General features: G+C 38.9%; 1 protein-coding gene and 2 long non-coding RNA genes across 4 annotated transcripts; 1 reads left to right on the top strand and 2 right to left on the bottom strand.

Annotated features, from left to right (window-relative positions):
* Positions 1-6,720: 6,720 nt before the first annotated feature.
* LOC139984261 (uncharacterized) lies at positions 6,721-12,945 on the bottom strand. The gene is made up of 3 exons (XR_011798993.1): positions 12,595-12,945; positions 8,821-9,024; positions 6,721-7,982 (listed from the first exon to the last, which is right to left on the bottom strand). It is a non-coding gene; the product is annotated as an uncharacterized lncRNA (long non-coding RNA).
* An 11,676-nt stretch (positions 12,946-24,621) lies between these two features.
* Positions 24,622-26,161, top strand: LOC139984260 (uncharacterized). The gene is made up of 2 exons (XR_011798992.1): positions 24,622-25,559; positions 25,600-26,161. It is a non-coding gene; the product is annotated as an uncharacterized lncRNA (long non-coding RNA).
* On the bottom strand, positions 25,188-66,766 carry LOC139984259 (V-type proton ATPase subunit H-like). 2 transcript variants are annotated; one of them, XM_071998092.1, is made up of 11 exons: positions 66,491-66,763; positions 63,330-63,519; positions 61,963-62,076; positions 61,394-61,596; positions 57,308-57,415; positions 42,125-42,209; positions 37,169-37,347; positions 34,207-34,332; positions 29,595-29,696; positions 29,020-29,133; positions 25,188-27,281 (listed from the first exon to the last, which is right to left on the bottom strand). In XM_071998092.1, exons 1-11 carry the CDS (start codon positions 66,640-66,642, stop codon positions 27,239-27,241), a joined length of 1,416 nt encoding a protein of 471 aa, XP_071854193.1. In that variant the 5' UTR covers positions 66,643-66,763; the 3' UTR covers positions 25,188-27,238. The 2 variants fall into 2 exon arrangements, with proteins under 2 accessions (XP_071854193.1, XP_071854194.1); XM_071998093.1 differs by lacking the exon at positions 57,308-57,415 and having other exon boundaries at positions 66,491-66,766.
* Between the last annotated feature and the right edge of the window lie 5,323 nt (positions 66,767-72,089).

The following is a 72,089-nucleotide window of genomic DNA, read 5'->3' as shown; positions in this document are numbered from 1 at the left end:
TCTCTATTTCTTTATTCGAGTTTACTACCCATTCACAGCATCAGAAAATGTACATATAAATGTGAGAGGGCGTTATGAAAATGGTACAAGTACACCTGGCTAACTTCAGTACTACATGAACATACTCTCAATAAAGTACCTCACCCTCTGTACAATAGCCGAGTTCCATACAGTCCTCTGTTTGTCTGGATACTGTTGTTATCACGTGAAGATCAACATCATAAGTCGTGTTTGCAGTTTCTGTGTTTCGAAATCTCACACAAAAATGCTGGAAATCATTGCAACTTCCACCGGAGAGATCTATTTCGTAATGCAGTCTTTCCCATGCCATCCAAGGTGGGTCATTTTTACGTTGGTCATACCCTTTTGAAGAGTCCTTTTCAGAGAATACTGTTTCCTTGATTTGATTTTTCCCGCCATCTATTCTGGAAGTTACCCAAGCCGTTAATTCCCAAAGATTTGTGCCCAGAATAAATCTTGATGTCTTTTTTCGATCGACGGTTATATTTAATCCAAATGTTACATTCAATTTATGCGTTCCAGCAGTGAAATTTTGGTCACTTATGTAGATGATGCTGGTACTCTCTGGGTACAAACCTGGTAAAGTAAGAAAGCAAATGATCGTAAAACATGCGTAATACGCTATCGTTGACAGGTTATAGAAAACCTTTAATATCCACTCACATCAGTAGAATAACTGTTGCCGAGTGGTAAAACTTGATAGGTCTGTGACACGAAGGTTCTGGTATCATATCATATCATTATCATTATTATTATATTTATTGTTGTTTTTATTATTATTGGACTAACTAACTGTGATTTTGGACTACCTAACTGTGATGTTGGGTTAACCACAACCGTATGCTATTGGGTTATACTGGGATATATGTGCTTTAAATATTACATCTTTTTCTTGCAAAGCCCCTTTTTCTGACAGTGTATATTAATATTAAGGATAAATAAATGCCTGCTGGAAGACCAAAAGGAAGCCTCCGGAGCAAAACACTTCATGAGTCGGCTTCTCAACCTAGCCTTCGCTCTAGCCTATCACACTCAAGGAGTGAAGACTATAACTCTGATACAGAGGAAGGTGATTTTGCAAGGGACATAAACTCCGGTATTGTTCGGCTACGCAAGATTCTCCTTAAAGAGATATAGTCCCTTCAAGATGATTTCAACAAGGCAATTGAAGACCTGAAACTGTCAATTACTGAGCTGTAAAGCCCTCGACGAAAAAGAGTGAAAAAGATCACCATGCCGGTCTACTAAACAAATAAGAGCGGTTCTCAATAAGAAAATAACTTACGTATAGTTGGATTGAAAGACGACTGACAGAAAAGGAGGACTATCAAAATTGCAAAAAAGGTTTCCGAAGAAGTTTGGATAACATCCTGTTTCCCATCTCAATTGCTTTGGGTGCTAACGTTAAGCTGTTAAAAAACCCTTCTTTAGTATTAATGATATCTCAGTACCACGTTTATGTAGTCGATATCTATTTTATTTATTTATTTTTTTTTTTGCTCTTTATTCTTTGCTGTATCGATGGCCGACCTTAAAATCTGTTTTAGTAATGTTAGGGGAATAAGACCATCAGTCAATCGTAGGCAGCAATTTAAACATTTTTACCGCCATACTTTTGATATAATCTTAGTTCAAGAAACGCATTTTACTCCAGATGTTGAACAAATCTGGTGAAATGAATAGGGTGGGCCAATTTGATTCTTTCATGGCACGGCTCTTAGCAAAGGGGTTGCTATAATTTGTTAACATAAAACTTCTCTTTACTATACATATAAGGTTCGCTGTGATCAAGATGGTAGATGAATCAGCACTGACATTCCCATCGATACTACAACTTTAACTTTACTCTGCACGTACGGGCCAAACAATGATGATCCTGGTTTTTGCATTAGTATTACACGCAGTTTACACAGCTTTCATTGTCAGGCTATTATATGTGGCGGAGGCTTTAACTTTTATCATAATTACTATTTGTCTAAGGAGCAAAGTAGGGGAGTGATCACTCTCATTGTAAGCCTGACAACGACCCATGGTTTCTAACTGAGAACAAACCAATCTCTTTTACTAAATACCGACTTTAAGATTGGTGCAAAAGTATTAGCTCGCAAATTGAAAGGTATTATTGAGCATCGTGTCGGGGATAATGAAACGGGGTCTATGGTGATTAAAGTTATTGGTGAGAATATTAGGTTTATATTTTTTTTATCTTATAAACCATACACATGACAATATGACTCATAGTCTCTTGTACAGTAATAGTACTGCATGTCACAATGGTAATTCTACCGGTACCTTTTGTATAAAAGGAAGTGTTAGGCAAGGTTACCCTCTGAGCTCGTTTCTGTTCATAATCTGCGCTGATATTCTCTCTAAAGCTAATATTATTAACAATAACATTACTGGTATTAATTATTTATGGTCATGAATTGAACGTTCTACAGTATGCCGACGATAATGGTAGCAAAGACTCGACTCTTGAAATGCTCAACACCCTAAACATTTTCAAGCTATCCTCTGAACTTAAGGTGAAGTTTCCAGAAAACTCAGGTCTTTCCGCTAGGTTCCTTTATTATTACTCCACCCGATTATCTCTCTGACCTTGAACCTGATTTTCAATTATGGCCCTATTAAGTTTCTGGGTATAAGTTTCACTCATAATGGCGACGACGGCTGAACTACCAGCAAAAACAATCTAGACTTAAAAATCAACTTCTGTTGTGGAGTATTAGAGGTATGACTCCTATTAGACGAAACATAATTGTCTTTTTCTATTAGCCAATTGGTGTACTTGTCTATGTTCTTCCAAACCCTCGTAAGGATTGTATTAACAAGGTTCATAGTATTATTTATTTGGCATAATGCTCCTGATAAGGTCAGTAGAGATACTATGATCAGGCGCGTATCCAGGATTATCTAACCCGGGGGGCGCGAATTACTATCTAAGCGGAGCGCCACCATCGGTTGGCGCGGAGCGTACAAGAAAATTTCTGGTTTTGATACCCCCCAGATCACCGGAAATGGCACTTCTCGGGCTTGAAAATGAGCAACCAGATGTACACTTTTGCCAGAGAACCAAGTATTTCCCAAAAGTTTTTTTTTTCCATCCATAACCTTTTTGAAGATTGTCACCAGTCACACATCATGTTCGACCTGATTGCATGTCCTATGGATCATTGCTTTTGTAGGTTATTCTACGTCACGGCCCACAATATCCGAAAGCCCCACTTTTGAAGGTTTTAAGCCCATTACTTGTTGAGAATTTGAAAATTCACTTTTCTCGTGAATAAAATCACTTGAAAACATACCCATAATGTTGCACAAAATGTCATCTATAGACAACCAATATAGAAAAACCTCCTTGAACCCCTAACAGACAGGTCCAAATTGAACCAGTAGAGGAAAGTATGATGAAGAATGTTGGTGAGGAAATTTTGGAAAATTCCGACACAGTTAATTTATTGGTGTAGAAATATTGCAACCTCTTATAATGGCTTTTACAAAACTTGGTTGAAGGAACAGAAAAATAGGAGATATTTCCGATATCAGGTATATCGAAACCGAACACTTCACTCATAGGCGTAGGTCCCGTAGGAGGCGGGGGCTGCAGCCCCCCCCCCCAATTGTTTTCCCATTTTTTTCGGGCACCTACTGAAAGAAAAATAAATAGCAATGAATAGCTTAAAATGATCTCGTTGGTAATTGAAATAAAGTTTTAAGCTTGGCCGACATTACTACTGTAAAAGAGAGTTTTGACATAAATGGATCTGTATGGTTTTTCTCCTGATCTACATAAGACATTTGGTTGTTTACATTAGCATCCGGCGGTATACTGTGCAACTTTGACGGACCGTGCGGTACACGATGCCATTTGATGTAATGACCGATCTTGCCTATATGATATTGGCACCGACATGTTGAATGCGCGCTTTGCGCGCGAAAAATTTGGGCTTTTTTTTTCGGGCAAGTCATTACAGCCCCCAAATCCAATCTGGCTCCTACGCCTTTGACTACACACATTGACAGTTTTTGAGGCTGTTCATCGTGGAACATGCATTTCAATGCTCATTGATATGATGTTATATCTGCTCTTTGCTTTACAAATTCGAACAGGCGTGTAGCGAGTAATTGCCAAGGGAGGGCGAAGCCTGTAGGCAAACTATCTAAGCGAAGCGCCACTATGAGTTGGCGCGAAGCGTACAAGAAAAATTGTGGCCTAAAATGCCTCCCAGATCGCTGGAAATGACACTTCCCAGGCCTTGTAAGTTGCATCTAAGCATTGTCTATTTTGAAATTACTAGCGATGTCATAAAGAAAATTTGCTCGGGGGGGGGCGGTCGCCCCCTTCCCGAAATGCGTTATGTTCCCCGACGACTCGGTCGAGTTCAAGTACATTAGTGAGAGAGGAAAAACGGAAACGTCAAAAATGGAGTTGTCGGGGTAACGGGTAGGGTGAGGCGCACACCCCCTCCGTAATCCTTGATCTGTCACTGGCTACCCTGTGTATATAATAGGGATCTTTCTCTTCCCGAGGTCTTGGCTATCTTCTACTCCCTCCTTTTCTCCTTTTTCTCTCTTTTTTCTTTTTCTTTTCCCTTCCTTCCTCTCCTCCTTTTCTTTTTTCCCCTCCTTTTCCCTTTTTTCTTCTCTTTTTTTTCTCTCCTCTTTTCCTTACCCGGGGGGCGCGCGCCCCCAACGCCCCCCCTGGATACGCACCTGATGATCAACCCTATTGTGCAAGGTGGGTTCAAAAGTATGCGTGTGGATTGCTTTGTCAATACCTTAAAAGCTTCTTGGGTTAGACGTTTACTTGACAAGTATGGTACGGGTTACTGGAATACTTTTTCGATGCTTCTCTTTCCCCTTTTCGGAAGGAACTTTTGTTTAATTGTAACTTTAACGTAAACGATATTGTTAAAATGATAAAACATTTTCATTGGACAGGTCTGCATTGCATGGTCTATAAGGCTACTTGTGTTACTCCGTCCAAAAATTTCGAGAATCAGGTTATCTGTAATAACCATTTCATAATTCAACAATCTATTTTCATAAGATCCGTCAAGTCGGGATTATGTACATCAAGGAGCTTTTCAGAAGTGATGGTTCTCCAATTTCTTATACTCAGTTTTGGGATAAATTTTATCTGAAAAGGCTCCCCTTTAAACGGTATTTAAATCGGTATTCTTTATGCAATTTTTCCTGCTTGGAAATGTTCATTTCAGGCTTCGGTAGCCAGCGCTCCAGAAGATCATCTCATAAATGTTATTTCTAATACTCCAAGTCTTTCAAAGGCGGTTTACTGTCTCTTAATCTGGCCCATTTCTCTTCTCCACGTGCGTGTGATAAGCGGAACTTGCTCTTTAATCTCAATTGTGATAACTAGTACATCATATTTAAAATCCCTTTTAGTACTCTCTACGAGACCAAAGGTCAGTATTTTCAATTGGAGGTATTTTCTCTACCGTCTTCTTGCTATCAATAGGCTTCTTTATTTAATGACAAAAAAATAATAGCCCTGCATGCACTTTCTGTAAAATGGATACAGAAACCATAAAGCACCTATTTTGAGACGGCCATGTAACCTCCTGTCTTCTATTAGATACCGTTCAACTAGTTTTTGGTTACAATTTAATGTTAGATCACCCAAAATGAACTGTACATTCTCCATTGTAAATATTATTTATATAAGTGTTGAAGTTGAATGAGATTATGCCAAAATGTAACTAGTTTTTATACAAAATGAAATTCATTTTGAAATTAGAAAATTACATTAATTCTAAGCCCGAAACTTTAAAAAGTAATACAAGTAAGATTATTGTACTAAAGAATTGTTTTGCTCATCTCCTAAGACTGTTCGAAACTTGATCTTTTATTGTTAAATGTTTCGTTGTGTTTACTGCAGGGTTGTTCTATGTTCTAGTCATAGAAGATTGAATTGGTTCTGTTTGAAGTATAGTACGATTTGTAACATTGGTCATTATCATTAATTAATTCGGAAAGAATTTTATTGTTACGAAAAATAAGCTCTTATGGACAAGGCTCTACTCACGATAAGAGAATAAACAGGACAACGCTCTTCTGTAATGTCTTTTCCTTCTTCACATTCGGCACCGCATGTTTCAGTCTCGCATGTCACTATTTTATTGCGACAGGTGCATGTTGTGCAGTTATCAAGCTCCAATCTTTCGTTGTCCCGAACAGTGTGTTGCTGATAGTTACACTCAGTGTAATCTTGATTTCATATGGAATAATGATACATCTTTTACAAGTCAACGAATATCTGAACAAGTAAAATTTAAAAGTAATTAAGGAAATAAGGTGACGTTAAAAATGTTAAAAATATTTTGATAAATTCTTTAGCAATTTTTTTCGCCAAAATGACTAATTGTTCACAGACATGTTAACAATTTGCCACAAATTGAAATTTAACAATCTGTAGAAAAATGATAATTGATTACTTTAAATCTCGTAAATTCAACGATATGCAACAAAAGATTAACTACGCTCACATCGGGGATATAATCGTTAGAACATATTGCAGCAAAACAATAATTTGATCATTTAATAAATTTCGGAAAATAAAATTTTGCAACAAACCAATTAATTTTGCTCGCTTCGGAATGTCATCATTTCAACATTTTGCAGCAAATGATGAATTTGCAGCAAAGTCACAAGAGAGATCTTAATATTTTGACGGCATCTGAACGTTTCCAAAATATGATTAATTACGCCCATATCGGATTATCACCCATTCAAGAATTTGCAGCAAAATGATGTATTGTAGCAGAATTACATAAAAAGATCCTAATATTTCGCGGCACTTTAACGTATCCATAATATTGCAACAAATATTTTAATTGATGAATGAAAATTCATCTATTGACCAATTTAAAAACAAAAAATGTCGAATTGCAAAATTGTATTTAGCTATAGTTAAAGTACATTTCGCAGAAAATTGTTGAGATGCGAAACCATTGGCATGAAGTGAGTAATTCTGTATTTAGTTGTTAAAAACGTCAAATTGTCTAATGTTGACAAGTAGTAATTCGACAACTTTCTGCATTATGTTGAAATAAAAGTGAGTTATTCAACAATTTGGAATAAAGTACTCATATAGTTGTGTGAACATTTCAACATTTTGATGCCACCTCAACAAATCCCATTCTCATCACTTGATTAGCTGTTTTGAACAATCCTGGCATCCCGTGAGTCGGTACTACTTGGCTTGTTATGAAACGGTCCTTAACGAATGGTATTGAGACTTGCCATCCTTGAAACGAATTTGTTACCATCGTGCTATGCTTCGTGTTGCTGCACTAAAGCATTTAATGAATAACGCAACTTCTAGAGAGAATCGGAATGCGGCATATTCTTTTTTTCTAATATCCTTTACGCTTCTTTTTTAATACTAAAATCTTGAACGCAGTACACCAAAAAAGTATCACGATTACCCACCCTTATTGGCATCGTATACGCAAGCAAGGAATGTGACCCAGTTATATTTAAAATGTGGATACTCACTTTTGCACGTTCCAAGACGTACACAATCAATCAGTCTTTCTTTTTGCGATTGAAAGGTGAAAGAAAGGTTATAAAGCGGCATTGTTTGGGATTGTTGTCCAAATTCAACGCAAAAGTATTTGTAGTCATCACACGTGGCGTTTTTAAATTGCAATGTTCCCCCAATTTGGTCCAGTACATTGGTGGATAGTTTGGCTTAGAGTATTCCATTACTGCATTCCTATCATTAAAGATGTTGTCTTGAAACGCAAATGTCGGTCCTGAACCATTTTCGTTTCGACTGAACCAACTGCTTAGTTTCCAAAGTTTCTGACCCCTGACAACTGTTGAACTTTGCTTTCTGTTTACTGTAATGTCCAGGCCAAACCGGAAACGTTTTGTGTCACTCACCGTGAATGAGAAGTTGTTGAAGCCAGTAATAGTTGCTTCAGATACGACAATTCCTAAAGAAACATGATATATATATATATGTATATATATATATATATATATATATATATATATATATATATATATATATATATATATATTATACCAATTTAAGTTAGGTATACGATACATTCAGCAACAAAATAGTAGTTAGATACGGTGTTGTAAGTACAAATTATCTTTTCCCTCGGTGCCAATGATCGAACAACAGTGATATTGACAAAGCGACTCCTAAGTATAATGGAATACAATGGATTAACGTATTGAGACTTCAATTTCGTATGAGGTCATTGCTGTTGTCCATGTCAAAGCAATTGTGTGTTCAAGTAGTTCATGTGTACGGTTACATGAACATACGAATTCAATATGCTATGGCATAGTTCCCAAACCTATCTTTCTTTAAGAAACGATATTGTAAATCGTATTGATATTTACGTATCTTTTACAGTGTAAGCCACACGTTTCCTACTATTACTTTGAATTGAACATTATCCGGCACTTGTGACAATAGTGTTTTTTCTTTAGTTTGATCAACGTCCAGAGATCGCAAAATGAATTGCAGGTGCAGATGTCTGTCTTTACCTTAACTTTACATAACATGGTAACGTTTCCTTCTCTCTTCTTATTGTTGAGTTGTCTGTATATTAGTTATCGAGGAAATTGGAAAAGCGTGCCGCATTGCGTAAAGTTGTGAACATGAAGACCACCCTCGCACATTTTAATCATGACGAGAGCCATATATGGGAGCCCATGACAGGAGCCCATGATTCTGACATGTTAGTGAATTTTCCAATTGCCCGTCCACATCTTACATAGAGGGTTATACGATGTATATTGTACACATGTACTTACTGTATGGACATTGTGGACAGCATTCTTCAGGGATGATTACCACATCAGTTGGTCCACACCCAGCCGTAGAAGGACAGCTTTCAATAGTACATGCTGTTGTTCCATTGAAACATCTACAGTACGTGCACGGATCTAGACGTTCCACTTGGTTATGCAAAAGTAACTGTCCCCGGAAATCGCAAGGATTTCCGTCCGTTATGTCGACTGAGATATAAATTTCGGACACTTATACACGTCATTACAATTGGAGACAATTTTTGATATCCCTTATTAATGTGATACACGTTTAAAACTGCTTTCTAGTGACACTCCCTAAATCCATCGCTTGTACACAGCTTGGAGAGAGTGATGTATCGGTATTTCAATGCTTACTAAACAACTGCACAACATGTGCATTCAAAACTAGGAAGATTTTAAGTATAAAAAGAGTTTATCTACTGTAAGAGATTGCAAACGGTGAGTGAAAGAGAGTGAGGGGTGGGAGGAAACACGAGGCTGCTCTTCTCATTATAAATGATACGTTCCCATCCAATTGTTCCACCTAGATATGAACTCAATGCTTTAATTGCTACAAACAGGAGATTTAATTCATGGAATTTCATAATCTGAACAAACTGCATTCATTACAAACAAATGAAAAAACAAAAATGACATCACATACAAACGACAAAACGAAAAAGATGTAAGCATAAAAAATGACACATATTTGGTATTATTATTGTCATTATTCTTGCGCTCCTTATCTCAATCTGTTTGATATGACAACTAGCTCTCTTGCGGAAAGGACATTATCTAACATCTTATCTCTCTTTTACTTACCTGTACAACATCACCATCATTCGAAACCAGAGATATAAGAAGACATATTCGATGATATATACAGATCTTTTTAAGTAAGAAACATGGATTGACCAACATTACCAATTATTTCATGAAGTTGAAGAGTAATATATTACAGGGGTTTCTCTGGGATTTCTCGTGTGAGAGCCTGCATGTGGAGGGGCAGGGGAAGAAATCGCCACCATAAATTTTCAGGGACGGCAAAAGATTACAGGGCAATCTGCTTCATAAAGGTCTTCGTCATAAGCCATGTAACAAGTGATGGGAACTTTATCATTGACTTTAAACACATGTTATAAGCTACTCGTATGCTACTTAATGTATAACTAATAAATAGTCATTGCTTATCACAAATAGGTAGGCAGTTATGAAAGTATTTGCTATGTGATAATGAGAAGGCATGAATACTGAGTAATCAGCGTATTAATTTACATGCAATTGACATGAGGACAACCTTTAATATTTTGTATTGAATTTAGCCTCGAATGGTAGTGCACCGCATCACTACTTTTTTCCTAGTACTCGGGGCTTGCTGGAATCATTCCACTCATACTTCTTTGCTTTGTAAATTCTGGTTAAGAAAACGTTATTGAATGGGCTAAGGGAGTTGCCCAGAAAGTTTCTGTGATGTCAAAATGGAATCCGCATGTTAGCCGCTGAGAGTTAGTGAATTTGGCTCCATATTTCAGCCACCGAAATATTTGCCTTGGGATTCACGGGGTTGGCTCCATATACCGGCCACAGTTTTATAGCCCATAGAACGCTGGGAAGATTTGGCGCCGATTTTAGCCGCAAAAACTACTGCTTTTTGACCAGGGACAGAACTTTTGTAATCGTAGCTCAGTCTTAGCCGTGAAATATGTGCATTCTTCAAGAGGTGATATAAGAAGATATATTTCTTGTGAATTTACCTGGAACAAGCCGTTCATATTGTTTACCAGTGAGTATTCGTGGATAATTATGTATGTGTAATATTTGTAAGACCAGGGATTAAATAAGGATATGCAAATTTAATATGTAAGTTAAGAACGATTCTGTCAAGATATTTCAAATATTAATATCCATTGAATAATTATGGTTAATATTCCCGATTTTATAATGTCGAGACAGTCGTTTCATTGTTGAAAACATTGTCAAATTGTTAAATGAAGTTGTTCTTGTGTGAATGCCGATAATTCGAACTGCACATTTTGCATAAATTGCCAAAAAGGAGCAAATTGAAGTCAACTATATCGTTTAAGTCAAATGATTTTGAAGATCAGTGGTTTATACATAAGTTGTAGTGAATTTATTTAGAGTTACCGTTCTGTAAAGAAATGAAATCGAGCTATTTCGCATTGAATATTCGAAATCAGCAACAAAGGTATTGATGTGCAGGGGTTGATTAAATGGTCAGACAGATCGACTTAAAAGGAGCACTGTCGTGGATATCGAAACGTTTTGGTATGATGACTTTTAGGCATATTTGGTATATGCATTTGGACTGTATCTTATATATGGTTTTGTTAATCCAATGTTTAGGGCCATATTTTGGTTATCCGTAGCTGGTCATCCGTAATTGGGTCATCCGTGACCGGTATTACTTAGCGTATGAAGTGAACCGTCCCTTTACCCCAGCTGAACAGACGGTTAACATGGATAGAACATTTCACGCCATTTTCTAACAGCTGATCTGTCTGTGACCTCTTTTGGGAATCTGTGAGCATTGACCTACCACATGCATGTCTGACAATTCCTGAGTGATAGTTTGTTCTCTGTCCGATTTAAGTAACCTGTAAGGCAATAGGTCGATAAAAACCTCCTACAGTTTTGCAGTAGTTTTGTTGTGTTTGTCACACTGGAACCCTGACAGATCATTTTGTGACCATTCTGATACATGATTGTTCATGTTTCTAATTATCGCTTCACAGTATGAATTTATTATAATTGCGATACCGTAGTTAATATTCCTAACGCTAGGCTCAACATTGACAGCATACGCCATAGCACTTAGTAAACGGCATAAGAAGGGCTGCACACACTTCCAAAGTCTAAGAATCAACATACGTTTCCAACATGCCTTGATAAATCCTTGAGTGTCCTTTTGGAAACTTGAAACGGCACCTTACGTGAATATTAGCAATAAAGGAAAGCCCAGACGGAACGCCCTGCACCAAAACTATCGCTTACTTTCCAACTTCGGTATATGTATCGTGTGAAATACTATAGTCGACGTGAAACAAGCTCCAGTTGGAGTAGCTAGGGAAGAATAGAGCACGTGGCCTGATATGTTTGCGTTTGTTATGTTTTGACCTCTACGTATAAACAAAACGGGCCGTATGAACTACGATTCATATCATACGTATAATGAAATTGAATGTTTTCGTTTATGCTTCACTGTGTTCCAGCTCTTTTCATTTGACTATATAGATGATCGTCTGTGTGAATTGTGTAGTAAGTACATAGGTCTTTACTTCCCTAAAGTATAGCAGCTTATTGTTGAAAGGTAAATCTACAGCACGACAAGCTTTAAAAAGAAGTTTTCTGATGACAAACAATGTGAAACTCACATAGAAGAGCAAAATATTCCACGTACACTACTAAAGTTGAGAATCACATCCCAATATCTTGCCCAAACCCTAAGAATGGTCGATTCAGTGCGACCTGTTTCGATTGGCTAAACATTCAACTACGCCCTGCATGAAGTTGGATTAAAGTAGGAGGTCTGTGGTGCCATCTGGACAAATGGCGTTTATCAAAAGCTATCACATGAATACTTTATAATCTAAAGCGCATCTAAATCATATTTTAAATAAAAAACATACACATAATTGAGGTACAAAGTTGAACACAAACTGAGGCTAATGGAGTGTCGTTTTTTCGTATTTTAAGTATAGTATATCGTCCCGTTTTATGTAAAACACACGAAGCAGTGAAATACTATGTAACTTTTACCTGAGCTGGCGGAGAAAGTGTTACTCCCATATCTAATTCCATCCGAGGGTTCAGCATCACTAATAGCTAACAAGCCGGCACAATTTAGAACAAGAAGTAAGCCACTAAGACATCTCTTTCGTCCCTCCATATTCCCTTATATCGGTACTTCTTCAGCTATTTTACACGGAGAGAAATGTGCATACTGGGAACGACTACAAACGGGATCTCTGCTCTACCTATTTGAACAAAGTATATGGGAGCTTCAACGGGCCTCCTTATCCGCTCACAATTTCTTTCAAAGTCTACAATCGAGAACTACCGGAACTATTTCACTCTTTTTAAAACTTATGATTGAGTAATACTAGCTATGCTTTGGCAGATTTGACGATCAAACTCAAAAGCTGATTTTACTTGAATAACGCATCGCATACTTCTGCCATCTTCCTCTGTATGAATTGTATTGAATGTTTTTTTTTGCTTTTTATAATTTCATTTAGCATCCAATGTCCGATGTAAATGTTTTAAAGTTAAATGGATCTAATCGGAAATAATTTACCCAGTGTGTTGTGCTATGATAACCCGTGGGGCTTGGAGTTCAAATTTCGACGTAATACCAGTCATACAACTAATAGTTTAATGGCCAGCTTAGAGCATGTATAATATTTGTTACTGGCGTTCAGTTGATAAGCCATAACCACATCTTCTTTCGAATTATCTAATTGTGTAAATTCTTGGCATCCGTACAAAGAAAAAACTTAACCACATTTGATTACAGGCTTTATTTGTCTCTCCAATTACTGTTAAAACCAGAACAAGGAAGTTTACACAGGTCAACCACAAGTTGAGTATTTTGTTCACTAACTTCAGAATGAATGCATAGCAATGATGTATTATTCATCATAATCACCTTCGTGGAGCTTATTGTCTGAGTAGAGAGCGGTTGAAAGAGTGGGCGGAGGGGGGGGGGCTGGGGATAATGATGGGACATGGCATCAGGTACAGATGTGTCCACCCAGTTTGATAATCATTATTGTGCGTTGTATTTGTACATGGTGATGTGACAAAAAGCAAAATATGTGAAAATGGAGGATGCAAAATGGAACAAATTAAAGTTGAAGAATTTAAAACAGTTGTAGATGTTGTACCGCTTTTACCTTTTATAGGTCAATGTAGTCCTACTTTACTTTTTGTAGCTATTGTAATAATCTGTCTATACCAGTGGGGAAGGTGTGGGGGACTTAGGTACCCGTTATTTTCCCTCACAGAAATTGTTGTTTCTGCATGGAGGGTTAAATGCAAAATAGTGTTATCATTCCCATCATTTTAATACATTTTTGTAGTACAACTTTCATATAGAATGAGATTTTTCTCAACTGTTTGGGATTTTTCATTAAACACAAGCTTAACATATATCATAATAATGGCAAATGGGTTTGCTCCTTTTTAATTTGTGTAGTGTAACTTACCATTATTGAACCACAAAGTGAAATGCACTTAATAAGGAAGTAACCATTTCAACATCGCAAGAGGTCATAGAACAAAAAAAAATTATAATTTCAGGATGGAGTAGAAAGTTTTAAATATAGTATTCTATATGGAAAATTCCTTTTGACGTTCATTAATGATACCCGCATTTTAAATCTAAATGGAATCCCCTTACACGTTAAAGCTACGTGTTGCTACAATATGTCCAAAGCATGTATAACATAAAACGTAATTGGTTATCATCAGTCCAGCGATTTGGGCTTCCAAGAGAGTTATCAACAGTTGAGTTCAGAACAAAAGATTTTGTGTCGCCCTACACTTTATATATATATTTTTATATATTTCATTTTTTATTTGCAAATACAACCTAATTATCTCTTTCTGTGATGTCCATAACTACATGTATTTTCCAGATGGTATCTTCTGTTAGTTAACGGTAGATTTTAGTACCGCTTAGTTTTGTGAAGGATTCATTGCAGGCAATACCTTTAACATCTCCCTTCCAACTTTCCAAGACATTATCATCAGACTTCAGCAGCGACATTTATAAGAGTATCATTTATCCTAAGACTTCTGCAATTGAAGATACATAACACATTTATGCTGGTATCCAACGTAGCCTGATGTTGAAGATATTGCGGTTTCGAAATAATGAAACGTTCTGTCCTATAAGTTCTTGCTTAAATGTTGGTATGAAGAGAAATTACGCGAATACAAGGAGAGGGAGGAGAAGGGGAAATTCTAATTATGTTTCACGATTAAGACATAAAAAGCTGTAGTTAGATCTATCCAACAGGAGAACCAACTCAGCACGAATCTTTCACCTAACTTTGTATATAGTCTAAGCGATCGCCGAATCAAGGTGACCTATTTTTGATATGTGACCATTACTTTCTGACCAATGAAACCCTCACTCACACACATACATACACATACACACAAACACACACACGCCAACCTGACTACATAGGTTCCTTTTGCTAAAGCAAGGAACCAAAAATGAATAACTTGAATAACTGAATACCCCTGGACCCTCCTTTATCTCCAAATTTTCCAGAATTTGGTAATACTGTGCTAACAAAATGATATATCTTCCGAAGTTTCGCCCCTGTGACACCCCCCCCCCCCCCCCCAATGGGCTTTGAAATACATTCCAGTGAAATTGAATTTCTCTCAAAGATATATTTCTGTGTTTAATATGTTGATCAAATTGTATTACGGAATCGCCAAGCTGCTTGCATGTTCTACAGTATATTGTACCGTACGGACCTATTGGCGCTCCGCTATGTAAAAGATGCTTCCATTTGAGTGGAAATTTTGCTAATAAAAGAACCAATTTAACTAAATTTTCTTCTTAAAATTGTCTTAAAAGTATTTGTTTACCTTCATGTGTTCTTGTTTTAAGCTAACAGCTTTTCGAACAATCGAAATTGGAAGTCAAATACAGTACAATTGTTCGCTATCTGTGTATAAACAGTGCCTATATTAGCGTTTGATTTTCGCGGTATACAAACAATGACGTCACACGGTGACCAGAGGCTCCTTTGGGTCAATCTCTGTTTTCAGACATTCCAGAGGTTCATGTCACGTGACTTCCAAAAATGTCCATTTTGGTGGTCTTTTTTGATGTGTTATAGTATGTTTTCGAAGATTATTTTTTACACATGTTGATTATGGGTATGTTAACTCCCAAATGAATGGAAAATCCCCCAAAAATTTTGTCTCCATAGTTGGTCTTTACAACTGAAATTTGTAGGGAATCCTATGCATCACTTTCATAGTTAAAAACTTTAGTTCTGGGCCACATAGCGTTCCGTATACATATAACCATGGTGAGAAAATATCAAACTTATATATTTTTTTGATGTAATTAGATTTAAAGTATCAGGAACTTCTGAAGGGTAAACACACCAATACCCCAGGTGTGGGACAGCACTACCGGATCCTTTGAAGCCACTTTACTGGGTAACATTTTGTAACTTTGGGAAAGATGACCGACTTAGAAGGAAAAATAGTAAAATATGGTTTAGCAGATAAACACGGAGGGAACAGGCTGTATAATTACGCAGATGTTGGCCAGGTTTTGTTTCCGATCTGAACCTATATGCTGTTTGTCGTGTAAATCATGTTGTTTTTATTTAGTTTGCATGGTACATCAACAATATCACATTCTTCATTGACAATAAAAATATAAATTATTGTTAACAGGTTTTGAGAACTGTCAGCTATTGATAGTTTGATTGGAGAGAGCCAGCCTGTAATATTTTGATCAAATGAGACATTGACATTGAAAAACTAAATAGGCAAAACAATTTGGTGTGAACATCTCTGACTTGCAGTTCATTTTTCTCCAATGTTTAAGTTTAGAAAGGCAGTCATGTGGCACCTGCTTATAATCCACCTGATTTGCTTAATAAGTATGGGCTTTTCTCTTACTTCTAATATTTAGTAAACAAAACATAACCTAATAAGATTGTTTTGGGGTTATAAGCCATGCTGTTTGTAACAGCATTCTCATCAATCTTCAAGGGCGGCGGAAGCACTTTTAATCTGGGGGGGGGGGGGCACCAACGTCGAAGGGCACTTTGCAGAAATTCGATTGGACTGATGCAGCCTGATATTTAGTACCCTTTATAACTCTTATTGTATTATCTTATTTGCGTATACACATCACTCCATCAACGCCACCCCCCCCCCCCCCTTAAGGAAACAATGCATACCAGCACTGCAGTATCTAATGTGAAACTTGGGAAACAAGGAAAAAGACAAAATGAGGTGAAATCATTATAAAGTCCAAGGCCCTGCACACGCGATCGATACATGCATGAAAGCAAATGAAATATGTCAAAATAGTGAAAGAAAAGTAATTTTCTATGTGTTTTTCAATGGTTAAACTGATATTATTATGATCATTATTATTGTAACGACTTTCCCAATAAGTATATCCAATTTGGAAGGGTTATAACACGGCAAATGATTGTATGTTATTGGCATGCGATGTAATAACCAACGCATGCCTATATGACAATAACATGTCGAACGCGCGCGCAAAAAAAATTGGTAATATTTTTCGGGCAAGTCGTTACAGCCCCCCCCCCCCCCAAATCAAATTTGGCTCCTACGCCTGTGGTAGTAAACATTTAAAACTTCCCGCAATATTTCATTCGACGTGGGGTTTCGCTTTGTAAACTCTTTTTTTATTTCGAAATGTTTATGTAGAAAAAGGGCACATTTCCGCCGCCCTTGTCAATCTTATGTGATGTAAAAACCTATTTAATAATAGGACTAAGGTCTATATCACTATTGTCAGCAGAGTAGCAGTAGAATCACTATGGGAATGTCAAATTATATACTAATGAATGAATATAGAATATTACTTAAGGACAATATAGTACACACACACAGAGGCAATTCAATGGAAAGTAAAGAATTCAATTGGGATTCAGTACTGGAAGATTTTTTTATAATCATGAATAGTACAGTGTGTACATGGGCAATAATTACTATTTAATATTCAGTGTGTAAAAGTAGCAGGATCTTCTTCAGAGGCTAAATGACAAGTAACAGTAACAGAAGGGACAAAAACACACACAGAATACAGACAGGTAAATGAGCATGGTGAACACAATGAGATACATGAAAGGGGATTAGTAGACAAGGGATGGAGAGAAGAAAGCAACAGGGGAAGAGGAGAGGTAGGATTTAAACAGTGGAGGGACAAAGAGAGGATTAAGGCACAGGGTAGTGAATAAACTGGAGAGGGACAAAGACAGAGAGGTGTCGAGAAAAAAGGAGGGGAAGAGAGCTGTGAGAAGATGAGTGAAGACGGGAGAGGGGAATGGGGAGAAGGAGTGGGGGACATAAGAAAAGTTAGTCATGTCCTTCCTGAATATTCAGCCCATGAGGTTGAATGGTGCGAAGGCGTTGCATCCACAGCCTCTCTCTACTGATTCGTACTAGGTCAGGACGGCTACCTAAGGATGCAATCCCCTGTAGGGACATGTCGTTAATGGTATGGTTGGGAAGGTTACAATGTTCTCCAACTGGGGTCTCAGTCTTCATGGTTTTGACTGTGGATCTGTAACCATAGAATCGCTTCTTGAGGGTGGTTTTGGTTTCGCCAACATACTGGATGCCGCAAACTCTACAAGAGATCAGATAAATGACAACGGTGGTAGTGCAAGTGATGTGACCCGTAGTCTTGTGTGTGAGTTGCATGCTGTGGCTGGTGATGGAATTGGATTCAACAATGTGGTGGCTGCAGTCGATGCATCTCAAAGTACGATCACATTTGAAAGTACTATGCTGAATGGGTGTAGGATTAAAAGTTAGAGGTGGAACAGCAGCACACACAAGAAGGTCTCGTAGGTTGCGTGGTCGTCTGTAGGCGATGATGGGTTTTTCAGAGACGGCTCGTTGGAGTCTATCTGAAGTGAGGGGAATGTTTTGGTTGTTAGAGGTGATTTTCTGAAGAGGAGGAAGATTTGGGTGGAAAGTAACAACCAGGGGCAGCTAAATGGCTTCACGCACCCTTCTAACACTATGGCTCCTGGCAGTAAAGTGTTTTTTCCAAAGCATCTGTATGGCGAATGAAAGAGGAATTGTTAGAGCAAATGCGACGAAGACGAAGTGCTTGACCAGGCAATTCCAGACTTGCAGTGGCGGGGATGGCAGCTTGAAGAACGGAGATACTGGTGTGTGTCTGTGGGCTTGGTGTATAAGTATGTAGAGAGAGAACCGTGTTCCTTGCAAACAGTCACATCGAGAAAGTTAACCTGTTGGCGAGAGTAATCAGAGGTGAATTTGATGGTGCTGTGGAAAGAATTGATGTGATTGATGAAGGTGAGCAGGCTATCCTCATCACTGGTCCAGACGAAGAAGATGTCATCAATGTAGCGCCACCAGATTAGGGGACGGTAGGGAGCTGTACGGAGCATGCGTTCTTCAAGGTCTAGACATAAACAGGCATGCGTAGGAAGGATCCATCCTAGTTCCCATGGCAGTCCCGTGTCTTTGAAGGTAATGCTTGTCCATGAACGAGAACTTGTTTTTGGTGAGAATCTGTTGCATGAGAACTTTGATGTCAGAGATGGGTGTACAAGGGTGGACCTTCTTAGACAGGGTTGCGCATGTGACTGCGATACCTTCAGCATGAGGGATGTTAGTGTAAAGAGAGGTGACGTTGAAATTACCGATGGTAATGATGGTTGTACTGGAGATTTGGTTTTTGATATCTTCAAGTTTCCTGAGGAAATCTGGAGTGTCATCAGGGGCGTATCCAGGACTTTCCAACCCGGGGGGGCGCGCATTACTATCTAAGCGGAGCGCCACCATCGGTTGGCGCGCAGCGTACAAGAAAATTTCTGGTTTGGATACCCCACAGATCACCGGAAATGACACTTCTCGGGCTTGAAAATGACCAACCAGATGTACACTTTTGCCTGAGAACCAAGTATTTCCCAATAGTTTTTTCCCATCCATAACCTTTTTGAAGATTGTCACCAGTCACACATTATGTTCGACCTCATCGCATCTCCTGTGGATGATTGCTTTTTGTAGGTGATTCTACGTCGCGGCCCACAATACCCGACAGCCCACTTTTGAAAGTTTTAAGCCCATTTTTTGTTGAGAATTTCAAAATTCACATTTCTCGTGATTAAACTCACTTCGAAACATACCCATAATGTTGCCAAAAATTTCATCTATGGACAACCAATATAGAAAAACCTCCTTGCACCCCTAACAGACTGGTGAAAATTGCACGAATAGAGGGAAGTAAGATGAAGAATGTTGGTGAGGAAATTTTCGAAAATTCAGACAGAATTAATTTATTGGTGTAGAAATATTGAAACCTCCTATAACGGCTATTATAAAACTTCGTTGAAGGAAATGAAAAAAATAGCAGATATTTCCGAAACCGAACACTACACACATAGGTCAATGAGGCGGGGAGGGGGGGGGTGGCCTAACGAAATATTTCTTTCTGAAAATTCGGGCAATATGCTGAGAACTTTTTTGGCACATTGCAATGATGTAGCTAAAGGAAATGAATAGTTTAAAAATTATCTCATTGGTAATTAAAATAAAGTTCTAAGCTTCTGGCCGACTAATTCGCCATTACTAATTTAAAAGAGAGTTTGACATAATTGGACCTCCATGCTTTTTCTCCATCTACATAGGACAATTCGTTGTTGATATGAGCATCCCGCGGTATTCTGCGCAACTTTCAGTGACCGTACGGTACATGATGGCATGCGATGTACTAACCGATGCTTGCTTATATGATATTGACACTAACATGTTGAACGCGCGCGGAGCGCGCGAAAATGTTGGTTATATTTTTCGGGCAAGTCGGTACAGCTCCCCAAATCAAATTGGGCTCCTTCGCCTTTGACTATACACATAGACAGTTTTGAGGCTGTTCATCCTGGAACTCCATTTCCATGCTCACTGATATGATGTGATATCTGCTGTTTTGCTTCACAAATTCAAACAGGTGCGTAGCGAATAATTTGCCAAGGGAGGGGCGAATCCTGTAGGCAAACTATCCAAGCTCCGCGCCACCATGAGTTGGCGCGAAGCGTACAAGAAAATTTTGGCCGAAAATGCCTCCCAGATCGCTGAAAATGACACTTCCCATGCCTTGTAAGTTTCATCTAAGCATTTTCTATTTCGAATTTACTAGCGATATCATAAAAAAGTATGCTCGGGGGGGGGGGGGCGGCGGTCTCCCCATTCCCGTAATGCGTCATGTTCCCCGACGACTCGGTCGAGTTCGAGACCAGCTACAGTTGGTTTCATAGCACAATTGTTTAAGGCGTGCATACACACACACGCGTTATGATAGGCCATATATAGTATATATATAGATACATTAGTGAGAGAGGAAAAATGGAAACGTCAAAAAATGGAGTTGTCGGTGTAAGGGGTAGGGTGAGGCGCACGCCCTTCCGAAATCCTCGATCCGTCACTGGCTACCCGGCCATATGTATATTATAATAGGGTTCAGCGCTGTAATGATGTCACTGTTCCTCTTTCTCTTCCCGGTGTCTTGGCGTTTATCTTCTACTCCCTCCTTTTCTCCTTTTTCTCTCCTTTTTTTTTCTTTTCCCTTCCTTCCTCTCCTCCTCCTCTTTTTCCCCCTCTTTTTTCTTTTTTCATTTTTTCTTCTCTTTTTTTTTTCTCCTCTTTTTCTTACCCGGGGGGCGCGCGCCCCCAACACCCCCCTGGATACGCGCCTGGTCATGGATATAAGAATTAATCTGAGGAACAAAAGGTTGATGAAGTGGTCCACTAACAAGGATATCTTCTCAGTGGGGGAACCATTGCCTGAGATGATAGGCCTGCCAGTCTGTGAGAGAAAGGAAAGAGACAGCCTTCTTAGAGATCTGGTTCCGCTGGTACATATCAGTGATGGTCTGTTTTATCGTCTGTTTCATTCGTCATCGGTGCAGCATGACTGTAATTCAAGCTTCAGCCTCAGGATATCATCGTTGAGGCTATCTAAGGACGTTTGGCAGTGTTTGTTGATGATGTTGATGAGACGGGTGGGGGTGCTGTGTAAGACTTGGTTCCTCTCTCTCTGGAGTCCTGGAGGGAGTGTTCCTAGTGCTGGTTGGTGTGTAACCTGTAGACCTGAGGGAATAATGCGGGAGAGAGAGAGTAGAACCTGTAGTTGGAAAGATGGAAAGAATAGCGCTGGGATTTCTGCATCAATTTTTTGAGCTTCTGAAACAAAAGGAAAAGGTGGGACATGGTGAAAGCAGCGGGATTAGTAAATGAAAACCAGAATGCAAAATGCATTGAGGTTTCGATGACTTCAATGCACTAGACTTCTGCTTGTTAGTATAACCAGAACTAGCTGTTACAATAACACTATGGCATGCTTACACAGGTCAGTCTGTACGTGGTTATACACACCTCCATCAAAAACAGTAGGGTTCTTGTACTCAATTTTATGAATCCGCACACCAAGTATTACAAACCAAACCAAATCTCTAATAACTTCGCACATTAAGGTTGCAGAGGAGTCTACTTATGGACAATTTAGATTGGAATATGCCCACAAAGAATCAACTTGAAAGAAGCTAATACAGGTCACTGGAGGTCAACCTGAGGTCAAAGGTCACCCAAATGCAGGTCTACTATTGTATTACAATAGCTTAACTCCCAACCTTAATGGACATTTGGTTCTCAAGTTATTGCAAAAATACTAGTTTTTGACCCCTGATTGACCTTTGTTGACATTGGATCACATGACTGTTATGTTTTGAAACAATCCCTTACCCCATTCATAACTAGTCCCAAAATATCAACCTTGTCACACCCTGTCAATGGTAGTTTCACAAATTATTGAGAAAAACTAGACCAACATTACAGCCAACTCCATGGAGTGAAAGCAAATCTCAAGTTCACAGGTGCTTGACCTAGTTTCTCCTTGGCAGCTGGCCAAGAAATGTTTTGAAATTCGTGGTACCTGTGCAACTTACATCCAACCAGAACTACCAATGATCTACAAATATTTTCTAGAGAAGGCATGCTTCGCCATTCAAGTGCACTATTCCATCGAAATCATATCAACTCTTTAGCAAAATATCCATACGGATGAGTCACAAGTGTTGAAGTAGCTCTAGCACTTTTATATATCTATTGTCTGCAAGCAAGCCTTGGAAGACACTGTACATGTATGTAGATATGTACATAGCAATTCAGGACTTCTAGCGACACACTTAAGTCAATGGGGATATTGTCGCGAGTTCAGATTCAAATCTACGGATGCCCGTACGATCATTTTCAATTGTCAGTAGGCTCTCCTTTTCTTATGAGGCGAATCGCCCATGTCATATACTTATAGGCTGGACGATGGGAGATACCGTATATTAGGAAAAGGTTTTAACAAGTTGACCCCTGGTGACCCTAAATGACCTTCGATATCCACCAAAAACGATAGGCTTTTTGTACTTAATGTGGTCAACCTATATACCAGAAATGAAATCAATCCAAGCTTTGCTTCTTGAGATATCATGTTTACAAGCTTTTCACTATTTGACCCCTGATACCCCAAGTGACCTTTGACCTACACCAAAAACAATAGGCTTCTTGTACTCAATAAGATACTCCTATGTACCAAATATGACAACTGTCCAAGCTTCCCTTCTTGAGATATCGTGTTTACAAGCTGGGCGTCACAAACGCACACACACACACACACCCATACACACACGCATGATTGCAAAGGTTACGATTATCATCGAAACCAAAAATGAATAAAACACTGAAACACAAGAATACAATACAGGTAGAAATACAGAAGTAGGTAAGGAGGATCACCGAAGAGATACAGTAACAGAGCAGCTGAAAATCAAAATTAAATAAAACTGTTAGCAAATCGCTTATCCACTAGATAGCCTGTGTAATAGAATGTGTAAAAGTAAGTTGGCCTGACGTTTCGATCCTAGCAGGATCTTCTTCGGTGGCTAATGACAAGTAACAGTAACAGAAGGGACAAAAACACGCACAGAATACAGACAGTCTGGAGAGACATTGGAGAGATATATCTCCAAAGCTTCGCGCAAGTTCTGAAGGTGTTCAAACTCTTTTCGGAATATTTTGTCAATTGTTCAGTATTATTTGCTCGAGAATGTCAAACACATTCATCAATTGATCGAACTAAGGTGAAAACAACAACAAAGCCCTTCTATAGCATCAGGTGACATGATCACGAGACACAAACTGCCTTACCCATTGGCTTAAAATGTCAATATTGTTACGGCTTGTTTTCTCGAAAAGTAACTCATTTCACTCTGGACAATAAGTTGAAATGACAAAAAGAGTAAAATATTAACGCATTCTGAGTGTCAAACCTTAGTGACTCTAAGGGTGCAACGAAAGTGTAAGATTTTAGGGGTCAGTCCACTGACTAAAGAGATGCAGGAAGCAGCCCACCTCATCCACAACCACTCTTCCATCCCACATAACACTCCCACACACGACTCCCCACACAATACTCCCCACACACCGCTCCCCACACACCACTCCCAACTGCAGCACTCCCCACACGCCACTCCCCCACACACCACTAAAGCACTCCCCACACGCCACTCCCCGACTGCAGCCCTCCCCACTGCAGCCCTCCCCACGCACCACTAGAGCACTCCCACACACCACTGCAGCACTACCATCACACCACTCCCCACTGCAGCACTCCCCACACGCCACTCCCCCACTGCAGCCCTCCCCACTGCAGCCCTCCCACACACCACTCCCCATTAGGGCACTCCCCACACACCACTGCAGCACTCCCCACACCCACACTGCAGCCCTCCCCACTGCAGCCCTCCCCACACACCACTCCCCACACACCACTAGAGCACTCCCACACACCACTGCAGCACGCCCCACACCCCCACTGCAGCCCTCCCCACACACCACTCCCCACACACCACTAGAGCACTCCCCACACACCACTACCATCACACCACTCCCCACATGCCACTCCCCCACTGCAGCCCTCCCCACTGCAGCCCTCCCCACACACCACTCCCCACTGCAGGGCTCCCCACACCACTGCAGCACTACCCTCACACCACTCCCCACACACCACTTGCCACTGCAGCACTCCGACATAACACTGTAGTACTCCCCAAACATCACTCGCCACTGCTGCACTCCCACAAATCACTGCAGCACTCCCCACACACCACTGTAGTACTACCCTAACACCACTCCCCACACACCACTCCCCACTGTAGTACCACCACTGCAGCACTCCCCACATGCCACTCCTCACACGCCACTGCAGTACTCCCCACACACCACTTGCCACTCCCCACACACCACTGCAGTACTCCCCACACACCACTCCTAACATACCACTGCTGCACTCCCAAACACCACTGCAGCACACAACACTCCTTACGTACCACTGCAGCACTCCCCTCACATAACCGCCCACTCAAACAGACACAATTACATCCCACTCATACAAAACTCATAGTAACCACAGCAGCTGCTTCTGCAGATTTTCTGCTTCGCTGTACCAATTAAAAAGACAACATAAACAGTTTGGTACATGATCTATTAGATTTATGTAATGTTCTCCAATGATGATAATTAATGTTGATGACTTTCAGTTTTAGAGCATTTATTTTACACATTCAAACAGGTAATGTTAGGCGCTACTCTATCTTCCATAAAATTACATATTTGTTATTATTGCACAGTACAAAATAAATCCCATGACAAGCACTTGACTGACACATATTCTACATTACTCCCCATACCAATATAAGTTTACCAGTTAAACCTGCAGTAAACATAAGTTTGCTATTGGTAATGAATTGATGTAACATGGCAGTTGCCCCTTCAATCAGTAATGCTACAACCAACCATTCCCTACCAGTAAATATAACTGTGAGGGTTTGTAATATCACCTGCCTACCTTGTCACCACCCAATCCTGAATCAAGGCACCAACCAACCAGTGTTGTAACAAGTTATGTTGTCTACCTGGCCACCACACAGTGTTGTAACAAGTTAGGTTATGTCTACCTGGCCACCACTCAGTGTTGTAACAAGTTATGCTATGTCTACCTGGCCACCACTCAGTGTTGTAACAAACCCCACTATGTCTACCTGGCCACCAACCAGTGTTGTAAAAAACCCCGCTATGTCTACCTTGTCACCAACCAGTGTTGTAACAAGTTATGCTATGTCTACCTGACCACCACTCATTGTTGTAACAAGTTATGCTATGTCTACCTGGCCACCACTCAGTGTTGTAACAAGTTAGGTTATGTCTACCTGGCCACCACACAGTGTTGTAACAAGTTATGCTATGTCTACCTGGCCACCACTCAGTGTTGTAACAAACCCCACTATGTCTACCTGGCCACCAACCAGTGTTGTAACAAACCCCGCTATGTCTACCTCGTCACCAACCAGCGTTGTAACAAGTTGTGCTGTCTACCTGGCCACCACTCATTGTTGTAACAAGTTATGCTATGTCTACCTGGCCACCACTCATTGTTGTAACAAGTTATGCTATGTCTACCTGGCCACCACTCAGTGTTGTAACAAGTTATGTTATGTCTACCTGGCCACCACTCAGTGTTGTAACAAGTTATGTTATGTCTTCCTGGCCACCACTCAGTGTTGTAAGAAGTTATTTTATGTGTACCTGGCCACCACTCAGTGTTGTAACAAGTTATGCTGTCTAACTGGCCACAATGTTATTACTGACTCTCTTCTGTACTTATGTAAATCTACACTACATAATATTTTATAGTACATTGATATACCTACAGTTGTGGTAGGGATGAGTCTGACACTAACCAAGTCTATTCACCAACACACAGGATGAACAAAATCCATTGCAAGTTACTGATGGCATCAATTTCTACCAGAAAACGCAGAGAGGCAAGACCCATTTAAATTTGCTCTAGGAGCTGGTTTGTTTGTTTGAGCTTGAATTGTCTGTATTGAGACAAGAAGCTGATAACCATCCAGCTGCTTCATGACACTCCTATAAACATTTATAAACAGTAACCTTAGCTCAACTCATTGTGTTAAGAGTCATCAGCAACTGTAGCAGTTGAAGGAAATCACTGAATATATCAGGTTAAAACATAAGATCACATAGGTCTGGCATTCAGTTTATAATGCAATCCCAAAATATCATGTATATATTGTATAATATCACTATGTTGAACTAGTTGTCTTGCATGCAAATGAAGGTAGATACCTTAAAAATGTTAGTTGTGGAATGTAATATAAGGAGTAATAAACATGCAATATGTACACTAACACATTATATATCATTCAATATTATAATACTCTACTGTATTAGCCTGATATGATTTCAAAACAAATTATTTATCTTTCACAATAATCATGAAATAAGAACATCCTGAGGCCAAGCATAGTAAGATTATTTTCACTCTTCCACAAATCCTGTATTACATTTATACATGTGCAAGTTCATTAGCTTTCAGTACTGTAGGTCCACCCATCATGTATATGATATGTTGATAATGACACGACCTTAGTCACCAAAACCAACTTTGCCAAATTATTACCCCCTGTAACAAGATATTATTAAACACGACGAGAGAAATACAGTAAATTGAACCAAATCACAATGGATGACACACATATATTCTTATATAATACTCATAAAGCTAGCCCTCTTTCTGCACTGGAAGCTGCTTCCCGAGGTACTCCCTGCAAACAAATCAGAAGAGAATATTAAGTTGACTTTAACAGCTCATGAAACTAAATTTTAAAAGCACAACCAAATCATCAGAACATTTTCTTTCATTTTCTTCTCATTTGTTTCTTTCTCAAGAAACATTATCTTTCAATTTATAGGTTTGGAAGCAAGCCATTGAACTCATAAAACATGTTGCTTGTTATCATTGTTCCCATAGGGAAGATGAGATATTGTAGTTCCTTTGATAGTTGGGCCATATACAGTTATATCAGTTGCCATGGTAATGGTTGATTTCTGAAGTAGCTACTCTCAAGGGGGGGGGGGAACCCATTGTGGGGTACCGTAGGGTGATCAGAACTCCATGACTAAGGTAGGGGTAAAAATGTGTATGTGTGTGTGAGTCCAATTTTGTGTCAAAAGGCAATGAATTGTGTAGTAGGAGATTGCAAAAAAACTTCTGAAAACCCAAAATTAGTTTCTTTTAGTTTCCCAGTCATCACACCAACATAAACGTCACAGACTTTGGATTAATTTTGTAAGTAGCACCCCAAAGACTTTCACACTCCTGGGGTTTCCCACTGTCTGCAGGTGAATATAAGTTCAGCTCATGTACTTCACATAAACACGTATTTTTGGCAGTATTGTCTAGGCAGAGGCCCTCTAAAGGTAAAGTGGCCCTAATTTTGCTATATGCCTAAACTCATTAGCCACAATGGCCCCCTCATTCTAATGAGCATACTCAATTGTTTATCTTCAAGCAGTGATTTACCCCATAGGTGCAGGAAAAAAGATCATATTACACTGTACACTAAACAATAGGCCCTGTGTGACTTAGTTCTATTTAGCAGAACCAACCACACAACACTATGCCCTGTTCTAACATAGTGATGCACACTAATATGTACGGACGATATGTATTGTAGGCATGTATATTTTGCACTGAGATGGTAAATGCTTTCACATTTGTAATTTTTGGAATATGGAATCTATCAGGCCCTTTTTTTTACTGTGGTGTTACCTTCACTTGTGTATCTGCTTATGTGGAGTTTCTGAAAGCCTTACTTTATGGCAGCGAGACGGAGACATACACAAAGCTTTATATTTGGTGGATTCAATTATTACCGCATCCACTAACTGGAAACTAACTGCAAACACGATTAATTGCAACAACAACAAATGAAGAAATACCTGAGATGTTGACACATTTTGCAAGGAAGGCATTTCAATTGCGGCGAGACCTCGATATCGTACGGCACAGTATGTATACTGACATATAATAGTAGTCAATCTTATGAAATATGATCAGACATTTAGGTAGTTTTTTTTATCTGTAATTTACTTTTAATGGAAGAATTGCTACCCTCATGAGTGTGAACAGTTCTTACAACAATTTCTTTCTCTTGTAGCTGCATGTTTATTGGAAGAGTGAAGTTAATTAATAGTTCACTTTCTTACGGGAAGTACGTGAAAAGTCCATTGTTATTGTTTTACGTTTGCGGTACACTCCGGAGAATGATGTAACAGGAGCTTTTATGTTTCATCTTTCTGGTCAGTGAGAATCTGCTAACTTTGGCATCAAATTTCTCTAAATTACTGTCTCTTTCAACTAACAGAAACCACAGTATTGTTTGTGTACTAAAATACATAAGTATGAGCCCCTCCCCCCCCCCCCCAAAAAAAAACACTTTTTGCCTCCAGCTATGCATTTTAAGGAAAATGACTTCCTGCCCAAATAGGTTGTATACTTACCAATTATGAACCATGAGCTTCTGCACTGCTAGCAGTGCTTCATATCTGACATTAGGATCTTCATGGCCCATGTACTGCATCACGAGTTGCTTCCCTCCAAGCTGTTCAACAACACTACAAAAATCAACACAACACAAAATATTACTTATTATTAATAGATTTGATTCGATTCAATAATTACTGAATTTAACTTTGAGTAATACTTGATAGGTTTATTAAATTGTTATCAAACAGCAAAAAGCTGCAACTCTGGCAGAATAACCAGGTCTGAGGAATACAAATATTGTAAGCTGGTGGAATCATACAGTACTCACTAATTAAAGCTCATTTAGGGGAATACTGATAGAACTGACAGATACAAGAAACTGCATCTAAGATGTACTGCTATATTGACATAACCTCACTGTATGCAGTTTATTTAGCTTTATTGTTTGTTCTTTTCTCATCTTGCAACTTTTTGCCAAATTGTTGTATCTTAAACTTCTGTTCATTTTGGATTTCTTTGTTGTTGTTGTTGAATTAGTCACAAACTGTAACCAATCATATTTCCCAAGTTTGAAGACAATTGTACGTACTTTTTACCTCTGGGGTAGTGTCTGACATATTCTCCAATATCATGAGCACTAACACAGAGCACCAACGGGTCTTGAGATGATTCCAGTAGGCGGATAAGGATTCTGTACGAAAAATAGCATTAAATAACATCACAACTACCAAGTAGTGTTCAAACAATTATGCATAACAGAAAATACCGATTATTTTTTTCATAATCGTACCGATTCCGATTATTTGAAAAAGAGAAAATATCCAGTTTATACAAAATCGACAATAAAGTTTGTAATAGAAACAATTATTGTTGTGATTTTCCTGTTTCCTTTTGCTTTCGTTATAATACAAGGCTCTTAGGTATCCCTTTGGTTTTACCAAATCACCTCTGGAGTTTCTTGGAAAGAATATATATATTTTTTTTACAAGTTTCCAAAATTTGACATCCTACTGTAGAGATCATAGTCTAGCTCTCTCTAGTTTCCACCATTCAACCCTTTCACATGTGTTGCATGCCAGTACATTCTAATCATAGTAATTAGTTAGTGATATGTACAGTACTTACCTGTAAACACATACCTTGCATGTAGTAGAGGGTCATTGTTACTTACCTGTAGGTAAATACCTTACAGTCCTGTATGAATGCCTTAGGTATTGTTTTCTTTATAGTTGTTTCTAGGGTGGACCTTCCGGAAGCAGGACACTTCGCCCAACAACCATTTCGCCCAACTGCCATTTCGCCCAACCTTACCATTTCGCCCAACCAGCCTGGTCATTTCGCCCAACCAGCCTGGTCATTTCGCCCAACCAGCCTGGTCATTTTGCCCAACCTTGATTAAATATAAAAACTTCAAAAGGAAACATTCGGGAATTGTTAACGTTACAGGATACAAACCGAATATTAAGGAAATTTGAGAATTGATCAGTGTGTTAGGGGTTAGGTTTGATAGTAAACGTTCGAATATTAAGGAATATTAAGGAAACTTGAAGTCCTTTACTTTGTATAAGTTTAGTAAGGAAACGTTCGGGGATTGTTAACGTTACAGGATACGAACCGAGTACTAAGGCAACTTGAAGTCGTGGTTAAATTGATTACATATGTGATTACATATGTGGTTACATTGATTAAATATAGTAATTCAATATTACGGACGGGTTTTAAATATTTTTTTTTTCAATTTAATAAGGAAACGTTCGGGAATTGTTAGTCAGTAGGATGGATCAGTGTTTTGGGGGTTAGGTTTGATAGGTTTTTATGAAGACCGATTCCCCTGTGTTTATATAATAATATAACTTACATTGTATGCGTAAACGCCTAAAGTAGTGTAATCCTCCCATTATACCCGAAGTAACTGCTCAGACTCTGATCGATATCGAGCGGACCTCACTTTTTTATTAACCTATTACGACGTAGCCTAACCCAAAATAAATCAAATTGAACTAGTGGAATAGAAAAGTAATATTATTCTGACTGAATATTAGATAATTAGTAAAAATAAGGTTGTGCGAAATGACCAACACGGTTGGGCGAAATGACCATTCTGTTGGGCGAAATGACTGATGGTTGGGCAAAATGACCAGGCTGCTTGGGCGAAATGGCAGTTGGGCGAAATGGTTGTTGGGCGAAGTGACTAGAAAGCGACCTTCCTGCATTCAAAGGACTCATATGTTTTGATTGGTTACTATTTTGTATTATCATTTTGATTGGTTGAAACACTGATGACCAGCCTCTGTCAGACTGGTCATCAGGTTCTTGCAAATAGTGTGATAGAAATACAGCAGAGTAGCACAGAACCCCAAATCACCTCGGAAAGATTTTTTTTTTTTTTACAAATTTCCAAAATACGAAAATATGACATCCTACCTAGTCAACACTGTGCTAAGCGAATGGCCTAACCACCTCGTCGTGTATGTCACTTGTTCATGGCTTGAAATGGGCTAAGAATAATTACTCAAAATATCCATCTCAAAAAGCATCTCAGACAAACCTTCCATCTTCAATCTTTATCAAAGTGTAAATGTTAATTACATATTGCCTACATTCCGACATTATTTTGTACTTATTTTCAGTATTATAACGTTTATGAACAAACAGAAATGTTACGAACTTGAAGTTAAACATACCTATTCTTTACCTATTTAACTTTATTAGCGTGCAATACACTACACGCCGCGTAGCTTACAACAGTACAGAAAATTGGTCGCGAGGGTAGCCATTTCCGTATATCTAACATGTAGCTGCCATGAGTCATAGCCAATCTGCTACAAACCAGACTTGGAGGCGGGGCTTAATCATCAAAAACAGGAAACGTGTGCAAAAGTTCCCTACAAACAAGTTTTGAAGCATGTGCGAAAAAGGCCTGCGACAACAGTGTTTCAGCCCGATTTGGACATTAATCAATGAAAAAGTCATAGAATGAGATACAATTCTGGAATAAAAAATAGTAACTTTTGTTGGCCTATATGATTGATATATGCTTGCTCTGGAAATTCCAGAGAAAAAGAACTTTGTATGAAGATGCTGAAGCTTTTTTAAGAGAAGAGAGAGTCCCACTTACTGTTACAATATCTCTATACATGTAATGTATTGAGATAATAAACGATTAGTTAAAAGCCACTTGCAATTATTATTTTTTAGTAATCCCGTCTATAATCCATTAACATCTTGTAAAATTCCTTGTCAGTCTTTCCACATCATAGCCTAACACCACACTAAGTCAATGAGAAATCTAGCTAAGCCTTACCATCTGATTATTCACTGAAATTGTGACATAGTTGTAAGATATCCATGGCATACTTTCATTATTGCTTTTACGTTCCACCACATGGTAGGCTAACACCACACTAAGTCAATGGGGGTAATCTAGCCTAACCATCTATTTATTGGCTGAAATTGTGATATCCATGGATTACTTCCTTTATTGCTGTTATCTTCGCTCACATGGTAGCCTAAAACCACACTTAGTCAATGGGAATCTGCCTAACAATCGGTTTGCCCCCCCCCCCCAAAAAAAAATGCAATAAGAAATTGGTGAGGGATTATTCGCCAATACCATCCCTTGAAAAGCACTTGATTTTGTTCAACATACAACACAATCTGAGTTATAAAAACATTGTTGGCTCTGTTCTGAAGCATTTATGCGTTGTAGCTGACTTTATTGGATTTAAACAATCACTGTTTCTTTTGAAGAGTAAAATTATTTGTTAGTTGTGTTGGGTCCCAGACTAAAATCCTACCTCCAGGATGTAGGATTCTAAGTTCATAACAATGTTGATAGTGGATGTAATGACACAACAAATTCAAGTTTTTAGACTTACTTACATGTTGATCTTAAATGACCTACAACTGCCTCAAAAACAAAAGGGGATTTTAACTTCTACATTAGACCTACATATTTAACATGACTTCATTGTGTTTACAAGGGTATCAGACTTTTCAGCCGCATAAACATGACCTTTGCCCTGACCTATAGGAGAGAATGCAACACTAAGGTTTGTATATGTATTGAGTGTAAAGTTCATCCAGACCTATTCTTAGAGTACAATGTTTCATTCTTGCACATTTAAGCTGCTTTTGCACTCACTGCCAGAAACAGACTAAGTGATTCATTGCCTCAATAGTATATAAAGTGGAAGTGTAAAACACTCTCAGCCACTTCAAAGAGCAAAGTGACATAGTAAAGCCATTCATCAAGGAAAGGTTTGAGTTGATGAGCTTACAAAGGTTTTCAGACTTTGACCTTTGTTGACCTTCAAATTTTACAGCAAACTTCTACTCAATGTGGTGTATCTACATGAAGAATATAGAGTTCACCCACCATATTATTTTGAGTTATCATGTTGTAAAGACAAGGCATCACATACACATGAACACACTCACATATGCCACAAAGATTCCAATGAATTACTTGTGAAAATGTGCTTTGTGAGATTGAAGATATCTTTAAATCTTTTTGTTTGAGGTATATTTGAATAAAATTAAGCAATGGGAGACATGATGTAGTGATTTGTACACATTTCTGGACCAGGTACTAACAACTTGGACTGGGTAGTGTTTTTTCAGTCAGTGCCCTGGGTTCCTATCACTAGTGAATCCACCCCAACAAATGCTTTAATCATGCACATCACATTTTCACAAGTAATTCGTTCAATTCAATTGGGCTGTTAAGTTTGAAAAGGTTGTAGAGTTGCACTCGTGGAAGTTACCAAACTTTCTCATAGATCACTAAAACACATCATTTGGGGGAAACATCGTTAGGTGATTCTAAAAAGTAACATCAAATAGTAAATATAACTATACACGGCTGGTTTACTTTCCTCTTTACTTTCCTACCATGAATACGTGACTGAAGGCCTGCATAGCCTCTATTTGTAGTGAGCACCACTTAGACACACAACAATAAACATCTTTTCACCTGCATGGATCAGTAAATGTCTGTTCAACAATATTCATTTAACCAATGAAATTCTATATGAAGGATCCACCTTAGGACTGGACTGTACCAGCACTCACAACAGTTACACTAACAGGTAACCAGTAGCTTGTAAATTAGCCAAACAAGCACAATCAACACATTTTATATCATGATCCCACTATGAAAGAGCTGCCCATATATATGCACCGTCCCTAAATATACTTACTTGAGTAGTTCGTAATTTTTCTCATTCAGCCTCAGAGCGTTCTCTCTCCAGAATTTCTCACTCTTGTGAACAGGACTCCACTCCAGCCTACCAGACTTCACCTCAGAGGAATATTCATCAAAAGAGCTGTTGGAAAAACAAAGACATCAGCAACAGACAAAGGTTTTATACCCTAGACTATCTGCTGAAGAAGACTGTCAACAATCCTACTTGTTGTTGCACAAGGTTTTCAATAGATGCGTGGGGGATATATGCATATTATTGTGAAATGTGTCAATTGGAGAATGCTAACCAGTAGTTTGGCATGTTACTAAGGCTGTGTTTATTCCATAACAGTATGATCTGAGGTTATCCATGCTGTTCTGTAGTGTTTCTATGTAATCCTGTGCCTTACCTGTGTAATGCTGTTTGTGAATGTTTTCCTGTTCATTTCTTCTAGTACTGATGATTCATACCTGAGACCATGCATACTGTTCAAGCTTTTAACATGACCTAACATCACAGAAAACATGGCTACAAAACCAAGAAAACCAGCCCCCCCCCCCCTCCCCTGTCTCCCATTGGTACCCACTCAAAAAACTGATCTTACAAACCACATGTGTTTGATCTGCTTGTTTTGTTGTGTTAATATATAGCTTTTCTGTAAGTTGTCAGTTTGTGAAAACTGTTAAATCTAGTAGGCTTACCTGAGGTCATGCATGCTGTTGTGAGATGAACTGTGAGCATTGTTTAGTAGTTGTAACTGAGGTCATGCATGCTGTTGTGAGGTGTATTGTGAGTTTGAGAAGTAGCCTCACCTGAGGTCATGCGCATGCTGTTGTGAGGTGTATTGTGAGTTTGTGAAGTAGCCTTACCTGGGGTCATGCATGCTGTTGTGAGGTGTATTGTGAGTTTGTGTAGTAGCCTTACCTGAGGTCATGCATGCTGTTGTGAGGTGTATTGTGAGTTTGTGAAGTAGCCTTACCTGGGGTCATGCATGCTGTTGTGAGGTGTATTGTGAGTTTGTGAAGTAGCCTTACCTGAGGTCATGCATGCTGTTGTGAGGTGTATTGTGAGTTTGTGAAGTAGCCTTACCTGAGGTCATGCATGCTGTTGTGAGGTGTATTGTGAGTTTGTGAAGTAGCCTTACCTGGGGTCATGCATGCTGTTGTGAGGTGTATTGTGAGTTTGTGAAGTAGCCTTACCTGAGGTCATGCATGCTGTTGTGAGGTGTATTGTGAGTTTGTGTAGTAGCCTTACCTGAGGTCATGCATGCTGTTGTGAGGTGTATTGTGAGTTTGTGAAGTAGCCTTACCTGGGGTCATGCATGCTGTTGTGAGGTGTATTGTGAGTTTGTGAAGTAGCCTTACCTGAGGTCATGCATGCTGTTGTGAGGTGTATTGTGAGTTTGTGAGTAGCCTTACCTGGGGTCATGCATGCTGTTGTGAGGTGTATTGTGAGTTTGTGAAGTAGCCTTACCTGAGGTCATGCATGCTGTTGTGAGGTGTATTGTGAGTTTGTGTAGTAGCCTCACCTGAGGTCATGCATGCTGTTGTGAGGTGTATTGTGAGTTTGTGAAGTAGCCTTACCTGAGGTCATGCATGCTGTTGTGAGATGAACTGTGAGCATTGTGTAGTAGCCTTACCTGAGGTCATGCATGCTGTTGTGAGGTGTATTGTGAGATTGTGAAGTAGCCTCACCTGAGGTCATGCATGCTGTTGTGAGGTGTATTGTGAGTTTGTGAAGTAGCCTTACCTGGGGTCATGCATGCTGTTGTGAGGTGTATTGTGAGTTTGTGAAGTAGCCTTACCTGAGGTCATGCATGCTGTTGTGAGGTGTATTGTGAGTTTGTGTAGTAGCCTCACCTGAGGTCATGCATGCTGTTGTGAGGTGTATTGTGAGTTTGTGAAGTAGCCTTACCTGAGGTCATGCATGATGTTGTGAGATGAACTGTGAGCATTGTGTAGTAGCCTTACCTGAGGTCATGCATGCTGTTGTGAGGTGTATTGTGAGTTTGTGAAGTAGCCTCACCTGAGGTCATGCATGCTGTTGTGAGGTGTATTGTGAGTTTGTGAAGTAGCCTTACCTGGGGTCATGCATGCTGTTGTGAGGTGTATTGTGAGTTTGTGAAGTAGCCTTACCTGAGTTCATGCATGCTGTTGTGAGGTGTATTGTGAGTTTGTGAAGTAGCCTTACCTGGGGTCATGCATGCTGTCGTGAGGTGTATTGTGAGTTTGTGAAGTAGCCTTACCTGGGGTCATGCATGCTGTTGTGAGTTTGTGAAGTAGCCTTACCTGGGGTCATGCATGCTGTTGTGAGGTGTATTTTGAGTTTGTGAAGTAGCCTTACCTGGGGTCATGCATGCTGTTGTGAGTTTGTGAAGTAGCCTTACCTGGGGTCATGCATGCTGTTGTGAGGTGTATTTTGAGTTTGTGAAGTAGCCTTACCTGGGGTCATGCATGCTGTTGTGAGGTGTATTTTGAGTTTGTGAAGTAGCCTTACCTGGGGTCATGCATGCTGTTGTGAGGTGTATTGTGAGTTTGTGAAGTAGCCTTACCTGGGGTCATGCATGCTGTTGTGAGGTGTATTGTGAGTTTGTGAAGTAGCCTCACCTGAGGTCATGCATGCTGTTGTGAGGTGTATTGTGAATTTGTGAAGTAGCCTTACCTGGGGTCATGCATGCTGTTGTGAGGTGTATTGTGAGTTTGTGAAGTAGCCTTACCTGGGGTCATGCATGCTGTTGTGAGTTTGTGAAGTAGCCTCACCTGAGGTCATGCATGCTATTGTGAGGTGTATTGTGAGTTTGTGAAGTAGCCTCACCTGAGGTCATGCATGCTGTTGTGAGGTGTATTGTGAGTTTGTGAAGTAGCCTCACCTGAGGTCATGCATGCTGTTGTGAGGTGTATTGTGAGTTTGTGAAGTAGCCTCACCTGAGGTCATGCATGCTGTTGTGAGGTGTATTGAGTTTGTGAAGTAGCCTTACCTGAGGTCATGCATGCTGTTGTGTAGTGTTTCTTGCAGCATTTCTATGTCCTCACTGATGTCTTCATCTTCAATCTTTTGTCCTTCCAGTACCTCAAGGTGTTTCACTACTTTACACTGTATCATAGTCAGGGCATTCTCCTGTGTAACCTCTTTTTCCAATGGTTTCTCAATCAGGTTCTTGATAAAGAAAAGAAAAACAATGCTGTTAAGATCACTCCTGATGTTGTGTTTAGCCAGCAAACCTCACAAACTGCTTAACCAAAGAATGACACAGCTCTCCTCATTGCAGTCAGTGTCCAGATTCAACTTTAGTCAGCCTAGCCCTTTCCATCCTTCATTCCCAATTACATTTCAGAAACCAGATAAACGAACAAAATAAAACGAAACAGTTGATGAAAGTCATAGTAATGTATATTCAAACGTTTTCGAAGATTTCACATCTTCCTCGTCAGGAAATAGATAATAAAATAATCTCTTATGTATAGTGCATGCGAAAGTTGTAGTATTAATGATGACTATGTATGTTCAAAGATATAGGAGGTTCTAAAATAAGTTGAGAATAAATGACGATCCATGTTGAAATAGTTGATTGTTTAAAACGGGTTTAAGTTTCTTGATGTACAGTGCCTCCTTAATTTTAATTAAAGTAGACGAAATTAAAGTAGACGAAGGTAAAGTACACCCTATTATATCTAAAGAAAATTCGATAGTGAGATATTTGAACAGAAATGTGAAGAATTTCCTGCCTGATATTATTTTTAAAAACCTTATCCCTTCTGGCAGTCAACCTGGGAAAATCTATGGGCTGGCTAAGGTTCACAAAGAAAATACGCCACTCAGACCTGTTGTCTCAATGATCAGTACTGCTGAATACAAACTTGCAAAATATCTTGTAAACATCATAAAAGTCAGTATGCCAACAACCTATATGTTGGATTCAACTGCTTCTTTCATAGAACGACTAGATTCTTTTAATTTCAAACCATCCCACAAACTTGTGAGTTATGATGTGGTTTCATTGTTCACTAATATCCCTCTAAATGAAACTATTGATATTGTTTGTGAATATGTCTACAGGCAAGATTCAAGGCCTTCTTATCCTAAAGAGGTTTTCAAAAAGTTACTACAGATTGCAACAGGTGGTTATTTCCTCCATAAAGGGAAATTATACTGTCAAATTGATGGGGTAACAATGGGTAGCCCTCTGGGTCCAGTTCTGGCTAATTTTTTCCTTGCTCATTTAGAAAACAGTTTCATGACTCATAGTACTGATTATGGCCCTATGTTGTACCTCAGGTATGTGGATGACATTTTCTGTGTGTTTAATTCTTTGGATCATGTTCACAGTTTCCTTGGTTTTCTTAACCAATTACATCCAAATTTGAAATTTACCCATGAAATTGGACCGAAACATCTTGCTTTTCTTGACACAGAGGTGTGTTTACCCTCTGAAACTAACTCATCATACAGTTCAATGGTCTATCGTAAGCCAACTAATACAAATGTAATTCTCAATTTCCATGCCATTTGTCCATGGGTTTGGAAGATCGGCTTAATTAATTGTTTCCTTAATAGGGCATTTGTTGTGTGCAGCAATTGGTCCTTATTCCATACAGAGGTCTCCAAATTAAAAGAGATTTTACACCATAATGGTTATCCCAGCAGGATTTTGGAAGAGTGTGTATACAAATTCCTCAATAAGAAACTTAGTTCTGAAGTGGATAATCAGGATAAGGATGATGACAGTAAGTACATGATTACCATTCCATTCATAGGTCACCCTTCACTAAATCTCAAGAGATCCTTAACTAAACATTTTAGAGGCGTTAACAAGAAGTGTATTATAGTTTTCAAAACGTTTAAAGTCAGTAATTACTTTTCCTTGAAAGATAAGACCCCCATGGCCCTTAAAGCCAATGTCATCTATTCATTTGAAGGTTCCTGTGATAAGAACCAAACTTACATCGGTAAGACTAAAAGACATCTGGCTACAAGGGTCAAGGAGCACTTATCTGACAAATCTGCAATCTATGAGCATATCACTCACTGTATAGACTGCCGATCAGCTAACATCACTAACTTTAGTGTCATAGACAGCGGCTATACAGACTTTGAAATTAAAATTAAGGAGGCACTGTACATCAAGAAACTTAAACCCGTTTTAAACAATCAACTATTTCAACATGGATCGTCATTTATTCTCAACTTATTTTAGAACCTCCTATATCTTTGAACATACATAGTCATCATTAATACTACAACTTTCGCATGCACTATACATAAGAGATTATTTTATTATCTATTTCCTGACGAGGAAGATGTGAAATCTTCGAAAACGTTTGAATATACATTACTATGACTTTCATCAACTGTTTCGTTTTATTTTGTTCGTTTATCTGGTTCTACAAATGTAAAACTCTTCCTAAATTTTACATTTCAGAAAATTATCCACTGAAGAATGATATGAAGTGCAACGTGATCGAATCACATATCCAGTTGGCTTTATAGGGATTTAACATAAGAACATTCAACAGTAAGACTGCACACAAGATATTTAAGTGTTGACCATTATTGAAGTCCTTCAATTGATCAGCAAGGTTCTTGCACTAATGCAGACCTACAGAAGATATGCACAGTATTGTGATGAAGTAGCCTTACTGCATGGAATGAAATCAAATGCATTAAAGCACCTTAAGTGTGGGTGATTCTAAAGGATCACAATCAATGTGTTATTCACTCATAAACTACACAACAGAAGTACATAACTGATACATCCCAACCAGTCATTTTGGCAAATCAGCTCAAATAACCACTACCCGAGCATAACAAACCTATTTTAGACTATACCATAAAATTATCTGCTGTGACAGACATTTTGATATGAAATTGAATATATAATACACTTGCACATACAGACATGTTGAAAAGCTTTGTATAAACTTCTTGTAGGCCTGTTATTTTAGGTGCGTATAGGTTAGGATGCCTTGTGTGCTAGATAGAAAACACACTTTCCATTAGTGACAAATGACTGTAAATTATAACGAAATAATTGTTTCAGTGAAGGTTAGAAGAACAATATATAATTTAGACTAATGATTAGTATAACAATTGCACAGGCTATACTTGCGCTGTGGTAACATAACATAATATTGTTCAGTCTTAATGTCATCTAAAATAAGTAGGAAATTAAGGAAAGGACTAAAAGAAAACATGTTATATTTTTATAAATTTATATTCAGTGAAAGACAGGCAAGTTTTTATAAAGATGTATTATAGTTGTACACAGATATGGCATGATGTTAGGTTACAGGTTTAGGGCAGGTCAAAGCTATTGTATCCCTAGAAGCCAAATTTCAAACTTTATTGAAGCACTCTAAATGTGGTGTCATATTAAAGCTGAATTATTGAAGTTTCAGATTTTCATAATTTTTTTTAATTTTTTTGCCTATTGGAATAATTACAACCAGCTAATTTGCATAAATTCAACTTGCAGTGTGACGTACGGGACATTTGGAATCCTATTTCCCTGCCAGCAATATAAACTAATTGAATATAAGTTACGCGGGACATGATAAACCCTTCCTTCCAATAATTTTGACATATTATGTTTGGGGGTTCATCAATTAAATATGCTAATTAGCTAGTGTCCAAATACTGATGTCCCGTACGTCACAATTTTCAGCACTTTTTTTCAAGTTTTGATATGGAGGAACAGTTTTTTTTTGGTGATATTCTATAAAGTTCTAATTAAGAACATTGCTCAACAAAATCCATCCCCAAAAAATTGAAATAATATTCACTGCAAATCTAATTATCAAATTTAAAAATGTGACGTACGGGACAAAATGTGACGTACGGAAACCCTGTATTTATACATAATAAACATGCATGGGCTCCAATGGGGACCTCTACTAGAAACCTTCGCTTACAAGTGCTTACCAATGCTTACAAGTTTATTTTGTTGAAAGCTGGTAGTTGCAACTTATAATCCCTGCATGCCTGAAGAGCACATTATGGCACCAAATTAACTATTAACTGATGACCACCAACAACAAAGGGGGTTGCTCAATAAACTATCGGGAAGTCAACTGAGTGTGTGTGGGGGACACAGAATCATCTACAATCAGGGATGAGACCGAGCCGGGGGAAAAAAACCTGAAATTTATCGATCGCCGTCCTGGGGGAGGGGCTTAAGGGGAGGGGGTATCCCCCTCCCCTTTAGAATTTTTTGTCAGGTAAGGAGGGCTTAGATGCAAAATGGTGGACTCTATCTAAATGGTGGATAGATGGAATCTATCACATCACGTAACTCGCCAAAAAAGTGTGGAATTTCTGCTTGTATAATTTATCCATTAGCTTTTGTGAACCAAAAAAAGGCTTTTTTGCTTGCTTTGTGCTACTTGATTCCACCACTGGTCAAATTCGGTGTTCCTTCCCTTCACAGTCCAGCATGTTCGGCAAAAAAAAAAAAAAAAATTAAATAAAAAAAATTAAATAAAAAAAGTAATAAAAAATAATAAAAAACGCAAATTACGAGAAAAAACGCGAAAATGAAAAAAAAAAAAATCGGAAATCCGCGTTTCCGCGGAAGAGTCTCATGCCTGCTACAATGCTATTCAACATTGACATTGAATGAGGACGACTTCAAGAATGTTGAGTTTGCATTTCAACATTTCGTAGTCCTATTGTGAAGTGTGACTATGATGACTGTGCAACAATGTTCTTGTGTCCTGAACTTAGATAGTAGACATTGAGATTTTTAGTTACAAGTGAAGAGTTCAATGTACACAGATATGGCATAACGTTAGGCTACAGGTTTACTGATATTGTTATCATATTGGTACAATTTACACCGATATTTGGCATGATGTTAGGCTACAGGTTTACTGTTAACCATATTGGTTCAGTGCAACCCTATTAATTAACTATGTCAATAATTACCTATAGCACTTACCCTAAATACAGCCAGTATGATCCTAGAGACCTTTTCTTTCACGCTCTCACTGAGTATGTCTGCAAGGACTGGAATTATATTATATCTGGAACAAACAAAATTCATGGAATTTCACAAATTAATACAACTGTAAATGATAGTGTTTACACGGGTCCAAAAATCGGGAACCGGGTACCCGAGGGCCGTTACCCGTCGGGTATCCGGGTACCCGGAAAAAATTTGTTTACCCTCGTGTATCACGATTTTCAAGAAATTACATATTGGATGCTGTAATAAATGCATTATATTCTCTACTGACAATGTTTTCATGTTCAAATACCTAGGTGTAAGATAAGGTATAAAACCTCCCTCAATAATTTTTATTTGCTTCTGTTTCTTTCATTAACTTGTTAATAAATTAATTATTTAATTATAATTAGCATTACTACTAACATCACACTGCCGCCGCTGCTTATGCTAGCTCGTGCACGTCTATTGGATCAAACCATATAAATATCCAATTTAGCTCTTAAACAGTTTTTAATACTACTACTATCTATTATGCAGGCCCAGGGTTTGCATTAGCCGCGAGATTGCGCGATTCGGGCAATTTGATCGCATTTGGAATAAACGATTAGTAAAAAGCCACTTGCGATTACTATATTTTAGTTATCCCGTCTATAATCCATAAACATCGCGTAAAATTCCAGCCTTTCCTTCTTTGAAATAAACGAATGAATAAATAATAATTTCTTCCACATGGTAGCCTAACACCACACTAAGTCAATGAGAAATCTAGCTAAGCCTAACCATCTGTTTATTTGCTGGAGTTGTGACGCAGTTATAAGATATCCATGGAATACTTTCGTTATTGCTGTTACGTTTGACCACATGGTTGCCTAACACCACACTAAGTCAATGGGGATAGTCTAGCCTAGCCATCTGTTTATTAGCTGGAGTTGTGACGCAGTTATAAGATATCCATGGAATACTTTCGTTATTGCTGTTACGTTCGACCACATGGTAGCCTAACAACACATTAAGTCAATGGGAAATCAGCCTAACCATCGGTTTGCCATTTTTTTTTAAACAATCACACTTTGCGCATGATTCAGGTAATAAATTAGGAACCGGGTAGTATCGCGAATAGCGGGCCCCTTCGTTATTGCCGTTATCTTCGACCACATTGTAGCCTAACACCACACTAAGTCAATGGGAAATCTGCCTAACCGTCGGTTTGCCAATTTTTTTTTAGATCACACTTTGCTTAGGATTCGGGTAATAAATTAGGAACCGGGTAGTATCGAGTCGGGCGGGTACCCGGGTACCCGGATAACCCGTGCAAACACTAGTAAATGACTATGACAAACCATGTCTTTTGTGTTACAATACATGCCATACAATGCCAATACAACACATGCCATACTACAACACTTATTTCGTAAATTTCCATCAGTTTAGCCAGCAAATCACATTGAGAGGTAGTTAACACACCTTTAGAAGTGTACACAGTCTATGGAACAACACATACAGTATGTATGGTAAATATCAACAACTAATCAGCATACACAGTCTATAAAGAACAACACATATGTATGGTAAATTTCAACAACTAATCAGCATACACAGTCTATGGAACAACACATACAGTATGTATGGTAAATATCAACAACTAATCAGCATACACAGTCTATAAAGAACAACACATATGCATGGTAAATATCAACAACTAATCAGCATACACAGTCTATATAGAACAACACATACAGTATGTATGGTAAATATCAACAACTAATCAGCATACACAGTCTATATAGAACAACACATACAGTATGTATGGTAAATATCAACAACTAATCAGCAAACACAGTCTATGGAACAACACATACAGTATGTATGGTAAATATCAACAACTAATCAGCATACACAGTCTATAAAGAACAACACATATGCATGGTAAATATCAACAACTAATCAGCATACACAGTCTATATAGAACAACACATACAGTATGTATGGTAAATATCAACAACTAATCAGCATACACAGTCTATAGAAAACAACACATACAGTATGTATGGTAAATATCAACAACTAATCAGCATACACAGTCTATATAGAACAACACATACAGTATGTATGGTAAATATCAACAACTAATCAGCATACACAGTCTATAGAAAACAACACATACAGTATGTATGGTAAATATCAACAACTAATCAGCATACACAGTCTATGGAACAACACATACAGTATGTTTGGTAAATATAAACTATTCAGCATACACAGTCTATAGAAAACAACACATACAGTATGTATGGTAAATATCAACAACTAATCAGCATACACAGTCTATATAGAACAACACATACAGTATGTATGGTAAATATCAACAACTAATCAGCATACACAGTCTATATAGAACAACACATACAGTATGTATGGTAAATATCAACAACTAATCAGCATACACAGTCTATAGAAAACAACACATACAGTATGTATGGTAAATATCAACAACTAATCAGCATACACAGTCTATATAGAACAACACATACAGTATGTATGGTAAATATCAACAACTAATCAGCATACACAGTCTATAGAAAACAACACATACAGTATGTATGGTAAATATCAACAACTAATCAGCATACACAGTCTATATAGAACAACACATACAGTATGTATGGTAAATATCAACAACTAATCAGCATACACAGTCTATGGAACAACACATACAGTATGTATGGTAAATATCAACAACTAATCAGCATACACAGTCTATAAAGAACAACACATATGTATGGTAAATATCAACAACTAATCAGCATACAGTCTATAAAGAACAACACATACAGTATGTATGGTAAATATCAACAACTAATCAGCATACACAGTCTATGGAACAACACATACAGTATGTATGGTAAATATCAACAACTAATCAGCATACACAGTCTATAAAGAACAACACATACAGTATGTATGGTAAATATCAACAACTAATCAGCATACAGTCTATAAAGAACAACACATACAGTATGTATGGTAAATATCAACAACTAATCAGCATACACAGTCTATGGAACAACACATACAGTATGTTTGGTAAATATAAACTATTCAGCATACAGTCTTTGGAACAACACATACAGTATGTATGGTAAATATCAACAACTAATCAGCAAACACAGTCTATAAAGAACAACACATATGTATGGTAAATATCAACAACTAATCAGCATACACAGTCTATAAAGAACAACACATATGTATGGTAAATATCAACAACTAATCAGCATACACAGCCTATATAGAACAACACATACAGTATGTATGGTAAATATCAACAACTAATCAGCATACACAGTCTATAAAGAACAACACATATGTATGGTAAATATCAACAACTAATCAGCATACAGTCTATAAAGAACAACACATACAGTATGTATGGTAAATATCAACAACTAATCAGCATACACAGTCTATGGAACAACACATACAGTATGTATGGTAAATATCAACAACTAATCAGCATACACAGTCTATAAAGAACAACACATATGTATGGTAAATATCAACAACTAATCAGCATACAGTCTATAAAGAACAACACATACAGTATGTATGGTAAATATCAACAACTAATCAGCATACACAGTCTATGGAACAACACATACAGTATGTTTGGTAAATATAAACTATTCAGCATACAGTCTTTGGAACAACACATATGAATGGTAAATATAAACAACTAATCAGCATACACAGTCTATGGAACAACACATACAGTATGTATGGTAAATATCAACAACCAATCAGCATACACAGTCTATGGAACAACACATACAGTATGTTTGGTAAATATAAACTATTCAGCATACAGTCTTTGGAACAACACATATGAATGGTAAATATAAACAACTAATCAGCATACACAGTCTATAGAACAACACATATGTTTGGTAAATATAAACTATTCAGCATACAGTCTTTGGAACAACACATATGAATGGTAAATATAAACAACTAATCAGCATACACAGTCTATGGAACAACACATACAGTATGTATGGTAAATATCAACAACTAATCAGCATACACAGTCTATGGAACAACACATACAGTATGTTTGGTAAATATAAACTATTCAGCATACAGTCTTTGGAACAACACATATGAATGGTAAATATAAACAACTAATCAGCATACACAGTCTATGGAACAACACATACAGTATGTATGGTAAATATCAACAACTAATCAGCATACACAGTCTATGGAACAACACATACAGTATGTTTGGTAAATATAAACTATTCAGCATACAGTCTTTGGAACAACACATATGAATGGTAAATATAAACAACTAATCAGCATACACAGTCTATGGAACAACACATGTGTATGGTAAATATAAACAACTAATCAGCATACACAGTCTATAGAACAACACATATGTTTGGCACATGGAGTTGGCAGTTGGCTTTCGTGGAGTGCAGACGTGTTTTTCGCTCTCGCTCTCCATCTGATACAGCTACTATCTTACCTTACTGTACTGTGCTATACTTCCCGCCAGGCGGGTGTGCGTTCGTCGTATATAGTTATCGTATATCGTTTTCAGTTTAAACCTGTGTTTAGTTTGTTTTTGTTTTTGTTACTCCTCTGGCCTAGCCACCTTCGGTATCATGGCATCGCGCCGTGATTCGAAAATTGTTAAGTTGACCTTCACCGGTGAACAAGCGGTTCCACCGGTGCAAGTTTTTAGTATTTTAAAGAGTAAGGGTGTTGTTGTGCCTGGAGAGGTTGATGCTTTACAAGCTCTCCAGGGTCGTAATACGTATGATCTACGTTTTACCAGTGACGTGACCCGGCAGAAGGGTGTCACGTTGCTGAGTGGGGTTGAAGGTTTGACAGTTACTCCATACGAACGTTCCGTATGGGTAACTGTCATCCACGTAGGATTAGAGGTGCGTCAAGAACTTGTCGCAACTGTTTTAGGTCGGTTCGGGGCTGTCAAAGCTATTAAAATGTGCTCCTACGCACAGGCCCCTGGGGTGTTCAACGGGCACCGACAGGTTCGGATCGACCTCAAGCAGGACATTCCCTCCTTCCTTTTTATTGCCGGGCATAAAGCTCACGTGCGTTACCCCGGTCAGCCCCGTACCTGCTTCAGGTGTGGGGAGACCGGGCACGAAGCTAAGGGCTGCCCAAATAAAAAGTGTGGGCGCTGCCTTCGTCTTGGGCATGATACCTCTGCTTGCCCAAGCGAAGTCGTGTGCTCACTCTGTGGGAAGGAGGGACATGTCTTTCGCGCTTGTCCCTCCTCTTATGTCTTTATGACAAAGAGTGGGGGTCAAGCAAAGGCGCCAAGTTCTGGCGCACCTACTGCCCCGGAGGAGGCTTCACGCAAGGAGGGGGAAACGGGTGAGGATTCACTCTCCGCACCTCCTTCACCCTCCCCCGTAGTTGCAGACCCCGTGCCCGCACCGAGAAAGTCTCCACCAGCTTCCCCCATCAACCCCGTGCCCGCACCGTCTCCACCACACAGCGAAGCGGACACGGGGTCTCCACCAGCTTCCCCCATCAACCCGTCCAGTTCCGTCCCCAGTCCGCCGCCGGTATCGCCAGATCCGGAGACTCTGTCTGACGACGACTCGGTCGTCCGGTCTCCGGAGGCTATGTCTGACAGCGACTCCGGAGGCTCGGTGATCGTCGAGCCGAAACGTGCCACTGGGACGAGCTGGTACGACGAGATGGGGGAACCCTCACTGAAAAGGTCGGCCTCAAGTGACGACTCTGACGACGATATGTCGTCTAGAGCGCGCTTGAAGCTTACAGAATCGACGTCGGCGTAGTTTTGCCCCATTGCCCTCTCATGGCCCATACATTTTCAGTTGCCACCTTGAACGTCAATGGCATGAGGGATCATCGCAAGCGCAGTCGCATTTTCCAATATTGTATTTCAATGGAAGTCGACTGCGTTTGCCTACAAGAAACACATATTTTGGAAGAAGATGTCCCTCTATGGGCCTATGAGTGGGGTGGTGGGCTGCATGCTTCGTTTGGTTCGTCTTCATCCTGTGGCACTGTCATCCTCCTGTCACCTCGTCAGGCGGGTTGTGCAACTAGGGTGGAGACGGATCACGAGGGCCGATTGGTTTGCATTCTTTTCAAGTATCCACAGGGTAACATCTCCCTTTGCAATGTGTATGCTCCCAATCGGCCTTCTGCTAGACGAGATTTTTTTAACACACTGCCTTCCTTTGTTCCTGGTAGTGCTCCATGTGTCATGGTCGGAGACTTTAACTGTGTCCCAGACTCGGGTCTTGACAGACTCGGGGCTTCTGTGTCTGCTAGTCCCGACGCTGGGATCACAGAATTGGACAGATTCACTTCCGCACACCTTTTAGCCGATGTCTGGAGGCGTATACACCCGTGTAGTACGGTGTATACGTGGGTGAGGCCTAACGGAGAAGATGCCTCCAGGATAGATCGAGTGTATGCGCCCGTAAGTTTTAAATTTTCGGGTTGCGAGACGCTCAGCTGTCCGCTCTCTGACCATGACACTGTGGTAGCACGTTTTGTTTTGCCTTCCATTTTCCCGATCGGGCGGGGCCTATGGAAGCTTAACTGTCGGATTCTTGGCGAGGCAGAGTTCCGCCAAGGTTTCGAGACCAGGTACAAAGGATGGCAAACATTGAAGCCGGCCTTTGCTTCTACATCCCAATGGTGGGATGATGTCAAGTTGCGCATCAAACGCTACGCAATTCAGTATTGCGTGAACCGCGCACGGCGTCGAAGAGAAAAATTCTCGAAGCTGTGCGCGGAGGTGAAGTTTGGCGACCCTTCGGCTGTCATCGCTTTGCAGACTTATCTCGATGAAAAGTACCACGGTGCCCGCGTCAGGGCCCGTGTCGAAGCGGTGGAAGCCGAGGAGCGCCCTTCACTGAGGTTTTACCAGTCCGTTAGCTCATCGGCAGGTGACAGACGCGTCCCGTCTGTGCGCGCTACTGATGGGACCGTGGTTAGTGACCCTCACGGCATTGTCCGCGTATATAAAGAGTATTATTCCAGTTTGTTTACGCGTGGCAATGTCGACTTGTCGGCACAGGCTGATTTATTGAGGGGAATCTCAAAAACCGTTCCCCACGATGTCAATGATATTTTGGGGGGCGGAATAACAACTGTTGAGCTTTGGAAGGCGCTTTCGAAGATGAAGAATGGCAAGTCCCCGGGTTCGGACGGGCTTCCGAGGGAGTTCTACCGAACCTTCTGGGCAATAATAGGACCCGACATCAGAGCCGTCTTCGAGGACGCCTTCCAAAACGGACTGTTAAACCAAAGTCAACGTATGGGCATGGTCATTTTGCTGCCCAAGTCTGGGGACCCCTTGGATCCCCGTAACAAGCGTCCGATCACCTTGTTAAATGTGGACTACAAGTTGCTGGCTAAGGCTTTGTGCAACCGCCTTGCACTGGCTATGCCGCATCTTGTGGGTGATCTCCAGACTTGTGCAGTCAAGGGTCATTGCATCCAGCAGAACTTGTGGTTGATGCGCGACTTGACCGACTTTGTTATTGAGCGTGATCTGCCATGTGCATTGGTGTCTCTGGACCAGCAGAAGGCCTTTGACATGGTGGATCGCGGTTTTTTAATGAATGTATTGGAGACGTCTCAGTTGCACCCGGTTTTTCGTAAATGGATTTCTGTTTTGTATGAAGAAAGTTTCAGTTCTGTTATCGTAAATGGGTTTTGTTCGGAGGTTTTTAACGTAGAGAGGGGGGTGCGCCAGGGGTGCCCTCTGTCTCCATTACTTTATGTTTTGTTTAGCGAGTCCCTCTCTCGTCTTTTGGAAAGGGACTCCAGACTTGTTCCATTCGTTGTGCCAGGGGGTGCCAAAGTGAAATGCGCTCAATATGCAGATGACGTGACATGTGTTGTTTCGAGTCTGGGCTCCTTTCGCGCACTCTCGCAGGATTTATCTATTTTTGAGAGAGCTACCGGGGCGAAGTTGAATCCAGAAAAGACAAAGGGCCTTCGTCTTGGTAGCTGGAGATACAGAGACTTACCATTCGGTGCGTCGTGGTCGGATCAGAATATCAAAATTAATGGTATATGGTTCGGCTACGATGCACCTGGTGATGTCACCTGGAGCGAGAGGGCTGAGGTATTTGAGAGCAGGCTCGAAACCTTTGGCACCCGCTGGCTTTCGATCCTAGGGAAAGTCACCGTAGTTAATCGTTTTGTTTCGCCCATCTTGTGGTACCCGGGCGCGGTGTATCCAATTCCGCGTCGCGTCCTGGTGCGGTTGGAGAGAGCGATATTTTCATTTATTTGGTCGGGTAGTACAGAGCTTGTGAAAAGGGCGGTAATGTACCAAAAACTGGAGAAGGGTGGGTTAGGGGTGGTTCATCTGGGAAGTAAGTTAACTTGTTTGTTATTTAAGCAGTTGTTTGTAGCGGTAACTGACCCAGGGTTGCCTTGTTCATATTTTCTACGTTTTTGGGGCGGTTTGCACCTGCGTCGATGGGTCCCGGCGCTGTTTAGCAACAGAGAACCGCATAGTAGTACTCCAAACAGGGTGGTGCGTGTCATTTGCTCCGCTCTGATTGAGTTGCCCCCTGTTGACCTGTCACAGCCGGCCCTCGTTCACAGTTCGTTGCGGGATAAGGCCTTGAATGCAATTTTTGTACAGGGACGTCATCCTGTCGAAGTATGGCGTTCGGTGCATTCAAGGCTGAATGGTTGCAGGCTCCGTGACCTTGCATGGAGAATTGCACACGGTGCCTTGGTGACCAATCTGAAAAGGTATCACTGGCGATTGGGTGATGGACTGTGCCCGAGGACCGGCTGTGACAGCTTAGAGAGTACTGCCCATGTTTTTTGGCATTGCTCCTTTGTTTTGAACTTGTGGGAGTGGTTTCAGTCCTTGACCGATCGTTTAACGGGAGACCGTTCCTGGTCGGTAGGACAGGGTTTTGTTTTGTATGGATTAGATCCTCCAGTTTGTTCCGTTGCTGTGTTGCAGCGTATTATTTATGTTTGTTCTGTTGTAAAAAAACTTATTTGGAGGAATAGATGTGATGTTGTTTTTAGGGGGAAATTTGCCAGTTGGCAGGCAGTCCTGGAGGCGGTGAAGTGTGACATTCGCCTTCAGGTCGAAGGCGATTTTCGCCGTTTATCTAGGGCTGCCTTTTTTGGACGGTGGTGTGCTGGGGAAGGGTGTTTTGTTTCGCTGCGTGCTGGTCGTCCTTTTGTAGTTTTTTAATATTTCAGGGGGGGGGGGGGTTGGGCGTTTTGTCTCTGCAGGTCGGTGAGCGTATGTATTTTTTTTTTGGCTCGCTTGACCCGAGGTTCGTTTGTAAGAATGGGATGGTTTGGTAGTGCCGTTTGGCCGTGACGTTTTGTATCCCGTATGACGGGTCACGTAAAAAGCACATATGTTTGGTAAATATAAACTATTCAGCATACAGTCTTTGGAACAACACATATGAATGGTAAATATAAACAACTAATCAGCATACACAGTCTATGGAACAACACATGTGTATGGTAAATATAAACAACTAATCAGCATACACAGTCTATAGAACAACACATATGTTTGGTAAATATAAACTATTCAGCATACAGTCTTTGGAACAACACATATGTATGGTAAATAAAAACAACTAATCAGCATACACAGCAGGGGTCGAAATTTACGCTATTCCGCTATCCAGAGAATAGTAACATCATGAACGGAATACCAAGTTGCTTAGGTTCATTTTTCTCAGGTACCTTGCCAAACAACTGTGAGCTCATCCCCTGTCTAAAACCTGTTTGTTAACATTTATTGGCACGTTTCCAAGAAACGTTACATGGAGTAGACTGTTTTGGCTCCATTCTAGAATTAATTAGGTTAGTCAGAAAAGATCGATTAAGTTATGCGAAATATTATTTAAGAAAAGTAGTTAAAATATCCCTGTAACATTTAGGTAAAACACACCTCAAGCCAACTGACTCCTCCACATGAACAAAACAATCTATTCCCCATGATACACGAGGCACAGTCCATGATACTACACAAGCATAGCATAATATCAAGGCCCCTATAGCTATGGCCATCTTTATGAAAGTAACCCTTGTAATCACATGTTTTAGGCCACTTGGAATGATTCACTAAATGCGAAATATTGTTTCCATGTTCATGTAGAAAATGTCAACTTCGCAAAATACAATTATTTGTGTTTTTGTAGTTACATGTGATCCGTAACTGACCAGGTGGTTAGGCTATATGCTATACACTTAACTATGGTAGGATATTATTTTTGCGTATTTTTGGAAATTCTAGAAAATAATTTCCCCCCGCTATACACCAGATGGTCTTACGGTTTCTTTATAAATGGGTGTACTAGAGCCTTGTTTGAGTGACATTAGTTGCATTTAGCACGATATGCCAGATTTGCGTTAATTTTTCGAAAGTGTTTTACTACAGTAGATCTTTCGTAAAATTTGAAAGGTGTACCAACATACCTTTTGTACACAATGCTGTCACCTCGGGCAAGCATAAACAAACACCACCTTTGTGGCCAGGAACAGAAGAAAGTTCCTGCACACAGCACAACACATTTATATAAGGATATCAGGTGATCAGAGCATTAAGGGCCAGGTTAAGCTCCAGGCCCAATTTTATCATTGGACTCCATTTTGCACTCTTCCTTTTTCACTAAAGGAGACATGAATGTGACCATTATTGAAATTATTGAAAAAGGGAACTGTTATGGAAAACTCAGAAACAGCTTATTTCATTAGTAAGAGAGCACAACTTTATTGTTCCTCCAAACACAATTGAGGTCTTGATCAAGTCTAAAATGTCACCATAAAGCCACATAGGCTTCAATCTGTTTGTTCTTCCTCATTTATTACAATGTGACCATGCTACACCAGCCATGAAAAAGATGACACCGAAAAATATTTGCCTTTTATTTCAGATACTGAGAAGCGACTTGACCTGAGAATACATGTACCCTTGATTATGAAGTTATTCACATTCTGTGATTTTTCCTGATTTAAAATACCAACTGAATTGCAACAGATGTACAGTAGCTTTGTAACAATGCAGAATGCAGTAGACTGTAGTACAGTGTGCAGTAGAATGCAGAATGAAGAACGCAGTAGGAAAAATAGATGGCAGTATTTACAATTGATAGAATGAAGCCTATTAGAGGTGCTACAGTACTAATAAATGATCACACAAATCAGTCACTGTTACATTTATTTTGTGTATGGGATGGGTTTTGCAAACCATAAAGCTCTAAGCATGACGTAGTGATGGTATTGGTTACAGTGTCAACCATGTTTACATTCTAAGTAGAAACCAGAATGCAAACATGCATTGGTTTCGATGATGTAACATGAGCAGTTTTCTTCAAGAATCTGACGAGGGTGTACAACATACTTGATATAGCATTTGAGAAGCAGTGTGATGTGACAAACAAATTCACAATGTCCTGATATGACCATTGACCTCAACAATAGGCTTCTTGAACTAAATGTAATACATCAACATACTAAATATGACATATGGGCTTGTTGAAATATTGTGTAAAACATGATTTTTCACAATGTGAAGTCAAACAACCATTGACCACTACCCACAGCCTTAGGCTTCTTGTGATACAATTACATACCAAATATGCGATCTGGCCAAGCTTCTCTTGAGATATGGTTTAGGAAGGTGTGTACACATAGAGAGACAGGTGGGAGTGAGAGTCATAGAGAGACAGGTGGGAGTGAGAGTCATAGAGAGACAGGTGGGAGTGAGAGTCATAGAGAGACAGGTGGGAGTGAGAGTCATAGAGAGACAGGTGGGAGTGAGAGTCATAGAGAGACAGGTGGGAGTGAGAGTCATAGAGAGACAGGTGGGAGTGAGAGTCATAGAGAGACAGGTGGGAGTGAGAGTCATAGAGAGACAGGTGGGAGTGAGAGTCATAGAGAGACAGGTGGGAGTGAGAGTCATAGAGAGACAGGTGGGAGTGAGAGTCATAGAGAGACAGGTGGGAGTGAGAGTCATAGAGAGACAGGTGGGTTAATTGATCAGATATTATTCAAACTAAGAACACAGAAACCAGAAATAAACGTGTTTTCTTTTCTTTATTTCAAATAGTAACCCTTTCCATCTTTCTTTCTTTTTTCCTCCCCCTTCATGTTTGTGCTGTCTGTTTTTTTAGTTTTTTTATCTCTGCTCCAAATTTCCAGCGAGTGACGAAGATTTATTTTTTATCTCTGCTCCAAAATTTCCCGCGAGTGACTATGTTCCCATGTTTCCTCCTTGTTCCTGGCCTGTACAAGGCCCCCAAAAAGAAGCTAGCAGTACAAGTTGATCCATTGAGGTAAATTTATCTGGGCTTGACAGATTTTTTTCTTTTCGGATGGCCAAATTTCCCATTGAGATCATCCAAGCACAAATGGTTTCACAAACTTCGCAAAAGATAAACTTGACAAATAATGCCTAAATTTATCATCCCTAAGTCTGCATGCATGATCCTATGATAATGATGAGAAGAACTGTGTGTAAAAGTATTTCAGCAAAACAGCTAGTAGGAGATGTAATTATTAGTGTTTACACGGGTCCAAAAATCGGGAACCGGGTACCCGAGAGCCGTTACCCGTCGGGTATCCGGGTACCCGGAAAAAAAAATTTTACCCTCGAGTATCACGATTTTCAAGAAATGACAAATTGGATGCTATTATAAATGAATCATATTCTCTACTGACAATGTTTTCATATTCAAAAATGTAAGTGTAATTAGATAAGGTATAAAACCTTCCTCAATAATTTCTATTTGCTATTGTTTAAATTCGTTTAATTTAAACAATAGCAATAATTTCGTTATTGCTGTTATCTTCGACACATGGTAGCCCAGCAAACACACAAACGTTTTTAAAACGTATCAAAACGTTTCGTCTTTTGTTTTGATAACGTTATTTGTGGTGTAATAAATATGTCACGAAAACATTTTCAGGCTATTATTTCAAAACATTTTTTCCTTAAAACATGAATATAACATGAATATAACATTAATATCTCATGAAAACGTTATTCCAACGTTTTTATAACACCACCTTTAACGTTATAAAAACATATCGGGTGGGTACCTTCGTTATTGCTGTTATCTTCGACCACATGGTAGCCTAACAACACACTAAGTCAATGGGAAATCTGCCTAACCGTCGATTTGCCAATTTTTTTTTTTTTTTAAATCACACTAACGTAGGATTCGAGTAATAAATTAGGAACCGGGTAGTATCGCGTCGGGCGGGTACCCGGATAACCGGTGCAAACACTAGTAATTATGCATAGTCACTCAGTTTAGTTGTGCAGCGCTAAATACAGGCATACTGTATTTGCTCCTAATACAGGCAGTATATATTTTTTCAAGTAATTTTGATTTGCTGATTGTCTGTAACCAGTTTTAACATCTCCGTACTTACTTATACACAAAACCTTTTGCAGAAGATTCTACCACTGTTACAACAGCCTACTGTATGGTTTAATGTGTGTAAAATGTTCATCCAATTGAATCGTTAATGTGCACAATTCATATTGTTTGGATATTTTTTCACATGTTTGTCACAATGGTAATTTGCTAGCAGCCGTAATAATTTTCCCAGAACTTGGCTGCAGAGAATGAAATGATCACATTTTTGTTCATTTCCAATTCCCACAGTGTTTTTATGACTTTTTCACTACAAATTATGTCAAACTTGGTCATATTTTCAACTGTTTGGACATTTGTAAACGTTCACAAGTTGCAGTTGCATTGCAATATGATCGGCTGGGGTGACTGAATCTGTGTTGCAAGAATGTCATCATTTTAAGAGATGGCTGGTAGGAATGGATTGAGAAATATTGTAGACTAGGAAGAGAGAACGGAGAGTAAAAGAACGCGGTTGAGATTCGTAATCTACTTGAATCAGTGAAATATTCCTTTAAATGTAAATACCTTGTAAATCATAATCGAAGGACCTGGAATGACAGCTGATTGTTTGCCAGCTTTACACCTAAATAAGGGTCCAATGCAAAGTTTTATAGTCTTCAAGTTTTAAGTCAGAACGCAATTTCAGTGAATTACGAATGCTGCACACATTACCCTGGTATATATTGCACATGCATCTAGTGAACTGTTTCATTCAGTGAACTCCCATTAAGATGATTCCTTGTAAGCAGATCTACAGGTGTAGATGATTACACTACTCTGTGATAAGTACACACAATATTCTGTGTAAGCAGGTCTATGATTACACTACCCTGTGATAAGTACACACAATATTCTGAGTACACAGATCTACAGGTGTAGATGATTACACTACCCTGTGATACAAGTACACACAATATTCTGAGTTTGGTAGATGATTACACTACCCTGTGATACAAGTACACACAATATTCTGAGTACGCAGATCTACAGGTTTAGACGATTACACTACCCTGTGATAAGTACACACAATATTCTGAGTAAGCAGGTCTATGATTACACTACAGGGTACCCTGTGATAAGTTCACACAATATTCTGAGTACACAGATCTACAGGTGTAGATGATTACACTACCCTGTGATACAAGTACACACAATATTCTGAATACGCAGATCTACAGGTTTAGACGATTACACTACCCTGTGATAAGTACACACAATATTCTGAGTAAGCAGGTCTATGATTACACTACAGGGTACCCTGTGATAAGTTCACACAATATTCTGAGTACACAGATCTACAGGTGTAGATGATTACACTACCCTGTGATACAAGTACACACGATATTCTGAGTACGCAGATCTACAGGTTTAGATGATTACACTACCCTGTTATAAGTACACACAATATTCAGAGTATGCAGGTCTACAGGTGTAGATGATTACACTACCCTGTTATAAGTACACACAATATTCTGAGTAAGCAGATCTACAGGTATAGATGATTACACTACCCTGTGATAAGTACACACAATATTCTGAGTAAGCAGATCTACAGGTGTAGATGATTACACTACCCTGTGATACAAGTACACACAATATTCTAAGTAAGCAGATCTACACACAATATTCCCAAATGCCCATTTCGTCACATCATTTATAGTAATGAAAGACAATCTGAATGATTCAAAGCTATTCTGGACATTGAGATTAAATTGTATTTTCATCTTACTTGGTGATTTGAGCACAGAGGACAGGATTGAAGGAGACCATCCACACACAGAAGATGAGTTGGTATTGGATCTGGAAGCTAACCTTCCCTGATAAAACCACCAGTAATCTGAGGCAACAGAATAAAGAAACATGATGAGTATTGGATCTGGAAGCTAACCTTCCCTGATAAAACCACCAGTAATCTGAGGCAACAGAATAAAGAAACATGATGAATGCACATCTCCAATCATATATGCTGTGAAATCATACAAAATAAGCGGACACACACTATTCCTTTTAAAAATGTACTTGAGGAACTTATATGGGTAAGAAACATAGGGTAAAGGTTAGCCATAATCAATTATTGAGTAGTAGGTGTAAATATATACATATTAACTTACCACAATTGTTACTATGATCATCATGTTACTCAGGTTATTAGAAACATACTTCAGGGATTCTAACAAGATAGCTAATTCTGATTCCTTAACACACCATTATTAGAAAACTCAAGTGAGTAAATCTTATTATAGACTGCATTGCACTAACACAGACTTCAGAGCATTGTACTGTAGAGAAGGTGCAATCAGTTGCTTTTATAGGAAGTTTCTTAACAAAACTGAACTTTCTGAAGGTTAATTCTTTGTAGGGAAGCCTGCCATTTATGCAATATTTATTTAAACATCTACCATATGGATATCGTCTTCTTCAAGATTTTGAATTAAATGTATTGAGTCAGGGGTGTCAATCAGGACTCATGTATCTCATAAGGGAGCCGAAACATTGTGCTATCAGATGAGTAGTTATTACTGTATTATTCTCATCTGCTTTACCCCCCCCCCCCCGATTAAAAAAAGATAACTTTTCAACTGGTTTGAAATAAGAATTGCAGATTCCATATATAGCATAAATTAAATGAGGAAGTGCACCAATTCACTGCTGAGGCTTTCAATATGTAAATTATATTGTGCGTTTAATTTGGTTAGCAATTTTAAGTGTTTTTTGAGAAAATAATAAATTTCACATGAGTTTTGAAGCAGATACATGGTACTATGCCTGGGTGCTAAGCTGCTACTCATGTTGATGTTATAAACATCTTACTCATTTAGGCTCAAATTTAACAGTCGTCCAATTGTCCGTGACAGACAAAAAGCAAGTCGGACAACTTAAACCCTGCTTAGGTTGTGAGACGGATGACTAGCTCATTTGATGTACTGTAAGTGTTCAACACTTCAAACAAAACTAGAACAATCCCTATTCTTTAAAATGAAACTCTGCCCCACAAACTGGTAGATAGTAGCTTGTTGGTATCACCTTCCATTCATGTAAGAAATAACGTAGGAAATAAATCATTATGGTACGTTCTGTAATGATGAGGGTAAAAACCTACACTTTAGCTGTATGCACACCACTTCGCATCGCTAACTTGCAGTTATGTGGATACTGTACATATGCACCTATGGCTACATAAAGTATCAAAAACATGCTTTGTATATAGTACTAAAATCCCTGCTGGCCGTGACCATGTTTGTTTCTACCTCATGGCCGCATGCACGTATGACTAGCTTCCTGGAGTACAAAGACATGCAGTACTATACTGTGCATTTAACACATGCTCATTTACATTGCTGCAATGTACGTGCTACTGTATATACCCTAAGCTTACCCTCTGTCTCTGGATATGATCGGAAACAGTGACGGAAATAATCTTTCATTACCAGAGAATTCCCGCAACCCAACATGATTAATCATGAACAGTGTCATACACCACATAAAATACCTAAAACTCTACAATACAGTTCTGTTTGCTAAGACTTTTTGCTAAGATTTTTGCTAAGGTCCCCAGTTTGGCATCTAAAACAAATAGCACAAACCTAACAATTAATTACACCTAAATTCCCCATATGGCTTCCCCTCAGCACATACAGGCTACAACTACCATCAGAAAGCTTTTAAATCTTCAGTTATCTGTGTAAAACAATGAATAAAGCAGAGCTTATTAAGTAACGGAAAGTCCTACTTTTCTAGTGATTCAACCGAATATAATTTTTCTAAGTTACCTTATTTTTTTTTGGAATTCATAATTTCTGAAACATGAGATCTCAAAATAGAGGATGTCTAGATGCCACTTACAAGGGAAGTGCAATTTCTGGCAATCTAGGAGACATTCTTGGCATTTTTTTTTTCTCCCTATACTTTGCGCCGACCCATGGTGGCGCTCCGCTTACATAGTGTCATGATGGTCATTTTTAGGACATGACCCGCCCACTAAAAAATTCTTAAAAAAGACCCTGGTTTATACTGTACACACATCAACAAATCATTATGTAACATTTGGATGATACATGTTTCTCAATGTTCCTCAACTGCCACTCTAGGGTAGTAGTTAGGTAGTATCTTTATGTCATAGGATTTCATCTTCCCCATAAAATGAATGCATAGTGCTGTACTCAATGTGCCCAGTGAATCTAGTACCTAACAGTGCTTTGTAAATGTACTTATGTTACCACATGTGTGCATATTGGAGATATCTGCATAATAAGGGTTTATTCTTGTGAGCAGAGTTTAACCATGATAAAGGCCCTATGTTACACCCGAATGTTAAATACATAATTCATTCTTAATCTAAGTCTAATCACTTGTCATATGTGACATTATAGTTATCTTAGTTTTGTGTTCTGTAGCTTGGCAGACGACCTCAACTTGGCAGACGACCATCAACAATGTGACACATTCTAACCAAGTCAACAATCTTGGTAATTCCTTCCCACATTTTGTATACAAACTATTAAAAATATATATAAGACTGTACACAAATTTGAAAGCGTTGACCAATGTTAAGAAGGTTTGTGGACCATTGTTTCGAACTTATAATATGTTCACGCAACGTCACTTTTGGAGTTATATTGAACTTCTGTTAACCTAAACCTCAACAAGGTTCTTGTACACACTAAGATGAAACTCCTCCAAGCTTTACTTGACAGTAACCAGCCACCTATAAAATTAGGGTTCTTGTTACTCACCTAGCTGGATCTATATACCTACGGTAAGGGATCTGTTTTAATCCAAGTTACACACACACAGAGACCACCAGAGATTTGAAAGCAATAAATAACCTGATTTTTTACTATTTATGAAAACAATTTGAAGGGGAATCTTGTTCTATAATATACATCAAATTTACATGAACATTGTGCCATTTTTCACATCTTCAGTAATATACACAATACTTTTGCTGGATTAAGAATGTAATTCAGGCTGTTTCAAAGGAAATTACATAAGGTATTTACTTATTTTTAACACAAGATGATATTGAAGTGGTGTCCATTTTACTACATGGTATGTTGGCTTGTATAGATGTTTCTATTTTTTAACATTCTGCTTGTTTTCACCGAACTTGTTGGATATACAAAGAACACCTTTACATGAGAATAAACCCACTGTCCACAGATTATTGTTGATAACTTTGGTCAAATTAGATTTATGCAAAATGCAGATTTATTTTGAAAAATATTTCACATTTCAGTTAATTAATATCTGAAACGACCTTTGACATTTTATTCCTTTACAAATTTTTGCCCATTTACCAACCCACCACTACCAGTTTCATCCAGATGACCAGATCACATTAAAACCCTACAAACATTTTAAAGGAGTTCTTGTTTGGACTGGCCAAATGATCTTTGTAATACTTTGTGTAAATTTTCATAAATCCCCTGACATGGCCAACGACTTAGACAATTTTCATCAGGACTGAGCCATTGATATGAGAGTAACAGAATTACAGCAGACAAACACTTTGCTGTGACATTAGCGCCATTGGCTAATCCAAGTGGGCTAAACATACAGTAACAGGACAATAATTCTTATAAGTGCTGTAGCTGTTATAACCATCATAGAAACACATAGTGAGAAAATCTGTTAACTGTGTGAGTCATTCTATAAGGCAGTGCATAATGCATTGCTGCTGTCCACTTTGCCAAGGAAGAACAGTTGTATGCAATAAGTCTACTTGTTAGTACAAGTTTGTGAACTTTAGTAACTAGTTTACTATTTGTAACCGATGGCAGATCACAAAAGAAATTCAGACATAATTTCTACTTACACACTCATACCCTCATTTTCCATAAAGGCCTCTCGATATTCATTTAATCTCAGCAGTTGTTGCAGGCACTCCGCCACTGTCTGTACATACTCATTGCCAGATGTAGTAAACTGTGTTCTCATCCAGCCAAAGTAAAACCTGAGATCACTGGCACCCATCCTCTCCTTCCCATAGCAGGCTAGCTTTGTGACTATTCTACTGGCCTAAACAAAACATACATAAAGATCCATTACGCACAAACTGGGTCAATAGTACTTAAATTGCAATTTGTTATTAATGTTATCAACTGATATAAACTATTTGTTCTTCATTTTGATCAAAGCCTGACTATTGCCTATAAGTAAAGATCATTCCATCCATTTAGAGGGGAAAAAATGCAAAAAATGTATAATATTTTAACCCTAAAAATTGATTTACCAGTTAAAAGCCACAACACCATTAACTTTTACCATCAACCAAAATGTATTGCTGTTTATGTTCATGATATACAGGTCTGTTACAAATAGTAGAAACTTTCAGAAACTGCTAAATAACTCAATCATGTATTATCATGAATAAACAAGACTCACCTGATTAACAGCAAATTTATCTTCTCTGTTCAGAAGATTTAGAAAAGGAACCCAAGGACTTGTCTTGGTTTTTTTACCATGTTCTACAAATATGTTCACTCGCTCTGGTTTTTCCTGCCAAAAATGAATAATAAACAGTCAGAGAATATATTGCATTGATATGATGCTCAATACACAACATAGGCTTGACCCACTGTCAAATTATGGGGGGGCCGGGAACCATATTTTGATGGCGTTCATTCTGGGGAGAGGTTGACAGGGCAGCGGGCTGGGCGCTTCCCATTGCTTTGTTTGGGTATGGAGTCTTAGATTAAAAATGGTTATCATTTTAACTACATTTGGAGAATACCATTTTGCATGCATGTTATGAAATGTAAGCCACTTCTAAGAAAATTTGGGCCAAGGGACTAGGCATCCTCCCTGAGGCTATGGCCCTAAATACATTAAAGATATCAAACATTTACAATGTAATAGTATATATGTCAGTAGCTATATGCAGGTATCTCATCTTTCTATATTGAATCAAATGGAGATAATGTGTTTTTATTACAGATGACAATCAAGTTCCATAAAATGCACAGAACTTTGACTATAAGTGTCTATTATTCAATCAAAGTTAATTTGTTTAGAGAAATTTTGTGCTATGCCTTGGATTACTAATGAGTATAACCTTATATAGAAGCAAACCACAATGTGTTTTACAACAACTAATCTATTCAATATCATATATATGATAGCTATTTGTTTGAATTTGGCTAATTCATTTTGGCAGGGGAATAGTGCATTACCACCCATCCCCCACTCCCCCACCCCCCCCATCTGGCTACACAACTACTGTACAACCTACCAAAGTAGTGTGTGAAGTTGTTTGTAGGCCTGTCTGATAAAACAACAAAATGTGCAGAACCTAACAGCAGTAAAGATCATACAAGATGATCATGACTTGCAAAAGTTGTATATACTCATATTGCTGTGTACTGTCCATTGAAACTTATTTGGTGAAGAGCAGTAAGTTATTCTGATATAATAACTGAACACTCCTGACACATGCCTTACAACATTTGTCTAATTCCCTGCTACTCAAAGTGAATGTTTGTCACCCTTTAATTATGAGTGTCAAAAACAAGTGGACAAATCTTGAACATGAACTACTTAAAATTGCAAATGAGCACCCTTTACCAAATGTTCTCAAAGGGGAAGGATTACCTACTTCCCAAAGACCCATTCCCAAGGTAACAACATCCATCCCTGGAAGGTCTACAAGATGAATGTGGAAAATGGGAACACTGAGGAAAGGTTTGAATACCAGACGTCTAATTAACAAATTAAAGTTGACTTATATACTGCTGCTTGGATGGGGTTCGTACCTTTAACATGTCATCTATGAGTGTTAGTATGTAGCGTACAGTCATCTCTTTGGCTATACGTCCTATCAGTCTAATCATGACCTTTGCACACTGCGGACCATTGGCTTGGATCAGAGAGTCCAGTCTCTCACTGCTGCTGTTGTCATAGTCTCTGATGAACATAAACTCCTCCTGGGAGATCATCTGACCTCTGAAGAAGCAAGATAAAAACTGCTGATCAGAATAACAAATCCAGCAAGACTCATTCAGTTCATATAGCTATGGAAATACCATCTGTTGTTTTGAACAGGAAGCAAGTATCGATTCATGGAATATCAGTGTTGCAATCATCATCGACTGTCCTAAGCTATCCTAATCTGCCAAATAAGTTAAATTTAAAGCCCTCCTCAAAATTTAACAGGAGCATGTGGACTATGAAACAAAAAGTGGGTGAGTGCACTGAGTGGTGTGCAAAGCTGCTGAAAGTAAGATGAGACATTACATCTGCCAATTTGCAATTTTGTAATGACTTTAAAGTAACTAGAGAAAACTACTCCCTAAGGTCAGCCACACCACTCTCTAGGGTTCCAGCCTACATAGTGTGTATCCACTGCCTAATGTTACTTACCTATACTTACTGTGCATCTGTGGTAATTACTTGCAGTACACCCATGCCCAGATATTACATGTAACCATCTGCTTACTCTGGTCTCATTATATTATATTGTTGTATACTATAGATCTTTCTGTACATATGTTTGTTACTGGGCAACTAGGTTATTTGGGTGTGGTTACAGCCTTGTGAGCAGCCTTATCTATGGATGTGTCACTGTTAGGGAAGCCTCGCAGATCTAACCGCCTTCTCCAGACTGGCGGAAATCTCGCACCACTTGCTCATTATGCATATAGTGTGCATATTGGTCCCATGGCTGAATTCCCGCCAGCTGAAGTAATGAGCACAGCGTCATGACAACACAAAGCTGTTTATTTTTCACAAGTAAACAGAATAACTTTGGTGGTTTTGAGAGTCATTAGAGCTGTAGCTTATGTTGCAAAATCTGCCACTACCAGTGACGTGCCGCCACAATTCTATAAACACTTCTACGTTATCAAACCTCACATATAAAATTTATTGGTCATTTATCAACGAACGTGACAATCGGCTACTCGAAAGTTCCATAAAAACAGCACATAAGCACAAAAACAGCACATAAGCCTCAATGAGTGGTACGTAAAGTTGAGAAATTAATCAGCCATTGCATTAAATATATGCGCCAAGAACCCCTGGGAACCTATAATAACATACCAAATGTCAAGCAAAACAATATTAAGCTACGCCACACATGTATGCTAACTACAAAGACCATCATTTTTTAAACTTGTCCTTGCAAAATGGCAACGTTTTTGTTACTGTACCCAATTGGCCCACTGGGAAAACAAGAAAATTAGCTTTTTAGATCCTGCAGTATTAATTCAGATTTCCTTACTTATTTTCAAGAATGTCTTGCCTTCGCAGAATTTACGGCGTATAAACACACTATCTTTGCAGAACGTTTGGATACATTTTGACTTTTAATTAAGAGTGCCCTTTTGTTCAACTCGCTTCAGAATTCAAATCGGTTTAGTAAAAGCTTGACCGCAACTGTATAGCGTGGAGGGAAGTTTGCAGACTCTGCATTCATAATAATACTTCATTCACAAATAGGGATCATGTCCCACACATCCATAATGTACTACATAAAAATAGGTTCGTGAAGTGTCATTCTCAAAATAACTTGGAAACAACAACAATTTGGAGTAGCTGCAGAATACCCCGTTGTTTTTCTGATATCCTTTTTGGTGAAATCAAGATACGCAGTACGCAGTCGTAAGTTATATAGAGGGCGTGAGAGTTATTTTGTACTTGGACATTTTTTGGAAATGTTCCAGTACAGTCCATAGCGCTGGACTTAATCATTTCTCTTCACGTTATAATTGTACGGAATTTAAGTCCTTTGCTTTAATTGAGGGCGTTTTGGAAATATCGGATTTCAAATGATTCCTGATGTAGTTTATTTTAATATGTCTTTGATTTGGCTACGTGGTAGGTGGTACTTGGACAGAGTATTCATTTCTGGTGCGGTAATTTAAAAGTATTCGCCTACGTGGTCCGAATAGATTTCAAGTTACTTTTGATTTGGCTACGTGGTTCCCGGTACGTGGAACGTCTTAAATTTTTGGATTGGTAAGTCGTGACTGTTATTATCGCACACAAGGGAATATAACATGTTTTATAAATGGCTACGTGGTACGTGGTTGAAATGTAAATTTTTTATTGATGACTACGAGGTACGTAGTGAAATCAGGGTTTATGTAAATCATGTGGTACGCGGTACGCCGTGACTGTTTTAATTGTACACAATGGAAGTATAATATGTTTAATAAATGGCTACGTGGTATGTGGTTGATCTAAAAAAAAATTAATTGATGGCTACGCGGTACGTAGTAAAGTTAGGATCACTGTGGACCACGTACCGCATAGCCGTTTTTGGTATATTTGATAATTTTACCTCGATTAGACATTAGGGTGTTAGCCACTGAAAATAAATGTTTTTCTTGATCAGGGAACGGAGTACCTGCAGAATACTCCGACTGTGTAGGGAAAACATAAAAGCGTTACGAAGTCGGCTTTTAAACGCTTAATTGAAGAGGATCAATTTATCGGTTAAATCTGACTTGATTGTTTACTTAGACTTTGGGAGGAGATTTTAAGCAGGAAGTTGTCATTCACTTCAATCACGGTATTCATGGGAAAATATTTAGTGGCTTACAATTTAAGTTTATAAATTTTGTATGAAGGTCTGGGTACCACGTAGGCTATCTTTAAATATTTTTCTACTGCGTACCTCGTAGCCTATCTATAAAAATATTTTAAAGTAGCGGGCTATTCTGCAGTTTAGCCAACAATTTATACATAACACCCCTAATCCTCTTTCATAATAGAATATTCTATCGGGCGACAAATGGGACATGATCCCTCCAGTTAAATTATGGTAAAAGTTTGGCATAACGACAAACAACTGCAAATAAATATAAAACAGACGTACTTACTACTTAGTGCGTTCGTGGTCGACTATACCGACCGACGACTTAGGCCTACATAGCTAACTTAGAATAACACTGGCTTAATGGTAATGACATACTGAACATAGGACTGCCAGTTAACTGTGTGATTCCGCACACCACTCGCTTCTCGCTCGAAAAGATTCAAAGGCGGCAAATCTGCAGGTCTGGGAACCAAGCCACGACCGTTGGGCTCAGTTTCATTCTGCAAGTGTTCGTATATTCCGGACATTATCACGCAAATGTCTGGGTTTAAGTGTCTTCTTTTCAGTCCTAGGGCTGATACTATACGTCCTACTGCACTCTACTTAGTCTTTCCTACAGGACAATCGTACGTATGTGTGCATGTATTGTACTGTATACTAACGTAAGATCAATTTGGCAAGATTTGAGTCACAGTTTTGTTATTACCGTGCAGTCATGTGATTTATACCCCAAGTATGGAACGCCAAATACGACATAATTCAGAATACTGTTCGGTAGTCACAAACCATGACGAGTAACCATTAATGACACAAAGACTAACTTAGAACGCCAAATACGACATAATTCAGAATACTGTTCGGTAGTCACAAACCATGACGAGTAACCATTAATGACACAAAGACTAACTTAGACTAAGAGATATTCAAGTGTAAAGTTTTATCAGATTGTATAGAAACTGCTGAAAGCTGTGATGTCACATCCTCAAATATGTAAATATTTTGTGAGATTTCATGACTTTCAACCAAAAGATATGTCAGGAGATCTCATATTTGTCAAAAGAAGTATTTGAGATTAAACATCTGAAAAAAATTTCATTATATTTATTTCAAATGTGTTAAAAAATGTCAATTATCAAAGAAAGATATTCAAAAATGTTAAGGAAGTGAGGATGTGACGTCACACCCTCACAGTAAGTCTTTCTACACGAGTCGTTTTCAAAGAAATTTTGATATCTTCAAAGTGTCATATCTCCTTAACAGAGCATGCTATCATGGTAGTTTCTTCACTTTTCTTTTTGTCTTTTTGTGCTCTTTCATACAAAATAGACATGTTAAACACCTCAACCAATCCTATAAAGCAGTATTTTGCGTCCTTTTCTATGATTTTCTCAACCTCACCTGACTCCACTATGCCATAACGACATACATAACTAGCTTATCTATTAAAATCTTACTTCAAATGGTGGCATAAAAGTCGAAAAATTGGCTAACTTTGTTTTTCTCCAAGATATTTTCCGTTGGGATCCAAATAAACCTCGCCCATAAATATGAATATTTAAACACTACGAACTTCATTGACCAATAGGCCTACGAAATACAACACCGTGCTTGATTTGTGTACAGTCTATATGGCAGTTGCACCAGAGAGTTCCATAATAACTCCCACGTTGTACCAACGCAGTCTTGAATCTATTTATAGCAACGGCTCATAACTAAACCTGAATCTCTGATTGGTTGAATTCAAACTAGTGGGTTTGGGGAAACTATGCGATTAATTGTAACTGTGGAATTTGTCGTGGACACTGTTCTCATTATCTGCAAAAATCATTAATTACTCGCCAATTAACGTTGTTGGCAGGGAAAAACTTGGCTAATATCTTAGTTTGCTGTTTTGTGATTGATATATGTAAAAAACTCGATGGACATGTCAAAAAGTAGAAAACGGCGACCAAACGCAAAATGCTGCTTTAAGTTTGATTCTTATCCGATAGATCGTAGCGTAAGTTCGATCGTTAAGTAGTGTTCCACAAAATCAAACTTAAGCTACGCTTGATTTTTATTAAGAAATGGTTCGTGGACGAGGCTACTTTGACCTTTTGTGACCTCAAATCCACTTGTGTCTCCGAAGTTTTGACACAGCGAACAACCTGTCGGCGCATTATGTGTCATCAAAATGGTGAGTAAATATCAGATAAATGTGTCAGAATAAACATTTAACCACAATCATTACAAGACTGACATTTGCCATGTTTTATTGCATTGGTTCGTTGTGTGTTACGACTCACAAACATTGAAAGATCGTCCGTTGACCGCATTTTATCTGCCAACTTGGTACTCTTTGCGTACGTTAAAGTAGTTTAATACAGGCAGTCAGTGTTATATGTAGGCTATGTACTAGAGCCTAGATCAATACCCGGGACAACGTTAGGCCTGCCTACATCTTTACAAAAGTTTAGACCTATCAGCAGCACAAAGTTATATAAGCAATGGCTACTGTATAAAGGATAAACTTCATAAGTATACGCCTGTATTATTACACGGACGACTTAGGCTTAGTACTACAATACTATACAGTATACTTAGGCCTATAACGGCACCCGGCTAATGATTACCAGTGGGATCAGTGACTGATTTTGATAAATTGTCACAATTTCGTACACAGGAACTTTGTATGAAGTCTAAGACTAAAGAGAGAGGTTTAGTTATTGCACTTCCACCCCTCAAAGCCTTAACTCTGAACAAAAGTGAAAGTCACCTTGCTTCCGACTAAGGCCTAACTAGCCTAATTTAAGAAAAATAAAAGCAGTATTAGCCTAGCCCTACAGGGCCTAACCTACACACACTAACGTATGATTTGTATACCCTATGTTTCTTTTGGCTGAACTTGAGCTGACCGGGAGTTTACATCCTTAGTGATGTAAAATGATTGATTTTGGATTGTTTCAGTCCAGGCCTAAAGCATTGTTAAATAGGAAGTCGTCATTTTGAAAGGCAACACTGCAGGTAAACAGGGTTTTTGTGATTATAGACCTTCCTTGCTAGCTGCACACAAGGCAAGCAACTTTATCTGCCCACTAAGCCAAGGCCAGAGTAGCTAAGTTGGGCTGGGACTGTACTATTAAGTACAAACACGTTTTAAGTGATCATATTTCAAGGGACCTGGCTTGGGAAGTTATTACAATTAAAGCTGTTCAATGGGATGAGCAGCTGTGTGTGCTGCTAGCCTATACCCATTGACTGTTGGAACTCAAAATAGAGGTCATGGGGTTTAGCCTTGTATTAGCAAGGCTGGCTCGTTAAGTTTAGAGAACAATGTTCTTGAGTCGTTAATGATAACTTGACAATTTTCACAGTAACTATTTTTTCATATTTTTCCTAGTCTAACTTTAAAGAAAAAAAATGCAGGAAGAACAATTTTTCCCAGCAAGAAATGTTTATTGTTTGCCAGTTTGTCAAAGAAAATCGCGACAAATTGTTTGGTCGAGCTGGACATTGCTCACGGAAGGTAAGACTTTTAAAAGCCTAAGCACATCAAACTAATCATTTGGCAGCTTGTTTTTTTTTTTCAATTGAATACAATCAGTACATTTTGCATTTAGTATTGGCAGAGTATGAATCAAAAGGTGTGATGTTGTCTGAGTAAACATACAATGGTTTTCCTTTTTAAGATACATGCATGCTTTCATTGTGCAGCAAAAATATGTACTCAGCAGAATTGTGGGACTTGAGGATATGTTCTATACTGCGTATCTGTTTGGAATATAAATTGTACCGTATGTGTGTGCGTAATGACACTATTTGAAGTTGAAAACATAGCCAGTAATATCACCTAATGCTCTGTCATAATGTAAACGGATAAAGAGAAGTGGAATCTTGACATAGCACAAAATGGATATGACATGTGGAAATTTATTGAGAAAGTATAAGTATTAAACATTAATTCATGTGTTTAAGTTCAAATCTGTTAGGAAAATAAAGCATTACATAATTTAGGTGATATTGTAACTAACATAGTAACTAATTTTGTAATGAATGCCAGAAGCAATATAAAAATTTAGATTTATAAGTTCTTGTTTTTTATAGCTGAAGGACTTATTGTTGGGCTTTCTGAATTGTGTTTTAACCTCCATGCATATCCAACAGGTAGAAGACTAAAAGAAACCAGAATGAAAACATTTCATGGTTCCTTGCTGCTGTTCATTAGTTCCATTCATAGGGAAATTTCTAACAAAGCCCTGACACAACAACAGTAATTTATGCTCACAAACTTTTGTTGCCAAAGTAATGCTAAGCCCTGATATCAATTGCAACACACATCAGTACCATCATCATCATACCAAGTTTGACGAAATTCCGACTAGTAATAGTAGCCAAGTAATTGCAATTTGGAGTATTTCACGTTTGACCCCATGACCTCATTAATATTCATGATATGAGCACCAAAATCAACAGGGTTAATCTACTTACTATGGGCCACCCACTCACCAGTATGGTAATGATTGGTCATTCCCTTGTTGAGTTATTGTGCATACAAACTTTTCATAACGAAATAATGCTAGGCCCCCCTTATAAACATGCATGATATCAATTGCAACACACATCAGTGTGTGGAGACTATCTACCAATATCATCATACCAAGTTTGACGAAATTCCAATAAATAGTAGCCAAGTTATTGCAACTTGGGAGTTTTTCACGTTTGACACGTGACCTCATTAATATTTTTTAACTTTGACCTCGTATAACTTCGCACACGAAGGTCACACGGGGGTCAACTTGTCCCAAAATATCAACCGTGACACACCTTGGAACTGGGAATTATTGCACTAAATGTCTGAAAATTTACTTTGACCTCATATAACTGAACCCACAAAGGTCACCTGGGGTAAACCTATTGACATATTTGATTGGTGAGACGTGAATATAGCATCAAAACTAAAAATTCAAACATTTTTTTCTTTGCCCATTTTCTCACCCAAAATACTAGTTTTTTAACATCAATTGACCTTTGATGACCTCGGATCACACGACCGTTAAGTTTGAAAATATTCCTAAATACCATTTGCAACTTGTCCCAAAATATCAACCTTGTTACACCTTGGCACTGGGAGTTATTGCATTAAATGTCTGAAATGTCTTTGACCTTGTATAACTCTACACACAAAGGTCACCCGTGTGTCAACCCATTGACATTTTTGATCGGAAGGTACCTTTGATATCCAAATCTAGTATCAAAACCAAACATTTTCTTTTTCGCCCGTTTTCTCCCAAACTAAGCACATTTTTTCTAATGTGACCTTTGACCTTTTGACCTTGGTTTCAAATGTAGTTTGATCTGCTGATTCCAAAAATCAACACAAGTGTGTACAGCCATCCTAACTCTCGACCGAAAACTTTGACCCCATATAAGTTCGCACACAAAGGTCACACGGGGGGGTCAACCTATCGATATTTATGATCGGAAGGTACCTTTGACATCTGAAAATAGCATCAAAACTGTAAAAATCCCCAAAACATGAAAAGGTCACCAGAGGTCAAATTGAGGTCAAGGGTCACCCAGATGTGGGTCGACAATTGGATTACACTGAAGCAACTCCCAACCCTAACGGACAATTCGTTCTCAAGTTATCGCAAAAATACTAGTTTTTTAACATTAATTGACCTTTGGTGACCTCAGATCACATGACCGTTAAGTTTCAAAATGTTCCCCTAACCAGTTCACAACTTGTCCCAAAATATCAACCTTGTCGCACATTGGCACTGGGAGTTATTGCAGTTCTAGTATTTTGGGTTTTTGGACCATAACTGACCTTTGGTGACCTTTGTGGGCACCAAAAACAATAGGGTTCATCTACTCACTATGGGCCACCCACCCACCAAGTTTGATCATGATCAGTCAATCCCTTGTTGAGTTATCGTGCATACAAGCTAAAGCGTCACACACACACACACGCCAACCTGAATACATAGGTTCC

This window comes from Apostichopus japonicus, chromosome 17 (genome assembly GCF_037975245.1).
Source record: "Apostichopus japonicus isolate 1M-3 chromosome 17, ASM3797524v1, whole genome shotgun sequence".
NCBI lineage: Eukaryota > Metazoa > Echinodermata > Holothuroidea > Aspidochirotida > Stichopodidae > Apostichopus > Apostichopus japonicus.
The sequence above is the reverse complement of the archived record's forward strand: the minus strand, read 5'-3'. Positions and strand labels throughout refer to the sequence as shown.

Excerpts from the sequence above, each read along its gene's own strand:
- LOC139984259 (XM_071998092.1), bottom strand. The coding sequence starts at position 66,642 with ATGTCCGGAATATACGAACACTTGCAGAATGAAACTGAGCCCAACGGT. Across the intron at positions 57,416-61,393 it reads GAAAATGAGGGTATGAGTGT|ATTACTGGTGGTTTTATCAG; the intron begins GTAAGTAGAAAT and ends CTGTTGCCTCAG. Across the intron at positions 29,697-34,206 it reads AAAAATTACGAACTACTCAA|AATCCTTATCCGCCTACTGG; the intron begins GTAAGTATATTT and ends TTTTTCGTACAG.